General features: G+C 31.0%; 6 protein-coding genes, 1 long non-coding RNA gene and 1 other non-coding gene across 16 annotated transcripts; 6 read left to right on the top strand and 2 right to left on the bottom strand.

Annotated features, from left to right (window-relative positions):
* Positions 1-6,086: 6,086 nt before the first annotated feature.
* Positions 6,087-9,673, top strand: LOC8268235 (rho GDP-dissociation inhibitor 1). 2 transcript variants are annotated; one of them, XM_015727281.3, is made up of 6 exons: positions 6,087-6,296; positions 6,570-6,866; positions 6,989-7,055; positions 8,142-8,360; positions 8,450-8,574; positions 9,380-9,673. In XM_015727281.3, the coding sequence occupies exons 1-6, from the start codon at positions 6,252-6,254 to the stop codon at positions 9,455-9,457; spliced, it is 831 nt and encodes a 276-aa protein (XP_015582767.1). In that variant the 5' UTR covers positions 6,087-6,251; the 3' UTR covers positions 9,458-9,673. The 2 variants fall into 2 exon arrangements, with proteins under 2 accessions (XP_015582767.1, XP_002532283.1); XM_002532237.4 differs by having other exon boundaries at positions 6,276-6,412.
* Positions 9,674-21,610: 11,937 nt separating this feature from the next.
* On the top strand, positions 21,611-23,682 carry LOC8268236 (fasciclin-like arabinogalactan protein 7). 3 transcript variants are annotated; one of them, XM_015727280.3, is made up of 2 exons: positions 21,611-21,737; positions 22,606-23,682. In XM_015727280.3, exon 2 carries the CDS (start codon positions 22,655-22,657, stop codon positions 23,444-23,446), a length of 792 nt encoding a protein of 263 aa, XP_015582766.2. In that variant the 5' UTR covers positions 21,611-21,737; positions 22,606-22,654; the 3' UTR covers positions 23,447-23,682. The 3 variants fall into 3 exon arrangements, with proteins under 3 accessions (XP_015582766.2, XP_002532284.2, XP_015582765.2); XM_002532238.3 differs by having other exon boundaries at positions 21,685-21,844; XM_015727279.2 differs by having other exon boundaries at positions 21,692-21,839.
* Positions 23,683-25,530: 1,848 nt separating this feature from the next.
* Positions 25,531-25,604, top strand: TRNAI-AAU. The gene has a single exon. It is a non-coding gene; the product is annotated as a tRNA-Ile (tRNA).
* Positions 25,605-27,109: 1,505 nt separating this feature from the next.
* Positions 27,110-34,785, top strand: LOC8268245 (fimbrin-5). The gene is made up of 15 exons (XM_002532239.4): positions 27,110-27,531; positions 27,829-27,955; positions 28,065-28,235; positions 28,482-28,726; positions 28,818-28,989; positions 29,095-29,133; positions 29,308-29,376; positions 29,472-29,588; positions 29,988-30,199; positions 30,926-31,081; positions 31,703-31,902; positions 32,255-32,421; positions 32,505-32,601; positions 32,809-32,900; positions 34,216-34,785. The coding sequence occupies exons 2-15, from the start codon at positions 27,866-27,868 to the stop codon at positions 34,426-34,428; spliced, it is 2,040 nt and encodes a 679-aa protein (XP_002532285.2). The 5' UTR covers positions 27,110-27,531; positions 27,829-27,865; the 3' UTR covers positions 34,429-34,785.
* A 167-nt stretch (positions 34,786-34,952) lies between these two features.
* LOC8268238 (BTB/POZ domain-containing protein At2g04740) lies at positions 34,953-39,033 on the bottom strand. Of its 2 annotated transcripts, none has more exons than XM_002532240.4 (5): positions 38,317-39,022; positions 36,502-37,261; positions 36,164-36,200; positions 35,952-36,085; positions 34,953-35,614 (listed from the first exon to the last, which is right to left on the bottom strand). In XM_002532240.4, the coding sequence occupies exons 1-5, from the start codon at positions 38,795-38,797 to the stop codon at positions 35,263-35,265; spliced, it is 1,764 nt and encodes a 587-aa protein (XP_002532286.2). In that variant the 5' UTR covers positions 38,798-39,022; the 3' UTR covers positions 34,953-35,262. The 2 variants fall into 2 exon arrangements, with proteins under 2 accessions (XP_002532286.2, XP_048232949.1); XM_048376992.1 differs by having other exon boundaries at positions 35,517-35,657; positions 38,317-39,033.
* A 6,721-nt stretch (positions 39,034-45,754) lies between these two features.
* LOC8268240 lies at positions 45,755-48,876 on the top strand. Of its 5 annotated transcripts, XR_007216585.1 has the most exons (8): positions 45,755-45,945; positions 46,091-47,313; positions 47,415-47,461; positions 47,566-47,679; positions 47,892-47,990; positions 48,147-48,239; positions 48,324-48,385; positions 48,489-48,876. It is a non-coding gene; the product is annotated as an uncharacterized LOC8268240 (long non-coding RNA). The 5 variants fall into 5 exon arrangements; XR_007216584.1 differs by having other exon boundaries at positions 47,415-47,679; XR_007216583.1 differs by having other exon boundaries at positions 46,091-47,461.
* Positions 48,877-50,611: 1,735 nt separating this feature from the next.
* On the bottom strand, positions 50,612-55,635 carry LOC8268241 (growth hormone-regulated TBC protein 1-A). Its single transcript, XM_002532243.4, has 7 exons — positions 54,228-55,635; positions 53,201-53,317; positions 52,136-52,314; positions 51,965-52,058; positions 51,752-51,829; positions 51,518-51,619; positions 50,612-51,041 (listed from the first exon to the last, which is right to left on the bottom strand). Exons 1-7 carry the CDS (start codon positions 54,717-54,719, stop codon positions 50,907-50,909), a joined length of 1,197 nt encoding a protein of 398 aa, XP_002532289.1. The 5' UTR covers positions 54,720-55,635; the 3' UTR covers positions 50,612-50,906.
* A 3,838-nt stretch (positions 55,636-59,473) lies between these two features.
* On the top strand, positions 59,474-63,444 carry LOC125370698. Its single transcript, XM_048377197.1, has 2 exons — positions 59,474-61,827; positions 62,899-63,444. The coding sequence occupies exons 1-2, from the start codon at positions 61,588-61,590 to the stop codon at positions 63,094-63,096; spliced, it is 438 nt and encodes a 145-aa protein (XP_048233154.1). The 5' UTR covers positions 59,474-61,587; the 3' UTR covers positions 63,097-63,444.
* The last annotated feature ends 7,898 nt before the right edge of the window (positions 63,445-71,342 follow it).

Below are 71,342 nucleotides of genomic sequence, written 5' to 3'. Positions count from 1 at the left end.
ATTGATCCAAGTTTATTATCGATAATAAATCCAATTTATGAAAATTTATTTGGAATGTTATTGTGCTGCCTAGAATCAAGAATTTCCTTTGGAAATTGTGACCAACTCCATTTCCTGTATGGTTAATTTGAAAAAGCATAAGGCAACAACGTTAGACTTATGTTTGCTCTATGAGGAAGAGGCCGAGTCAACAGAACATCTTCTCTTTTTTTACCCCCATGCTAAGGCAATATGGTATATAGGTGATTTTGGGTCTTGATGTGATCGGTTTTCCTTATTTTGTAACCTAGTTGTTTAATGTTTGCATCCATTTTGCCTTGCAAAAAGATGAGTTCTTTGTGGAGAAGATCGCTTTGTGTTACTGGAATATTTGAAAGTCAAGAAATATAGTTCATTTTTCAACACCTTAGTCTAGTGCTTTATAGAACTGCTTTATGGATTCACCATGAGCTGAAGAAAATTCAAGATGTAAAGGATTCTTGCCGTATGCACTAACAAGCTGCATCAGAATAGGCTAGCACACGTTGGCACCCACCTCCAAGTCCAAAAGTCAAGTACAATTATGATGTTGCTTAGAGCAAGGATCATGATGCATATGGTAATGTAGTAGATGCTACTGTTATTAAGTTGCATTGCTCGTCATTATAATTGGTGAAGCACTAGTCCTTAGAGAAGCTGTCTATTTTGCCAAAGCTAAGGGATTTACTAAAGTTAATTTTGAGAGTATTGCAAAATGAGTGATCAATAGTATTTTCAATCCTCATAAGAGGGAATGGAGATCGACTCTATCATTTTTTATATTTGTATTATTCGTTTTTTTTTTTTGCTAGCTTCCTTTGGATCAATAGGAAAGCTAATATGGTAGCAGATTGGCTGGCTAAGCATGCAACCCCTTTTGTTCATCCTTCTGCCTGGATTTTTGCTTCCTAGAGGAAGTTTGCTTATATTTTTAATTTTGATTCTATCTGAGTTGTGCAATAGACATTGCATTTTTTAAAAAAAATACTATATTATCAAAAAGATTAGACCGATTCCTCGATCAATTAATAAAAATTTCCTACAATGGGTCGATCGTCGAACCAGTCTAAAATCTAATTTATTTTTCTTCTCTGCATAATAATCTCAAAAACGCTAAATAGTTAAAAAAATTTGATGTTTTGATTTGAGAAAGGATTTTTTCTAGCATCAAACATCGACTATATAATACAAAAATAAGCTTATAGTTTTATATCTAATATTCGTACAATCAAATCCAACATCAATACCATGATTTCTTCATCTTTTTTTCCTTAAAAATGAAATACTCATAACTCAACGGGAAATCGTATCCAGTAAAAGGATATTCCTTAGGTAATTAGGCATAATTAGAATCCAAGCTAGGTTATACAATAAAGAGGAATTCTTTAACATCTAAATCCGCAGCCTTGTTAATACATCTAAAAACATATTTGAAGGAATAACTAACAAACCTCGTACCCAGAAGCTTAGGGTCTATTTACTTCTACAAAAGAAATTTTATTTTCATTTTCTAATTTTTAATAAAAAGAAAAACTTGTTATTTTCATAAAAGATTTATAAAACATATTTACTTACTGTTACATAAAAAAAATTATTTTATATTTAGATAATATTTAAGTATAAAAAATAAATTTAAAATAAATGAAGTGCATTTGCCCTTATGAACCAAGAGGAGAGGTCGATATAGAAAACATTCAAAAACCAAAATTAGAGACACTCAATTTAATTATCAAGTTCAAAATTAAAAGTGCCTTTAGTTATAAAACGACTTAGGCTAACAAAGCGAAAATTTATTATTTTTATTTGAAAATAAGTGATTTCTTATATAAAGAAAAACATATAAAACATGTTAAATTTATTTTTCAAAATTTAGTTATAATCTTAAAAACATGAAAATTATTTTTTATTTCTACTTTAGAAAAATAGTATAAATAAACATAAAATTATTTTATTTTTATTTTTATTTAATTAATTTTCAAGTTTAGCTCTATTTTCTCTTTCTCTCTCATTTTTTTATCAAAAGTTTTATTTTTTGACCAATTCAATTATTTTTGGATCGATGATAGTGTTTTTATTTTTTATTTTATATTAATTAATTTTAAAAAATAAATATTGGTATATTTATTAAATAGTTTTATAATTCTACATTATAGGGGTGCTGAATTATCATTTGATAGGAGTTTTATGTTTTTTTGTTATCGAAGTATTGAATTCTTCCTCTATAAAAGCTGTAAAGAGAAAAAAATTTTAATATGATATTCAAGCAATTAAACTAGTCAAAAAACATTTATAAAATTGATAGCTTAGTACCATCACTGGAGTGTTCTTTCCACATAATTGCCATCTATTGGCCTGTCAATTCAATTAATTATTATTAAGAGTAAAATTTTTATATTTATTTTTTAATATTTAATATTTAATTTTATTTTTATATCAAAATATATTTATTAATTTTTATTAATAAAATATTAATATTTCTTCTAAAAGCATAAGGAATAACCCGGCAGCTAGGCAACAAGATGGAAGTAATATACTCCACTTAAATCATGAACTAAATATTGCACAATAGAACCAGGAGCTTCATCAAATCTGTGGCAGCTAATATCGAATCTATTAGCCATGAAGGCAAGTCTATCTGCAGCATAATTTTCCCTCTCTGTAAATAATGCTTGCATTATCCACCTCAATAAGGAGTTGCCAAATATTTAAATCCCAAGCCAACAACAAACCACTAATCCATGTCAGTGTTCGATTTTCATCGAATAATCCATCTTCCAGACAGGTCTCGAATGAGTCTACCAGCCTTAGCCATGCCTGTACCAGTGTGGGGTGCCCCGTCTGTGTTCAGTTTTAGGCCTAGGGAGCTCCCATCCAATGTAAGCCTCTTTGCGATTCCTGATGTCTGAAACAGGACATAAATTTTTCATAGCAGCAGTAACCTCATTTAATCTACGTCGAATATCTTGAGTGATACATCTTCTCTTCGCATTAGATTTGCCAAACAAACTAATATTTCTCATACTCCATAACCTCCACACACGAACACCAAAGGTGAGAGGCCAGTTTTGTAAGGATGTAACAGTGTTAAGACCATTCAAATTAGACAGCAGGCACTCATTGAGATCCATCATAAAAGAATTACTATTTCTAGCATCAGGGGATACAAAATTACATCAAACCTAGCATGCAACATAGCAATCCCGAAGAATTGACGTATTGCTCTAATACCACCTTTAGTTCTACTTTAAAACCTAGTATCTCCATTCCATTAGATCACCAAGAAATATTAATTATAATAAATATCACATTCATGCCGTATGATTGCCAACTGTTACAGAATGTCTGCAGTAATTTTCTAGATGATGTGGATTATTGTCTGCAGTAATTATAACAATAGAATTATTTATTTTAATAATTATTAGGAAACATTTTAACATTTTCTGCTAGTCATAGTGCTTTTTACTCTTCTTTCCTTTAAACAAGCATGCCAGCGTCAGGAGTTCCTTGACGGGAAAGAAATATTTCCTCCACACACAGCGGAAATGGCAGAATGAGTGGACACAGGGGCAAGGTCACTTTATAGACAAACGTGACCCTTGGTCCATTTTCTTTTAAAAAAAAAAATTACAATTTAGTATTAAATATAGAAAAAATGATTTCAGATTTATCTTTTTATAATTTATCCTCCTTAATTAGGAGTTTTAGCTTTGCCCATGAAGGGAAGGTCTTTTTTTTTTTTTTTTGGTTAGAATGGTTGTGCTATTGTTATTATTATAGATGCTATATATATATATATATATATATATATATATATATATATATATATATATATATATATATATATATATATATATATATATATATATATATATATATGATTGTTTGGAACATGCTTAATGACTTGATCTTTCAGCTTTCTAATTGTAAGGATCTTTCATTTTCTAATTGTAAAGACAAATATATAGTTGGACTCTCGAAGTAAGAATATTTGATTATTTTAATATTTTAATTTTTGATTAATATGATGAATTTTTTAATTTATATTTTTTGTAATATTTAGATAGTTTTAGATATGTGATTTTATTCAACACGTCCTCATATACTATGTATAGGTGTTTTAAAATTATTTTAAAAAAACTTTATACGTGTTAAATTAAATTAAAATTAAAAATATTTAATAGGGCTTTAAGTGTTTATTAGACTAAATTGAAAATTAAAATATTAAAGTGACTAAATGATTAAAATTCAGATATCTAAATATTTATTGCGTCTAATTGTAACTTATTAAAATATGGCTAAATATATATTTATACTCCTGAACTTGTATCGATTAGTTAACTTAATACTTTAATTTTCGATTTAATATAACAAACACTTAAATTTTATTTTTTTTAAATCTAAATACCTATAACTTTTAATTTAATTTAACATGCACAAAAACTTTATTTTTTAATAATATTTAAATACATTTATACAATACATATATGAATGTATTGAACGAAGACATATATCGAAAAGTATTAAATATCACAAAAAAATAAGTTCAAATATCTGTTAGATTAAATCATAAGTTAAAAATTAAAATAATTAAATGACCAAAATTCAGATACATAAATATTTATTCAGTCTTAAAATATTTATTTTGATAGTAGTTTAAAAAATTACCCAAACAACCATAAAAATATATAATATAAATAATTTCTACACAAAGCTTTTAAATTTCAAAACCTCCGGAGATGTTTGACAAGACGTTATTTATATGGACTACTTAATTCTTGCATGGCCATGATTAAAAATAGGGCAAATGTGCATTTTTATCCTTAATATTTGGTGCGAGGAACATTACCTTTAAAATATTTTGAGGCGCAATTAGACCCTTATACTATCCAAAATCTGACGTGGTAATTATCTTTACCAAAAAAAAAGAACCCAACTGCTATATGTCAATACCCATGTGGCTAATATTATCAATATAAAATTAGTAATTTCTATTAACAAAAAAATTATAATTACATTTTTAATCTTCACCACCGCCATTGCCACTACCACCGCTACCGTCTCTCCACCATCTACAACAAACAGAGCTTTTTTTCACTTCACCACCTTCAATGGCAAACCAAAACTCAATCTTTTCCAATAAAACCGAAATTAAAACCCAAGTGGAGATAAAATTCTCCGGAATCCAATTATTGGCCTTCCTTTAAACCCATTTAAATTTCTTAGCCAAAAATTCTATCAACGCAGCTAACACCCATCTTACACGAATCAGACATTAGAGATATAGGTTTATTTTGTTTTGTATGAAAATCAAAAACCCTAGCATTAGATCCAAACAATATAAAAACTATAAATTTCTACTTTTTTAAATCCAAGAACTTATAAATATCTAACCCCAAAATAACAAAAAAAAAAAAAAGAATAGAAACATGGTCTGGTTTTCTTCTACCATCAAAGATTCAAGAGCTTTAAATCTATTGAGCAATAGAATCAAGCTCAATTAATCTAATAAGATGTACCTGATCATGCACCATCAATGACGTTTTAGATTGTTTATGATCAAAAGAAGAAGCTAAGTTTCTTAATTTACTCGACTAGAATCCATCACCTTAGCTATAAATATCAATCCCTCGATCATTTTCTATAATATGAGATCCCAACTTCATAACAAGTTCTCCACCTTTCTAGACAGGTTGAAACTAGTGTCGCACTACTAAAGGGGGAGGAGAAGCAAGAACACAAAGAAATAATTTAAAACTGAGAAAAATTAGAGGTTTATTTGAAGTGATTGACGTCGTCTGTAGTGGTGGTGATTAAAGGCAAAAGATTTAACAGTGGTCCACCTGCTTATTTTTATCTTTGTTTTTTTTACTTTTGAATGATAAAAAGAGACAAAGAAAGATTAAATGAGGTGTCAACATGAACCTCATTTTTTTCGTGAGCTATAAATTTTGCCTAAAAATAAATAAAGGGCAAATGTGCTCCCCGCATCAAATATAGACGTTAAAAATGCACCTTTGCCCTTAAAAATATGACACAGTTAGCAATCTATCACCATTTTTTATTCAATCTCTTTCTCTACCATTCTCTCAGTCTTTCTGCTATATATTTTACAAGAAGAAAGAGTCAATGGTCTTTTAATTTACCCACAATCTTAGGCTATAACTCTGTTCCATCAAACTCTCTCTTGCTGACTTTCAGGTGCTCTCTCTCTCTCATACATTTCGGATCATCACATGACTTTTTCTCAACTTCCAGAAGTACCCATTTCTCTTCTTCAGGTACATTTCCAACTTCCATCATCACCAACACTAAAAGCTATCAACAAAGACAAACTCAGCTTCTCTTTTGTCTTTTGCTCTTTTGTTTGTGGGTCTTTTAGTCCTATCATTGTTGGGTATATCCTTAAACGACAACCCAGTAAAAATAAAAATAAAAATCACCTTTTCCTAATTTTCTTAACGCAAAGAATCAATCTTTTTTCTTTTCTAGACATAAATTCTGTTCTTTTCTTTTCCTTTAACTATGAGTCTTTTTACTCTCTTCTTTTTCAGCTCATAGCAAACTCTTTGGGTCTCTTTGTCATTGTTGATGTTTTGATGTCTTTGGCTGTGTCAAGTTCGAGTGGTACAAGTAACATGGGGCTTGATGACAACAAAAATGAAGAGGAGAAGAGTGAAACAAGCCATGAGCATCTTGAGGAAGGTGATTCAGCAGCAGGAGAGAAATATGCGAGGCAAATGAGTGAGACTGACTTGTCTGTTAATGAAGAGGATGAAGATGAGGAAGGAAGCCACAAGATTGAACTTGGTCCTCAATGCACCCTCAAAGAACATCTTGAAAAGGATAAGGTTTCTTTTTTTTCTTTTCTCTTGGATGTTTCAACATTTTAATTATTTGCAAATATGTATTTTGCTTTATGTATATATATATCTATGTATGATCGTAAGTTGATGAAAATTCAAATATTCAGGATGATGAGAGCCTGAGGAAATGGAAGGAACAGCTTCTTGGTTCTGTGGATTTTGAAAGTATTGGAGGTATCTATCGCATTTCCTTTCTCCTTTTTTGTCTAGTCAAATTTTATGATTATATGGAAAATTAAAGGTTCTAATGGAATTTGGGTTTTACAGGTTTTCAATTTCTCTAATTAGTTTCTGTTTTTACTTTGATATGTAGTGGGCCTAGTGGCTAGTATTGATGTAAATGTTTGTTCATGCAGACAAAATTTGAATGCCCTTCCCTCCTGTGTATGCAGAATTCCTGTATATTTTAAAAAGTATCTTTTCGTAAAAGGCTAAATTCTGTCAACTCTTTTGCAGTTTTCAATTTCTTTGCCTATTTTAATATGGCTTTCAGAAGTGCCTAATTATATCTTATTCTACTGTTTTCTCATTAAATCGTCAGAATCAGCAGCAGTGCATTGTTGAATTATTATTTCTGTTTAACATGGAGTCAATGATTTTGAATTAGGCTACAAATGTTTGGATCTTAATGTCCATGTAAGCTACTACTTGAGGCACTTTAATATTCTAGATACTATTTGTATTGGCATATTTAGCCTGTTCACTTAAAAAGGCATCCAAAAAGCAATACTCAAAATCCAGTTTTGGCATTTTTAAGAACTCAATACATATGGGAAGCAGGAAATTTTGCTAATTGACCAACAATTTCCGGAGTTTGCTTTATTATAAACAAGAATGGCAAACTTCAGCTTTTTTACTTGTCACTATTGCTAATAATTTATAGCTAAATATTTTTGGTGTGCGTTCACTTCTCAATACAGAATCTTTGTTATTGTTAATTTGGTTTATGCAAGATGGAGAGACATTTTTTTCCTTGGATGCATTTGCTTTTTCACCAACACTACTCTCTACTAGTTCAATACTTGCACAAGAACAATGCTTTGTCACATTTTTGTTTGAACATTGTATCGTTTTTTGTTATGCAAATGGTTGTCCATCTGGAGAATCAAGTAGTTCTGCTGATCTTGCTACTCTAATCGTGTTATATTCACTATGACAAATAATCCAAAACAGTCAGAATTAGCCTTAGCCGTACTTCATTTAAATTATTGTTTTCTTCTGCAGTTTCTAAATCTGGTTTTTCCTTTTCAATTATTGCAGAAACTCTGGAACCAGAAGTGAAAATTCTTAGTCTGTCAATCATCTCACCAGGCAGATCCGACATTGTCCTGTCTGTCCCTGAGGATGGAAAACCAAAAGGCTCATGGTTTACACTGAAAGAAGGCAGTCATTACAATTTGATGTTCTCCTTCCAAGTTAGCAACAACATTGTATCTGGCCTCAAGTACACCAACACTGTCTGGAAAACTGGTGTCAAGGGTGAGCTATATCTACATCCTAATTCATGCTAGAGCTGATTCTTACTTCCAGATGCTCTAATGTTTTCCTTGTGGTGAGTTTTATTTCAGTGGACAGCGCAAAAGAGATGCTTGGGACCTTCAGTCCCCAGCCAGAGCCTTACACACATGTGATGCCTGAGGAGACCACTCCATCAGGCATGTTTGCTAGAGGTTCATATTCAGCAAAATCAAAGGTCAGTTTTAGTAATTTAACCCAAAAACTGTTTGCTTGAAGTCGGCTAATAAGATACATTCTGGTTGCTACAGATCCATTTTCTGTATCAACTAATGTCTCTTGAGATGTTATCTAAATGTAGTGGTTTAGAATGGTCATATAGAGGAAAGCTCTTACTGATGATGAACAGTGTTTATACTCTTTTTCTTTTTTTCTTTTTTCTTATTTTTTGTATATATGTAGCTGTTGTCACATTCTACCATTCTGTTTGTGGATCAAGTTGGTTGAATAGCCAAGGGGTTGAAATCCAATTAAGAATATCTCCGTTTACTTTGATTTCTACTTTTGAGAACATACTCAGATATGCACCATGCATGTTCATAATGAAAAAGAATATGCAATCTAATTTTTTATCTGAATCAGGTGCTGAAACTACTTAAATTTTTAGCCAACACTTGTCTCGCCATAAAATGATTATTATATCTTTTCGAAACCATATTTTCCTGGTCTGTAGCATGTTTTCCTCCTTAAGTTGTAAGTGGACTCATAAGTTATCCATCTGATAGACAAAGTGGCATCAAATGTATCAAATTGTCCCACCTACCTTCTTTTGAAGGACAAGTACCATCATATGTTTTTCGCCTTTCTGTCTGGTATATGTGGTCCATTAATAGAACATATCAGTCTCTGGAACCATCTTTTGCTAAGGTCATGGCCCATGCTGATCTGTGTACTTAATTCTTGATGTAGACTTTAGTTTGCTTTGTCTATTATATCAGTACTTGAGCTTAACCATCTGTAAATTTTTCCTTTAACCATCTCAGTTCCTTGATGATGATAATAAGTGTTACTTGGAGATCAACTACACATTCGACATCCGAAAAGAATGGGCTGCTACTTGAAGAATGTTGCAAGAAAAGCACATGCATATCTCCCTTATTCGGTTAATATCTGCCTTTTGTTAGTTTCAAATTTTCTTTTTTCTTTTGTTTTGCCCCTTTAGACCGTGTTACATTATTACTTCCACATTTTTATTAACCACTATAATGGAGACAAAGAAAATTCAATTGGTGATGCTTTTAATAAATGGAGAGGTTAGCCTGTCTACCTTTTTCTCTTCTAACCCTCACATTTTCTAAATACCGAGTACAAGCTGAAGTTGCCCGGATTGTTTACTAGCAGTCTGCGCTCCGTTTATAATAGGAGACAGTAACTCAATGGTATAGAAGGAGTGTTGAAGATGTTTGATATTAGTAGTGTAGTAGCTAATGAGTTTTGGTTTTGTTTGACTGTACTGTGCCCCTTTATTTCAATTCCTTAGCTTCTATTATATGCTAAAATTAGCTTACTTTCAGTCAAACATAATCTTAATTATTTCTCTTCTTCTTTTCAACTCAATCCCTTATTCTTGTTCTGGTCATGTTTGTTTTCCTTGGTCTTCCTTTGGATATCAAATGCCACTTCATTTAGGAATTACTTGGGCTAATTATCGTCTGATGACCCAATCTATGCACAACTAAGCCTCACAGCTAGTAACACTGATTCGACCAGGCTTAGGCATGTAATGGGTAGTTGTTTACTGAGGAAAGCTTGGCCTTACCCAAACAGAAAATCAATTTGAAGAACCTGAGAATTGGATATCTAGGAGTGAAGAAAGTACTCTGCTGAGCCTGAGATGAAGTTCTGGCATGAAAAATTATTTGATGGTATACTACTAGAGAGCTCTGAGCATCCAGTTTCCTGTTAGGGAGGAATGGAATTTAAATGTTCGGTTCAGATGCATGGTAATGGCAAATATGCTATAGTAGCTATCCCCTTCTCTCAAGTTTTTGTTGTTGGGTAACTGGAGTGTCCCTCTAAATTGATTATCAGGATTATATATGAGATATGATTTAGTTGAAGTGGTAATTACTATTTGCTGGCAGTATTTTTCCATCCCATACCAGTCACTTTTAAATATTTAAACATTATCTTTTTTATCTTTTTATTTTATAATTGTATACTAAAAACTGTTTTTGTCAGAATTTGCGCTAAATAATAATTAACTTAGTTTTATTTTATACTATTTGCCCCTGACTTTTAATGTAATATACAAATTATCCCCTATAGTTTATTTATTATACTAGAATCCTCTTATCTAATTTCTGTTCAAAAATGAAGTTTAGTGTCTAGACAAAAATAATTAATTTTTATTTTTTAAGTACTCTAATTTCTAGCATAATTAAATTCTTATAAAATTTAAATAGATATATAATTCTTTATTATTAATTTTGTTACACTAGAATTATAACTTTAATAAGAAGTTTCAGAATCAAATTATATTTTCAATCAATTTAGTTCTTGGATTGACTTTGAAAATGTAAGGAAATTTTAATGCACTAAATAAAATATAGAGGCAATTTGTATATTACACCGAGTCAGGAGGCATATAGTATAAAATCAAATCTAGTTAACAATTGAGTAACAAAAATTATGATTGAAGGAAACTTTAGTATAAAGTTACAAAAATGAAGGATAAAAAAAAATTTCTTTTTAAATGTTAAGGGATAAGCAGTGTAATATGGAAAAATACAAAAGGTATATAGTAATTACTCCTTAGTTGAATATATAATATTATATATAAAAGTGAAAAAGAGAGGACAGATAAATTTATTAATATGATCTTACTAATTCAATAGCTAAATAGGTTAATTTATTAATTTGATTTAATAATATATAATATTTTATAACTAATAAATTATTTTTAAAAAGTCCAACTCTATTATAATTTTTATGTGTAAAGTGTTAAGTATTTATAATTCAATAAAAAAAAATATGTCCAAGTAATACCATAATATCGATATTTAAATTGATAGTGTAAAAAGTTCATCAAATAAGCTAAGAAACACTATAAAAAATTTAAAAAGTAAATTATTAAGCTTACATTTAATTATAGTTATCACAAATTGATGATGTTTTAAAGATATTTTAGATATCTAAACCTAAATATAATATTAGAATTAAAAAATTTAATTTTATTATTTTTTAAAATAGAAAAAAAAAACAAATAGTTCATATTTTTATGTATTTACTATATGTTACCTTATTAAAATGAAATGAAATATGTATCGTATAATCTTTAAGTCAAATTAATATGGTTTTATAATATATGTGAATTTTGATTTTTTTTTTACACATTAAATTTATATAAATTGTTTAAGTCATACATAAATTACTTTGAAGATGAGTTTGCTATAATAAAAAGATTTTATAATTATCTTAATACTACAAATATTTATAATGCTAAATTTAATAATATTTATTATTTTATGTTTAAGTGATAATGCATCAATATTTAATATTCACGTATAATAGAGATGGCAAAGTTTGATCCAAATTCATAAATCCTGAAACGTAACCTATTTGGAATTGAATTTTAATAAAAAAATTAAACATCCAAATCTAAAATGATTCGAGACTCAAATTGTGCAAACTCGAAATGACTCAAACTCGAAGTAATACTAAACCAGAGTGATTTGAGACCTAAGAAATTCGAGATCAAAATAACCCGAGTCTGAAACAGTAAAAGAATTTAAAATAATCCAAACTCGAAATAATCTGAATCCAAGACTAATATGTTCCGAAATTTGATAATATTTGTATTTATCACCAACACAGTCTGATTAAAAATTTTAAATGATTTGAAATATGATTTTTTATTAATATAACAATAACATTTTTGTGATATTAAATTATCATATTTAATTACTTTTGATACTAGTTTTCTTAATATATTTTATTTTCAATTAAGATTTTAAGAAATATATTCTATAATATTATCTCTGAATTTCTAATTTCTTAAAATTTTTATTTTATAAGTTTTAATCATTAAATAAAATAATTAGTTTCAATTTATTTATATAACATAAAAGAATAAAAATATTAACAAGTAATTAAATAAAATAATTTAAATTAAGAAATAGATATTTGTATTTGTTATCTTATAATTTATTTTATTTTCTATTCAAATATTTCTTTAAGAAAAATAAAAATTAAAAATTTTATATTATTAATTAATTAATTAAATTTTGACACCGATACCATTTTGAATTTAAATTTTTTTAATTTTATCAACAAAAACATTGTCGTAAATAAATTTAATAGTTAAGTTCATTATTCTCTAAATTAATAAAACTTCTTTTTTATTTTCTTTTTTTAATATTTAAAGAAAAAATTAAGATAAATGATGATAGTTCAATAAAGCGGCGACCATGCAACTTTCAGCTAAAAAATAGTTCAACACTAGCATATAAGTTTTGAATTCTAAATTTTCAACTAGAAAATTAAATATGTAAAATTTTATTGGATAAAACTAATGAGATCAAAAAATAAAATTAAATAAGTCAATTCGAGAATTTAATTCGAACATGATAAATTAGTTTGAAACCTAATCTAAAATCTGAGGCAATCCGAATTAAATTTTATTTGAACTTGTACTGATTCGAACACGAAAAGAAGCAGGATCATAAAGACTCGAATTTGAAATTAGCAGATTCCAATATTATTCGAACTTAAAATTTCTCAAACTCGAGAAAATCTAAACCAAAATAGTCTAACCCAAAATAATCTAAGACCCAAAATGATTTTATATGAATCCGACTCAATTCACCTATTACTATCTCTACATATAATGCATGTGAGTTAAAAATTTAAAAAAATTAATATTACATTAGGCTCAATGTTAACTGCTACTTTAGTTTATATGAATTGCATAAATCTTCTAATTATAGTTACTTAAAATGCCATAATTCAGTTATGAATAGTGAGTCTAATAAAAAATATATATATCAATCAAAAAAAGAAATATTGACTCTATGATTTAATATTTTGATATAGGAGGTTATATAATTATATGGTTAGCAATTTATATATAAATTCATTAACATCATCAATATTTTTAGCCATTGAATTTCAAAAGTAGTGTGACAACTGCAAAATTAGTTTTGAATAGATGGAGAAAAGTAGAATTTTCTAGTATTGTCGAATCATTCAAAACTTATTGCAGCTAATTAGAATTAAATAAAAATCAAACTATGAGATTTTTTCTCTCTAAATTGAATGAAAATTGACGTAGCATATGATGAAAATTAAGTTGATAAGGAGTTCAATAGTTGTAGAATCACAAGCAATTGACATTGAGTGAATGAGCTAGAACTATTGAATTAACAATATTAGTGAATTTGGATATATATTATTAAGGATTTAACTTTTAGAGTACTAAAACGTCATAAAAAAAAATTATAAGACCCCTTTCTATCAAAAGGTTAAATAACATTATTAAATTGATTACTTTTCTAAAATAAAAAAATAAGACTATGAAGTCTCTCTATAGCATTATAAGAAGTTGAGATCTTGAGGTCCAATTAATACTCATACAAACTCAAGATCGGTAACTACTATGACCCCTATAGTATGATGGATAGTTTGATCAGACATAATAACCGAGTATCATGTGTCGAATAGGCATAACCGACAAATACATGGTTGATTGAGTTCAAATCCAAGTATAACTTAAATTCTTGAAGACTAAGTCATAGTCAAACTCTAACTAAGTAATCTGACTCAACCTAGGACGTTGTTGTACTGCAAGAAGACAAATTCTAATAGAATCAGGGGATCTTACATTCATATAGTCCTACTCTTGATAGGACTAAAAGACCTCCAAATTCTATATAAGAGATTGTGGTGTAACATGTCAGGTACATATATACTTCTATAATCAATACATTATTATAACCTATACCTTTATAGACTTAGATTGGAGTGAGTGGTCAGACAACTCTATTCGACGCTATCTAACCTTTATTGTAAAATACTCTAGAGCTTAGGTTAGACTTAAGATCTTTGTTGATAGCTAAGTTCCGTGACCAAAATTGTCGATTGGTGTTGTCTGTGGGAATCCTCAGGATAAAGCCTTTTTTCCTACCACACCAAGCAAAGCTAAATGGCATCCAACCAGAATGAAGATGTTCTTTATCTAGGATTTGAACGTGCTGATCCACCTCAAAATGACCCTCCTCGAATTGATCCTCCTCAAGATGATCCTTCCTAAAATAATCCTCCTCAAGATGATCCACCAGAGCCAATTAGATTGCAGCATCTCATCCTTTAAGAAGAATCTTCTTCTTGATTACTTTATTCTATAATAGATCTTCAGCAGAAACTACACTTGGAGAGGTCCACCATTAATATGAGACTTTACATTTGCACTATAGAGAGAGTTGGGACAAAGACCTCAAGCACTATGTCTCAAGTTCTATTTTATTCCACTCCAGCAATCTCGATAATCCCTTAAAGTTGACCTTTAGGACTTCCTCAAAGTCCTTGGCAGCCAACTTCTGAAGACATTATGACCATGTATAATCAGAGCGATTTGTCGAGAATGCATTATGAAAATATATTAGCTTAAACTCTCACAAGGGAGACCATGCCTATTCCACAAATCAGTACTAGTCGAGCACCTGATATAATCAATTAAACTATTAAGATCGGTCGGCCACCAGCACTACAAATCCTAAGATAGATAAATACACAGATGGATGGTCAAAACCGATCTTAGAAAAGAAACATCTGAAATAGAGTATCCAAAGAAGAGAGCTCTGGTTCTTAAACTCATGATTCAATCTAGATTGAAGACACCATTAAAAAAGAATAGCAGACGCCCTTAAGAAGTACCGAACTGGGAAGATAAGGAGAGATAAGGTTCTCTCAAAAGAAAACCTTTTATGTCTGAGAATCTAAGAGAGCACTTCCCTCAAAAGTTCAAATTGCCACCTTTGGACTTCTACAGTGGCTTAAAAGATCCTCAAAGTCACATTCATAACTTCAACATCAAGATGGGTTTACACAATATATCAAATCTAATATATGATATAGGATCTTTCCAATAATCATAAAAGAAAATACTCAAAAATGGTACCAAAGCTTTCCAGATGGTTGAATATGCGAATTTCCAACACTTTCCAACACTTTAAAGCTCGTTCATTACCAGCATTCTCCCTAAAAAGCGATCAAATGGTCTAAAAAAATGTATCTAGAGGAGGGGTGAAAGTCTGAAAGATTATGGAAAGATTCAACAAGGAAGCTTTCTAAGTAAATAAGCTCAATCAAGACACAACAATAGATGTAATGACCGACAACACTTGCATAAATAAGTTCAAAGGTTCCTTAACAATAGATCCACTAGAGTCATATGACAAGTTGATTTTGACGGAGCTCATAGTTTCATTAGCCTCGGTGAAGACTGTCGAGTTAAAAGAAGGACCGACCATGATGATCAGTCAAGAGGAAGAACCAACCAATCTAAAAAAGGTTTAAAGATGATAAAAGAAAGAATGACTCTAGAAATGATCATAAAGACTTCATTCCTTTGAACATATCAATGACTAATATTTTTATGTGGGCTCAGAAGAACAAGAGAGATATCAAGTATCCCAACCCAATGAGAGAGCAGATAAAAAATACTATAGATAAAAGCAAATTTTGTAAGTTCCATAATGGTCAAGGGCACGATATAAAGGACTACATATACTTAAAGAGAGAAATTGAGAGGTTGATTTAGAGAGAGCACTTAAAAAGGTTTATAGACATAAAAGATGATTAGTCGAGAAAAGATAGAAAAGAGGGCACCTAAAAAGGTTTGTAGTCTAGAGATAGAAGCTCTAGGGGCTCTAAGATTTCGAGAGGCAGAGATCATTAAGAGTCACCAGGAAAAAGAAATTTTGAGAAAGGAGACGTATATATAATATTTGGAGGAGCTACGTCTGTAACTAAGAGGTTCAAGAGAAAAAAAAGAAAGATGAGTTATATATAATGGCCGAGCATGAGAAACTCCAAGGCATAGTTTTCTTAGAAAAAGATAGGGAAGGAATTGAGATGTCTCACCAGAATGTCTTAGTAATATTATATTTCATTGAGAATTACTGAGTGAAGGTTATTTATCGTTCATAGGAGTGCGGTCAACATCATGACTCTATAATGCTACAAAGTCATTAGTGGGGGAGTAATGAACTTGAAACCCTGCACAATTCTACTATTTGGCTTAGATAGCCAGCCATTGCAACCTCTGGGGATAGCCAGGCTAACTATAGAGCTCATAAAAGAGACTAAAAAAGCTGACATAATCAAAAGGTCACCAAGAGATGGCAAACTTCCTTTATGATCATTGATATTCCATTTACATACAATGTAATCTTCAGACGACCTAGACTGAGGGAGACCAAGATAGCCACGAGCATCAACTATTTGAAGGAGAAAATATCGACCTCTAAAGAAGTTATTACAGTATACGAAAATCAAAACATGGCAAGAGAACTTACATATTTCATGCTTCCTTATTTATATCTAGCTAATAAACATGGTAGACATTTGTTATTGTTGCCATAAGATAAAAAATAAAAATTATTTTAACTTTAACAAGATTTATAAATTAAGTGATGTTTTTACCTGTTTAATAATATAATAACCAAAGTCAATTTTTAATAAATGATCATTAATACTTAATTAAAGTAGAAAATTAAACCTAAAATTTTCTTTATTTATCATTAATAGAATCATTGTTAATTATCAAGAATTATTGTTTAACATCAAACTAATCACCACTCGCGCATTCTTTTTTCCTAATGAATAAATCTCTAACATTTATATAGCTTAAATGTTTCGTTTGTCTCAAAGAAAAAGTAGTTCGATTGATAAAATCATGAAGATAAATTGATGAAATTGACATTGAATTTCTTTTTTCAAACATATTTCATCAATGGGATTATTATTCCTTAATGAGTTACCATCAAAAACAAAAATTCTAAAAATTAAACTACAAATCGTCCCGACTAAGCATGAGCTATCTTAGACGAACTCAATAAAAGCACATAATAAAAAGAAATCAAATCATGAAATCACCTAACCACAAAGAGAATTAAAAAAACTAAAAGAACCAAGAAGGATTGGCACAGGACACTTTCTTTTACTTGAAGAAGAAAACAAATGACTTTTCTGCCGTAAAAAGACATACAAGACCATGAAAATTCTAAGTGTCTTTCGTGCATACAAAAACAACACATGAACATGAGAAAAATCAACACCACCAAATTAGTAAAACCCAAAAAAAAAAAAAAATCCATGAAACGAATCAGCTTGACAAGGCAGTCTTACCTGCCTGTAGCCAAAGTTTGATTGTAACTTCTTATCTTCCTTCCCTATTCACTGCCAACCCCCTAAAAACAAGTTTCTCACCCTTTCTCCTACTCGAATAGAAACTTCTATGATTGGTGGCAAGTACCTTTAAGCTAAACCCCCCTTTTCTTTTTCATTTTCTTTTTCCAAATGCTGGACTTAATTGCTAATCTTAATCAAACTTGTCAAATTAGAATTGGAATCCAACGGTTTATATGGGTAAATCTTGATTAGAAGATCGACAATGTGGTCATCAGGTTATTGCTAGTGTATATTTTATATAATGAGACCCTTAAACAGAAAGCGTTGATTTAGCTTTTTGCTTGCTTAATTGTTCTTGATAATGATATCCATTAGTGTTTTAATTAAACAAAACTCATGTGCCAAAAATATTATCAATATCCTAACAACTAATTTGGTGGGTCTAGATAGTAGAAATTGCCATAAGACCTTCCCATAGCTAGCTCAGAGTACAAGACAAATCCCACCTCCCTCTGTCAAATTATGATTGATTTAATTTATTTAATACTCAATTTGACCCTTAATCCATGTTTGCTCACATGCTCCACATTTCCAATTTAGCTTTAACATTAACAAACAATAATGATAATAATATAGGTGATGCTCCATATATGTGTGTGTGTGTGATCTAAACTTTTCTGACATGAATTACTAGTTTTGATTATAGACATAGTTTTACACACAGTTTTAACATATAGGTATATTGATTACGTGTAATTTTTATGTTTATTGTATTACTATTTTAATAATATTTTAATATAATTTATTATTTTTTTAATTAAATAATAATTTTAATCTTAAAAATAGCATATAATTAATATATTAAATAAATTAACTTGTGCTTAAACGATTAGTATGTAAAACGCAAGGCTTCTTACTTTAAAAAATTTCTAACATATAGGCACATGGAGATATTTTTAACACATAATTATAGTGATGATATGTTATTTCTATAGCATTAACATTATACTATATTAATATATTAATTAATAAATTTTTTTTATTAGCAATGACTTTGAAACCTAAATTTTAGAGTTAATCCTATTACCCTCCATTAATCCCAAATGGACTTTGAAATTTTAGCATGTTTGAATATATTAATTAAGGTATTAATTTTAGGTCTTCTTATTCACTTACATTAAATGAAATTATATTTTTCTAGTGAAATATAGAGTAATCCATAGCTAAACATTGTTTGTTTTCTAAATAACAAATATAATTAACTTTTAACTTTTAATGTAATGAAATTGAAGAGAAAAACATCATTTTGCAATATTCTTATAAATGTCTAAATAGTTAATAAAACAAATTGCCTTTTCTTTTAGGATAAAGAAAAGGACAAAACCCAAGTAAAGTATAATTGAGAATAATGATTTTTCATGAACCCGCCAATCATAATTGGTTTTATTAAAACAAATTTGAAATTTCAACAACGATATAAACACAGCACAGTGCACAGGCAAAATGTGTCGTGGGATGTGTCGGTGGGGTGAGACACGAGAGAAACGGTGCCGTATTTTCGTAAAAACACGCAGACATTGATAATATGTGCTGTCAAAGGGGGCGGATATGATTGGTCATCATCACCTCTGGTCACCCTAGTTGGCAAATAAAGTGTAAAGGACTATTTTTATTCTACTGTATGCCAAAATTAATATTATGAGATTTGTCAATAACCATACATTTTAGTCCTCTGTTGATAAGAATGCAAAAATATGTCTATTTTTGTGTTGATAAAAATGTAAAAATATGTCTATTTTTGCGTTTGGTCTACCTATGTATTATGTGAGTATTTACTATTATTTTAATTATAAATAATTTTTAACAATTTCTAAGAATTGAAATTATATTTTTATTTATTTATTATGTATGCAATATGTCGAATAATAAATTAAGTGCATATTGTAATTTATTAATTAACATATTGCTTATATTTATAAATTAATATTAAGAATATAATTAACATGATATTTTTAAAATTAAAATTATTCAATTTAAAAATAATTTATTAATTAATATATTAAATAAATTTATGTAAGTTAATATTAAGAATTGATTGAATACGATATTTCTTAAAAATTATAGTGAGAACTTTATTAAATTACTTTGTGGTTTAATGTATTACCGCTTTTTGTTACTTTAGTACCCTGTGGATTAATGATTGTTAGTAAATAGCGACCAAATTGCATAATGTCATTAAAAGATTCTGACGTGGCATGTAATAGTATTATTCTTTCAACTGTCATGCTAGCACTTGCTAATGATGTTAATGCAATTTGACTATTATTTGCTAACAGTCATATATTCACATGGTACCAAAGTGAAAAAAAGCAAACCACAGACTTTAAAAGTGAAAATACGTTAAACCACAAGGTAATTTACTGAAATTTTTTCTAAAATTATATTATATAAAAATAAAGACTAATAAAATAAATTAGATATATATTTAAATTTTTATTTTATATGTCTAACTCATTCATAAATTTTTTTAAAATCATATATATATATATAAAATAACAGTTGAAAGATTGACTTATTCGAGAATTTACGAATTCTCCTTTATTTAACTCTTCAAAATATTTCGTTGCTTACTACGCCACTTTCTCATTTCTAAAAGTCTAAGTATCTACCATAAATCTTTTCTCATTTGAACATTGCTCTTAACTCTAAAGCTATGTCATCCTAAAACGCCGCTAAATAGAAGGATATTATAAACGTCTTGATAATCATAGATTGAATTGTTGAATTGAAAAAATTATATATATTAGTTTTTGCGATTTTAATAATAAATATTTTTGGTGATAATCATTATTGTTAAGAATATTTATATAAGGACTAAATCAATTAGTTTTGAAACTGCAAGGACTAAGTTGTTTTTTTTTATGTCCCAACCCGAGGGACATTGTATTGCAATCAACCGTAAAACTTTAGATAGCAAAAAGAAGAAGGTTTTAACAAGTCTAGTGGGCACACCGACCCGACAGCCATATTCTGGTTGGCCCAAAACTCATGGTGGGCGCCCACTTTTGACCCTTCACAATTTCTCAATCCTTCTCACCTCTTTCTTCTTCATTCTTAATTATTCTTTTATTCTCCCTCTCTTGTTTTCACGAGATTTTCTCCCTTTCTCATTCCTTCCTTGTGATTTCTTATCGTGCTATTTTCAAGACTTAAGGATTCAATTGAAGTTAAAGAAAGAAATAAAGTTTCTACCATAAGTTTGTGTTTTATAATGGTAACATTTGAAGGTTAAATACACATTGCATACTTACAATATAATTATTAGGTGAATCATTATGACTCCATTTGATTGTAAATGTAATCAATTTCGTCCATTGAAATTTAAAGAGTTTAATTTGAATTCAATATTATTTATAATAAATTTAAGTCCAATCCAGACTTATTTTGAATTATTATAATACGATGCATCTCAATTTATTTTAAGATAATTAAAATTAAGCTCAATTAATATAGTTCATTTATCACATGAAAAAACTTAATTCGAGATTTACTTGCTAAGTGATTGATGACTGACCGACCAAAATAGCATACTATAGAACAAATTCTCTTGAGAAATTCAAGAAGGTTATTACCTGCAGTTTGGGGAGTGTAAAGAATTTAAAAAATAAAGAAGAAAAAAGAAATAATTAGTTGAAAGTTGATTATGAAAGGCCACCCTACAATGGGCCTATATTTTTATTTTTATTTTTGTTTTTTGGTTTCTTTACAAGAATTTCCAACAAAGCATACTTTAATTTACCCTCTAAGAAAAAGAGTCATTTCCCAAGTTTGGGAGGTGAAAACAACATCCCATGCTATATAATATTGCATTCTTATGTAATTTAGCAGTACCTAGTTACCTACTCTCTCTTTCCTTTATATTTTCTTGAACCCTTTTCCAGCTGGTACCACCCTCTAAATCAGTGTTTTTTTCCCTCTCATCATTCACTGGTAATAACTCTGTATCTTTATATAGCTTCACCACCTTTCTATTCTCCAGTACAAATTTTTAGTTTTGGCATTTTGATTTCATTTCTCTCTGAATTCCTCTTGGTAAGGTCAGTGTGTACTTCAATCTTTACTCTCACTGCATTTCTTTTTCCATTTTGTGTTGCTTTTCATGTGCTAATGTGATGTGAAGTACCCATCTTCAGATTCTCAAGGTTTTGCTTGCTTTTGAGTAGCTCTTTCTTGCTAATGGCACTGGGTATTCCCCATTTCTTTTCTATTGGTCAAGAAAATTGGTGGTCATTTTCTGCAACTGGAAGAACTGTTGCTTTTGGATGAGCTGGTCTAGATCTGTTTCTTGTCTTTTCTCCTGATGTACCTTGTGTGACTGTGTTTTTATTGTTTTCGTACTTCAATTTCTGTTTTTGAAACAGAAATATCGGTTTATAGCTTCTGTTCAACTATCATCTGTTATTGCATTGTTTCAGATCCCGTTTCAGGCTTTCTAGATTAAATGAATCAGTTTCTTTCATGTGCCTAGCTAAAAAGAAAGAAAAAGTATTTCTTTTGTATTTTTTTTTCTAGTGTTGTTGGATGAGCTGGTCAAGATCTGATTTTTTCCTTTTCTAGGTTAGTAGTTAAGGTCATTATATTCTTAGCTTCTTAATCCTGATAGATATTTGTTGCTTGGATATCTTCTGTTGATTTTCAGTTTCTCACCTTGATACAATGCCATCATTATTTTGCAAAAGCAAATTTAGTGGTTTCTTTGTTTTTTCTTTGTGTTTTTTTTTTTTTTTCAATTGATGAACTGTAGTTGTGTTCATAAGCTGAAATATAAGAATTGATAGGATGTATTTGCCTACTGCAGGAATTTGGAGAGTTGGTAAAATATTTGCTACATAGACTTTCTGAAAGCCATGGAGCTATCTATGATTTTCATGTTTAGTAGCACACTACTGTTCTTGTTCACTTCAACAGCATATGTTCAAGCTGCTAGTCCTCCCGCAGCAATCCTGCCACCCACTCCAGCACCAGCACCAGCACCAATACCTCCTTATGTAAATCTCACTGATTTACTTTCTGTTGCTGGCCCATTCCACACTTTCCTTAGTTACCTTGTGTCCACCAAAGCCATTGACACCTTCCAAAACCAAGCCAACAATACAGATGAAGGCATTACCATCTTTGTACCAAAAGACGGCGCTTTTTCATCTCTTAAGAAGCCTTCTTTAACAAACCTCAGTCAAGATCAGCTCAAGCAACTCGTCCTTTTCCATGCCTTGCCCCATTATTACTCTCTTGCTGAATTCAAGAACCTTAGCCAATTAAGCCCTGTTAGCACATTTGCTGGTGCGGGTGAATATGCTTTGAACTTTACTGATGTATCTGGGACTGTACACCTTGATTCAGGATGGACTAAAACTAAAGTTAGCAGCAGTGTACATTCAACTGATCCTGTTGCAATTTATCAAGTTGATAAGGTTCTTCTACCTGAGGCAATTTTTGGTACTGATATACCTCCGACTCCTGCCCCAGCACCAGCTCCCGAAATTAGCCCAGTAGCCGATTCTCCATCATCTGAAGTGACTGCAGATAAAGGGCATGCTCCTGGAGTTGCCCCGCCAAACTCTTCATATAGAATCAGTAACATGGGTATTTGGAGTCAATTGGTTCTTGCAGTTTCAGGTGTGCTGGTCTTATTCTTGTAAGGGAAAATTCATGGATATGAGCCTCTAATTTATGTTGAGAGGGTACCTCCGGATTTCGTTTTATCTGCTTTGATTTTCAAACCATTTTTTGATTATATATGTTACTGAAATTTATGTAAGTGAATGAATGTTACCCTTATGATCTCTGTTTCTACGCAAACCACCTTTTTTGCTTGATCCATTGCTTGTATTTGGTAATGGCTATACTTTTATGGAGTTGATATTCTTAAGCATTATACTATTGCAGTTTATTCGTTTAAACAGTCCCATATCTTAGCATTTAAAGAGAATAAATTAGTTTAATTGCAAAAGTTTAGTACTTTACAGCACAATGGTCCCAGAATGTTTTCAACAATGATGTATGTCTCTAGAAAAGTTCTTGAGAGACTGAAATCAGTTTTTATTTGAGTTGATGCTTTCTTGGTCTGGTCTTCAGTCATTTACCTTATTACTTACCATGTCTGCATGTTTGATGCTTGTCCAATTATTAAATAGAATGTTACTTAATCTAGAATCCAAGGAAAAACCCACCTTTTAAAATGGGTGGCAATGGCACAGCAATAAGTAAAAGCTGCAACACTCCTATCATATGATGTCTTTTCATTAAAAAAGAAAAAGACCACAAAACACTTGAATGATGTCTTCTCATTCAAAAGAAAGGCCACAAAACACTTGAAGTCTGGCTCAAAGACCGAGTATTTGCTATCGGGAGCGAGAGACTTTTCGTCTTTTAACCCCAGTATAAGATAAGGGGCAACTACCTTGTTGCAGAATTCACGGCCTTAGGGCCAACTTAATGGACAAGAGTTTTTCTTGTTAGTATTATTTGTGAAAGGCAACAGATTCCAGTCTAATGTTTGAATGTTCCATTCATATTTTCGTGCTTGTCATTGTCGTAGCTGTCTAAATCTCTGATGCATCAGGGAAACGAAAAAAGAAAAAGAAAAATAGTGATCAGGGCAGCAGGTTGTGGATGAAGGGATGATGGATATCCATCAGTGGTGCATGTACGAAATATTGAAAACAATGTTGCAGAGTTGGGTTCTTAACCTCTGCTTCAAGCAATAAAGCAATAATCATTGAATTTCAAGCTTTTTAATCTGAAGATGATAATGTGGTAGTAGATGATTAAGAAAATAGAATGCTTTCTTATTATGGTTTTGATGGGTTTCTTCCTTTGAACGTGAAGTTATGCTTAAAATAAAGTTCAGCGGTTGAAAGAGCATGATTTTAGTGTGGGCTGATAATGCTAAAAAATGAGGGTGGCATACTCATTATACAAGGACCACCAATTATGTCACAGGTTTTGTATTGTATAGTCACTAAAGATAAAGAGCTGGAAGAAATAGTTGCCTTACAATTGTTTGTATTTACAGCTAAAATTATAAGGTTGTGAAATTTAATATCATAGGGTAAAGGAATTGAATGAAAGTTTAATATGTAGACCAACAGTGTGATCCGACACATTAGCATTGAGTTTTAAAAATTATTTTTTCAAAAAACTGGTGAATAGATGCTTTTTTAAATATAAATTTGAGAAAAACAGTTTATAAATAAATTAAAAATATTAATATATTAAACCAAAAAATTTCTAAACTTGTCTTTTGAACATGCAACCCCAATCCCAAACACACCCTGACAGATTTTTCTCAAATTACTTTTTCAAAACAGTTTTTGAAAGAAAATACATAAATTGATGCTTTTCTTAAAAAAAAAAAAAAAGAAGAAGTTAACAGAAAATAATTTATAAAAAAAACAAAAATATATTAATATATTAAATTAGAAAATTTTTAAAATTTTCATTAAGCTTCTCAGATTTGATATTTCCAAAAACGAATCTAATATCAATTAAACTATATTGAATTGATGTAATCCTACTTCTTTAAATAACCCAAATAAGGTTCTTTTGAACAAATACTTGGGAATCAGATCAATCTGCATATCTTATAAAGATAAAAAGCAAGGACATTCAATTATGCATAAGGGGTTCATAGTTTCTTGCGTACCACTTCTTTGTTCGTTGGAGGAATGTCTCCACACGAAGAAATCTTTTTTAAAAACAATAAGGAACTGCAGTATCAAATGGCCTATTAGCTCAGTTGGTTAGAGCGTCGTGCTAATAACGCGAAGGTCGCAGGTTCGAGACCTGCATGGGCCAAATTTTTTTTCCCTTACTATTATTTAATGATTTATGTTTTATGCTTTAGAAGAGAGATATCCTAAGCAACTGCAAGCATTTCATAGTAGCTTTCTTTTTCCTTAAGTAAATGCATCTTTGAAACAGAAGAAGATAGGCCAATAAGAACATACCAAGATGCTCTAAGCAGGGACATAACATAACATAAATAAAGACAAAATTCACTAACACAGTTTTGCTGGAAGATATGATGCACAAACACATTGCCTGTTAAGTCATAAAGTCAGGTGTTACAGACAATCAATCAAGAGAAAGCCCATTCTACAACCCTTCTATTTAGCCCAATATAAATAAACTTGCATTGGCCTTCACACAATTTACAGTATTATAAATAAAATTTTATATGCTAAACAAGATTTTTTTTTTTTTTTACTTTTAAGAATATTATAAATTGGAAATTTATTATAAGAATATAGTGGTATTTTAAGTGTTTTTTTATAAAATAATATATAGTATTAGCAATTTAGTACATATTTTATAGTTTTTATACTATTAAATTACTTAATATATGTTTAGTTTATATTTATTGTATGTTTATAATTTATTTAATAATTTAAAAAATGGAAAGAAAAATCCTAACTTCTTATTGGTAAAACGATTAACAAGTGATGGCATTATGGTCATTTTATACTTTCATGTATAATTATCGTGCCACGTGACTTTTTTTATCAACAAACCCTTGCCACGTTTCTAATATATTACAACTCATTATTTATTTATTTTTCACATTATTTATTATAAAAAGAGACCTGATAAAAGTATAATTTTATAATTTTTTTAACAAGTTACTACACTTAATTATTATAAATAAAAATTGAAACATTGGATTGTTATTTTTTAACAGGTCAGGATACCAATAGGGCTAGCAATTTATATCGTGTCATGTTTTATCATGTCATATTAAAATATGTGTATAATATAAAAATAATTAATTCAAACATAACTCATTTAATTAATAATATCAAAACATCAAATTCATACACAAACACATTTCTTAACTAAATTAAATAGGTTGGCTTGTATAATTTTTTTAATAAATTTAATTTTTAAATAAAAATAACTATTATAATTTCAAAAAATTATTTATTTAATTATAAAATAATTTAAATTTTTATTTTAATTTTAAAATATAATTATATCTTTATAAATAATAAAATTATTTATATAAACATATAAAGAGAGAAAATAAATGTATTTAATTATATTTATATGTATCGTATGTACCTGTTAACTTATAAACCGTTTTTAATAAATAAATTAAACAGATAAATTCATTTAAATCTAGTTTTTTTTCGTGTTATAAATAGGTTGATCCATTTAATCTATCCGAATCTATTTATCTTAAATTCAAACTCATTTAACTAATAATAACATAAAAAAATTAAAAGTTACGCTCTCTCTCTATCGATCCAAAAATGTAAGGGCGAAGGATTTTGTGGCGACTTATCGTTTAATAAGATTGTGTATAAGATTATTAGTCCTAGACACTAAATATATAATTATTTTAATTTCAATAAATGTGATGCATTGAAATAGAAATAGAAATAATAAATGTGATATTAAAAAAAGAAATTGATATGAATATAAGTAACAAAATCTTTGGTAAGAATGGGCAATTTCCCGTGTTTAAGAAAAAAAAAAAAAAAACTTTTTGTCATTGTAGCGAAGCAAACGCCTATTTCTCAATCCCTCTGTTTCTATTTCATAAATTTCCTGTGTTCGCGGGTCTTACAGGCGACACGCTTTTCTCTCCTTACACATTCAATCCATCAATCATCCTTCTATTTTATTTCCATCAAAAAAATCATCCCTTTCCCTCTCTTCTTTTCCTCTCGAATACATATCCATAAACCAAACTTAACGATGATCAATCTTTTGAGTTTTTAAGGTTCGTCTTTCGCTTTCTTTCCTCCATTTCCTGCCTTTAATGTCTGTTTCTTTAATGGGTTCTTGTTATTTTCGCCTTTTGTATTAGTTTCTTATCAATCATGCATGATCATGTATGTCTGCTTAATGCATGCAGACGTTAAATCACCTCCAAAACATTGTCTCTTTATTGGGTCCCTTGTTTTTCTTTTTCGCTTTCAAATGTTTATCATTAAGTTTTTGTTCATTTCAATCAACGTAAGATGTTAAAACTCTTACAAGCTTGTGCCTTTGATGCATGTATACAATGTGGGACCAGTTTATGTGAGAATTTGTAGCAAAAGAAAGGCAAAGAGATGTCTGCAGGTTTTGTGGGTGTACTTGTTTCTGATCCATGGCTTCAAAGCCAGTTTACACAAGTTGAGTTACGCACCCTCAAGGCCAAGGTAATATGCATTTTGGGTTGTGCTTAAATTTAGTATTTAATTGTTAAAATATGCTATATGCATATGTTAATTCGCAATTTCTGAATAAATTTTGCATTCTTGGTTCTAGTATGTATCAATAAGGACAGAGGGAGGTCGCGTCACTGTGGGGGATTTGCCTCCTGTTTTTGTAAAATTGAGGGCTTTTACTGAGGTTTTTAATGAGGATGAGATTAAGGCTATATTGAAGGAGTCTTATTCCAAAGCAGAAGAAGAATTAGATTTCGAAACCTTCCTCCGGGTGAGTCTTTGAAAGTTAGAGTTTATGTTGCTTTCATTTGATTTTCTCATTCATATTACTTTGTTATATGATTTTTGTGTTTAAAATTAGAGCATTTTTAAAGTTGAGAAGAAATTTCAATGAGTTGGAAATAGAAAGATTTTGCTTTCTTCTTGGCACTCTTGGTCTTTCCATGTTTGGTTGATGATTTCTTTTGTTATTAATTTTTTCTCTTTTTTAAGGATTGAAGATTTTGTTAATTGGCAGGCATATTTAAATGTGCAAGCACGAGTACCTGCAAAATCAGGAGGAAAAAAGCTCAGATATTCTTCTTCATTTCTTAAGGCATCTACAACTACTTTTCGCCATAACATTAATGAATCCGAGAAGGCATCCTATGTTTCCCACATTAACAACCACTTGGGAGAAGATTCATTCTTGAAGACTTATCTTCCTATAGATCCAGCAACTAATGCTTTATTTGATCTTGTGAAACATGGAGTCCTTCTTTGGTATGTGTCTCATGCCACTAGCCAATTCTGTCGATTTACTTTTGAAAGGTGTATTATGAGTTTATTGATATTGTTTTAATACTTTATGCAGTAAGCTTATCAATGTGGCTGTTCCTGGGACTATAGATGAGCGAGCTATTAACACAAAAAAGGAAATGAACCCATGGGAGAGAAATGAGAACCACACCCTTTGTCTCAATTCTGCAAAGGCAATTGGCTGCACAGTTGTCAATATTGGAACACAAGACCTTGCTGAAGCTAGAGTAAGTTGGGCTACTTGCATCTATTGATTGGGATCCTGGTGTTAATTTTTTTTGTGGTTTGCAATATGCTGAAGATTTCTGTTTCTTATTCCTTTTGTCTTACAGCCTCATTTAGTACTTGGATTGATTTCCCAAATTATTAAGGTACTCTACACTAACTTCTTCCTTTATCCATGTGATTGCACATTATTGAGTAGGGTATCGAACTCCTTATGAGTTATGATGGAAATAGTCTTATTTGTAACTTGGACCTGAAAAGTTGGGTTATTTGTGCTTAACATTTTAACATGTGGTATTGCTGTCTGGTTACAACTTCAGATTCAGCTGTTAGCAGACCTTAATCTGAAGAAAACTCCTCAACTTGTCGAATTAGTGGACGATAGCAAGGTTTGGTTTTACCTTCTTCTATATTTTGATAGTACAAGAGGTAGTATATAAAAGATAATTCCGATACACTTGCTTACCATTTTAGAAACTTGCAGGATGTGGAGGAGCTCATGGGTTTACCGCCTGAAAAAGTTTTACTGAAATGGATGAATTTTCATCTAAAGAAAGCTGGTTATAATAAAGAAGTTACAAACTTCTCTTCTGATGTGAAGGTAAGGAAGTTATTATGGTTTAGTTGTTGATGTCCCAAATCATATACTGCTTATGACTTAAAATGCATTTTATGGTTGTATCAGCTAGAGCAGAATATGTATATGTGTGTGTGTGTGTGTCTCTCTCTCTCTCTCTCTATATATATATATATATATATATATACATATATATGTCCTTGCATTTTGTTATTATTAAACATCTAAAATTTTGTTATGAGCAAAAAAATAATTTTTCTGCAGAGATCTGGAATATGAATATCTTCAAGTTTTACTGACATTAGCATACTATGAGTCCCACATCACATATAGTCATGAACTTCATTTTCTATTGCACTTTATGTGTCAAAATTGTATCTTTTTGTCTTTCATGGTTGTAAGTTTGAATATTGACATTTTCAGGATGGAGAAGCCTATGTTTACCTGCTTAATGCTCTTGCTCCAGAACTCAGTACCCCTGACACCAAAGCTGCTAGTAATCCGGCCGAGAGAGCAAAAGTGGTTCTTGAGCAGGCAGAGAAACTGGATTGCAAAAGATACCTCAATGCTAACGACATTGTTGAGGGCTCCCCGAATCTTAATCTTGCATTTGTTGCACAGATATTCCAGCACAGGTGAGAGAAGAGATGAATCTTTATGTAGTTTTCGTGCATATGTAGTCTATGTCGTTTGCCATCTGCAATTTTGGAGTCAGTTTATTGTTACAAAATGTGAGTTTTGTATAGTATATATGAGTTTGAGTGATAGGATTAACTCATCTACTATGGATCATCCATTCCTCCAACACAATCTGTATCATCTGTTTCTCAACTAAAATATGTTGTTTTGGTGTAGGAATTCTACCTTTACATAAGATGCAGCAAGATATGCTGCCTCAGACCTTCCATACCTCTGTATTAAATAATTCCTTAATTCAATTACTATTGATGTCAATCATAATTGGTTTATTATAACGTTACCAGAGGAGTGGCTCAGCAGAAGGGTGAATTGGGTTGAGGGTGGTATCAGGTTTTAACAGTGTGTGTGTGTGTGTGTGCTTCTTGTTGTTTATTAAGCCCAACTTTGGGCATATCTCCTGGTTAATATGTTGAGCCATTTTGGTATGGTTAAACCGGGTAGCAAACAAACTGGAAATGAAAGTGAAATGAAAAATTACTATAAATGGTTGAAGCATGTTGTCTTGGAGTCTTTCACCTCTGCCAGCAATTAAATATTCACTTATGTCTACTTATCCGCTTTCCTTCACATTGATGTTCTCATATTGGTAGTCCTAGTGATTTTGGTTTTTGTTCATGCCAGAGTAAATTCTGGCTTATTCTCTATATTCTCTTTCCCTGTAGGAATGGATTGTCAACTGATACAAACAAGATGCCTTTTGCTGAGATGATGGAGGACGACGCTGAAACTTCTCGTGAAGAGAGATGTTTCCGGCTGTGGATCAACAGTATCGGAATCGTTACATATGTTAATAATGTTTTTGAGGATGTCAGAAATGGGTGAGCTTTAATATTTCCCCTCAAGCAGTATAAGCCTTGTTAACATTTGAGATATGAATCACAGACACGGCTACAAATACGGGACAGATATTGTAAAAGCACGATAAAATATATATAGAAAATGGTAGTTATCATAATATAAATTTACATAAATAACATTTATAAAAATTAAACTAGAAGTCTAAAATATTTTCATCTCTTCATCTTCACCCACTTCATCTAAAAACAATAATATATGAGAAAGAAACAAGTCTCATAATAGCTTTTGAGGTGGAGAAAAAGTGGGAACAAATTGAAGAGATAGAAAGAGAGTTCTTTTTCTTGAAATAAGGTGAGACCTATAGAGATTAAATTTCGTAAGAATTTTCTACTTATGTTTTATATTTTTATAGTTTAAATTAAAATTATTTTATAAAGTACTCCATGTTTCTCAAAATTAAACAAGTTTATTACTTTTTGTGTCCCCGAGTGTTTCTTCCTCTAAGTAGAAGAAATAAATGGTGTATCCTATACGTGTTCCCACTTGTCTGTGTCCCCAAAGTGTCCGACACGCATATAGCAACCCCTAGGAGTTTTGGTGCTTCATAGAATTTGAGTAACATTTATTACTTGTGCTTGCAGTTGGGTTCTTTTAGAAGTGCTGGACAAGGTTTCACCTGGCTCTGTTAATTGGAAGCAAGCAACTAAGCCTCCTATAAAGATGCCATTCCGAAAAGTTGAGAATTGCAACCAAGCTATAAAGATAGGGAAGGAATTGAGTTTCTCTCTTGTGAATGTTGCTGGGAATGATATTGTCCAGGGAAATAAGAAGCTCCTATTAGGTTAGTTTGATTTGATTTTAACTATCATCTAAAATGTTGTGATGTGACAACTGTTTTGCTTTGTTCTACACATATTTATTGGCTGTGATTTCCAAGTTATTGAATATCTGAAATAAAGGTATGCTGGTTTAGAATTTATTATTAGAAGCCATATGTTGCCTTAAATCCTTTGTGTATTCAAGTGTAATCCTTTGTTTATAGATAAGTTGACTTCAATTGGGAATTATAGACTTATTCAACCAACAATTTCTTTCACCACTATTTGTTTCTTCTCCTTTCTTATTTAGCAATTTTTTTCCTGAGTCTTTAATACCGGAAAGAATTGACTCTTGCCTTTTTGTTCAACCCACAGCATTTCTGTGGCAGCTAATGAGGTTTACGATGCTTCAACTCCTGAGGAACTTAAGATCGCACTCCTCCCACTCCCAAGGTAAAGAGATTACAGATGCTGACATTCTGAAGTGGGCAAATAGCAAAGTGAAGAAAGTAGGTAAAACATCTCAAATGGAGAGCTTCAAGGTAATCAAGGAAACAATAACATTGTTTACAAATATATTGCAATAAATAATTAACTTTTGGCATTTGTTCTTTTTCTCTTCTAGGATAAGACACTTTCAAATGGAGTTTTCTTTCTCGACCTTCTTGGTGCTGTGGAGCCAAGGGTAGTCAATTGGAGTGTTGTTACTAAAGGAGAAAGTGGTATGCCATTTAGTATTTCCCATTGTAGGATGTATGCAATTTGAAAATTATGGCACTGATTCCCCAATCGAATTAGAAACCTGCAAAGCTTATACCATTTTGTCTTCTCAACTAGCACTATATTGCGATGGAAGTGCATAATTGGTTCAATATACTTTATGTGAAGCTTTTAAGGCAATATCTCACCTTTTGCTATTGATATTGCAGATGAGGATAAGAAGTTAAATTCCACCTATATAATTAGTGTTGCCAGGAAGCTTGGTTGCTCCATTTTCTTATTACCTGAAGATATTATAGAGGTTAGTTTTTGTGCTAGGATATCTAAGTTTCTAATTGCCATTGATAGTATGTTGGAAAACCAAAATTTTTATGCTTCTCTGTTTAAGTTACCTGCGTTAACTCCAATAGAGAAACTGTCACTGCAATATCTAATTGGATTAGCTATTTAAAACAGAGAACTATCTCCAAATATTCAAAGTTGAAGGTGTCATGAGAGTAATCTTTTCTAATGGTCCATTGAACATGGATATGAATGTTAGTAGAATCCTCTCACTCCTGAGAAATAGCATAGAGTCCTAACCCTTTTTATTTGGTCATGAACAAATTTACTACCAAGAAATAAGATGATATTCCTTGGTGCATGCCTTTTCCTGTTCATGATAGAATAATATCAAACTTGGGCTAAGAAGCAGCTAAAGCAATAGAAGAGCAATAAAAGCATATCAAGTTTAGTGACTCTATGCATTGCAATTTTAGTATGGTAGGGAAAGTGAGAGAAGAAGGTTCCTCATAAGCAATCACTTCAGGAGTCATACCAAGGGATGAGAAACATGAGAAGGATGCTGCTCGTGGAAACAAGTTAAAGGAATAGAAATAGATAGGTGTAATGCGAGTCTGTGATCATAAACTCTTAATCAAATTGAAGGAGAAGTCGTATAAGAGTACGTATTCAGATGCCTATCACTTGTGATAGGAGATGTTGGATGGAATAAGCATTCCAGTTTCAAAATAAGTGCGGCAAAGATAAGGATGCTATAGTAAATTTGCAGAAGTACAAGAAAGGAAAATGCAAGGGTTGGGTTCATTGGCGAAAATATAGTAGTGGCAGCATCAACAATAAAACTGAGGGTGGTTGGTTTAAGATTTTGGTTTTGTCTAGTATAAGGTACCATTACAGAAAATATGCACATTCAAGAGAAATCATTAAACATAGCAAAATGGAGGAATTTGATGCCAACCCCATTTATACTGGGATTTTCATTGAGTTGACAAGTGCTGGATAACTTTTTCTCTTTAAGAAAAATGCAAATAATGTCTTAGTGAGTTGCTACACTACTTGGACAGTAGAAATGATTGCCCTTCCACTCTCTAGGTAGAGAAATCATGATTATTTGTTTTCCTTTTGAACTTGGTATTTTCCAAATTCTGTTTGGTTCTCTTTAGGTGCCGTGACTTGAATTTCACAAGAGACCCTATGGAAGGGTACCATTATCTTACATTCATGAGTTGATGCCCATTGATCAATGGCTATATAAGTTCGGGTCTTGCTGTCGATTTATATTCTTTATTGGTTTGGAACGTTTAACCATCAAACTATATGCATGGTTATGACAGGTAAACCAGAAGATGATGCTTACTTTGACTGCAAGCATAATGTTTTGGAGTCTGCAGCATCAGGCTGCGGAGCCAGAGTCATCTGCTGCTGAAGACAATGCTGATGCATCTTCTACAGCATCAATGGAAGGCGAGAATGAGGCAGCTCTGGCTGGTGAAGTTTCTGATATGACTATGGACGATGCTGCTTCAGATTCGGCTATGTCTCCTTAGGTTGGCAATGAAGAATAGGGAGAATGACCTCAAAATGCAGCATCATTTTTTTCATCAGAAGAGCGGGAAAGAAACTAGTTTCTGGCTGCATACATATGGCAGATAATGAATTGTCGTAGGAAAGAGCAGTCATCTTTAAAGTGCTCATAAGCCATGGAAGGAGGGAAAAAATAACTATGTAAATTACCATTTTGTAAGTAGAGATTGCTGTGCTTAGGCATTTCTTTAAACCAAAAAGATTGCACTTACTGTGCTGAATAATTTCACTGGAAGAGAAAACAATTAATATTATTTGCTGTTGCAAAAAGAAAAGTGTTATTGATAGATAGCAATTGAAGGCTTGGCCGTCAATGGGAAGATGATGTGTTTCTTTTCTCAATTTATGGATGGGCATCTTCATCCCACATCTATTCATCCATTAATGTCTCGCTTAATCAAGTTCATTGGGAAAAAAAAAATTATATGAAACCTAAACTGCCTCTCTTCTAAAACCCATCTCTCTCTGGCATGAAAGAAATTTAATATTAAAAAAAGAGCATCAGAAAGCAATTCAATAAGAGATCTTTGAGGATATCTGTTAGTTACAGAATGAATTTTCACTAGAAAAGAAAGGGAAAATTCGGATGAGAATGGTGCTTGGGCGGCAGAACTTACAGGCTCAATTCTGTCTATAGTTACAGAACTGCGATATAATATAGACATCATTATACAACATTTATTTATAGACACTAAAAAAATTGTCTGCAGAATTTCAACTTTTAATCCTGTTATTTTTGTCGTTTATATCATCCCTGTCTAATTTTGTTTGAGGGTAGAATGAAGGAAATACAAAAATCATTCAGAGAAAGCTTCAGGGCCATCTGTAGGCTCATCAGACTTTTCTTTCTCCGCCACAAGCATAAGCATCTCAAGGCGCTTGTCAAATAGTAATGCGCTCTCGTCTCTCTTGTCAAGCTCAGCAGCCTCAGCTTCAAGCCATTTCTCTCTCAAATCATCAAGAAGATTTCCCTGGTCTGTATTTATTATAGCTCCTGGAGCACTTGGAGCTGTGGTGCGAAGCGATGAGTCTCCAGATGGAGGAGGCAGTGTTAGAAGCATAGCTCGAAATTCACGAGTGTCAGCAAATGTCTCAAAGTCGCAAGCTATTATATCCAGACAATACTCTCGGATCTTCAAGACACCGTACCTGAACATGTTAATTCGACATTGTACAGTTGAATTAATGCCATCTGCAGAAATGAAATTATTTTCTTGGCATCTCCTTACAGCAAAAATGCAGAACAAAAAAGTTTTTTTTTTTGACATTCAGATATGCTGAAACTGAGATCTAGGAGCAGAAAACAAAAGTCTTATTTAAGGATCCTAAACCTGCATATGACGATTAAGAAACATCTCAGGCACATGACCAATCACTAATCACATACATACTCCTTTAGAAGTCCTACATATTTTTAACTTGTATCCACCTATATACTTTAAATAATATTAATCAAAACAATAAAAATAGAAAGTAAGCAACTTACATGTCTGCCAAAATAAGCCAATGACATAGTTCTGCAGGTGAAACCATTTCCAGGTGTGGCAACAGTGCATCTGCTACAGCACGCTTAAGAGGAAATAATAGATACCTTGAAGCAGCATCAAACATTTCCTCTGCCTGAGAAGGACATTCGGTTGGAAGACATATTTTAACTTATATAACAAGCCATTACAGTTAAAAAGAAGAAAGATATACCTGATCTGGGTATATTTCCTTCAGGCTGTCAGTATACCTAAACCAACCAAGGTTCCGAATAAGTCCTCAGATAAGTAAGTTTGGCATTAGAATAAGTAATACAATTACAAACAGAGGTTGCAAATATTCTGAAGGAGGAATATTTTTGCAACACAATACAATAATAATGCTGAATAGGCAACTTATATCTGGTTATTACATCAACAATTTCTAGGTTTACAGAACCACTGATGTCAGAGATGATGGTGTTGGAAACATAAGACTAAGGCTGGAAGTAACAATATTATCTAAAATAATAAAAATAAGCTAGCCACTTGTAGAAAGCAGAAAACACTTACATATACTCCAACATTTTCTCCAATGTTTCCATGCTCAAATCATGTTCTACAAGACATGGAAGACTATCAATAGGTAATCCATCCTTCCCTTCATGAAAATCCTTCATTCGGGACAATCTTGCTCTAAAGTACTCTGACCTCGATGCTAAAATCACTTGATGGCAGCGGAAAATCTTCTTATCCACTCTTATACAAACATCAGCAAGATCATCTACAGAATCGCTCAACTGCACTGCATCGAAGGAATATACTAACCTATCAACACTGACATCCAGGTTTTGTTCCAAGGTGGATTTTGCTAGGGAAGTCTGAAGGACGCGGTGCAAGGCAGAAGGAAGCCGATCTTCCTCAGGAAGCGATGCACCCTGTAAGATATACCGCTTCTGAGAGTTGTCTACATCTCTTAATGCTTTGTACTCTGCATATTTTTGATGATACAGTTCTTTCTCAAGGATCCTTTTTAAGGATTCACATTTGCATACTTTGCAGATTCTTACAAGATCTTCCATGTCATCCACTATAATCTCTAGTCTGTCAGAATAGAAGAAGTGAATGAGGCTATAAAGAGCAGGATAAGACAGCTTTTCCTTTCCAAATCTTACTTCATGCCGGTCTCTCCAATCAGTTTCAAACTTCGTCTTAAAAAATGATGACCGAGCACTTAATATGACTCTGTGAGCTTCAATAGGCCTACCTTGAACAAAAAATGCCACATCCGGAGGGAAGTGGTTGGAATTGGACACCCCATTGGATGAAAGACCTACTCAATAATGTCACACGTCAAATGCACATCCATATTTTTCTGAGAAGAAAAAAAATGCACGACCATAATAAGCTGTCTGGCAGTAGAAAACTTTATAAACCATGGCCTCGCCACATTCTAGACTTGACCAGCAAAAATAGACTTTAAAAGTATTCAATATTTTTCACTATGTATGCATAAGCAGAGCCTTCACAAATGTTTGAAATGGCAGAAGCACTTAATTCAGATCTTCTCACGCTTGCCATCATTTCTATTACCCGAAAACAAATAGCAGAGGAAGAAAGTATTGCTGATCTTCTTAGTGTAAAATACACAGATAGGATTCATCCTTACTAATAAGAAGGTCAACCATGATTGTACAAAACGTTATGGTTAGATTATCCGTTAGCCTTTCTACTCAGACAACGGGATCACAAACTTTGAGAACAGTTCATCCAATTACATCTCTTCCATAAATTCTCCAAACTAGATCCTCTTCCCCTATCCTTTTTTCATACTGAACCACTTTAGTTGGACTAAATTCTTGCATCTATTACTTGCCTCAAATTTATTTTTTTATAATCTCAACGACTAACTTCTAACTTATCCTTCTGTGCATATTCAACATATAAGAGATTTGTTTCTTTCGTGCCTAAATCAATTTATTTTAAGCTGCACATACCAACTTTCCTATAACTAGACATTTGAAGTATTAACTACTATTATGATCACAAACCAGTACAATAAGATAACTAACTCTGAAGAAAGATTATAGGAAAAGAAAGAACTTTGATTCCAAATATGACTATCATACTATCACATAAATTCCTCTAGCTTACAAGCAGCAGACACCCAGTGCATGAAACTCTTGAAGTTCAATCATTTTATTGTTGAAAAAATTAACATTCATTAATATTGTTCACAAGTTCAAATGCACCCTATTTCTCCAATTCAACACTAAATAAATAAATTTGTTATTTGACCATAATATAACAATAACAGTTAAAAAAAAAAAAAAAAGAAGCAGCAATTACACATGAAATTAGAAAAAAACTATATCTTTCTTCACCAACCTGGAACATGATGAAAGCCACCGAATTCAGCTTGTTCCAGAAAAGCCCTATTACTGAAACAACCCAAAAAAATATTTCTCAGCGCCGCTTGTAACGGAGCTAACGGAGGAGGTCTAGCTTCAAAAGCTTTTAAAAGCTTTCTGACTTTCAAATTCAAAGCAGCATAATGACACCTATCTCCATCAAATGTATGCTCTGAGCATATAGCTCCATTCTCAAGCAACATTCTTGCAGCATCCAGATGCCCAGCTAAGCATGCGTAGTATAGAGCCACTGAGTCCCACTGGTCACGCGCGTTCACATTAACCCCTGATTCTAGCAAGTATTTTAGACGGTCCACATCGCCGGCACGCGACGCTTCAAAGACGTCGCCGTTTGGGACCTTTTTTAGAGGAAGGGATGAGGTGAAATCTGATGGGTCTAGGTCTATTCCATCCAGTTCTTCTTCTAGTGTCCATCTGGGTTTTGCAGTTGGGGTCATTCTTTTCCCTTTTTTTCTGTTTTTGGGTCAATTGATTATTGTAGGTTTAGTTTAAATTGGTGTCAATTTTGTTGAGGGGTTCACAGTGTCTATAGCCAAAGGTGCCAAAGTGTAGGATCATCTGATACTGTTTTTCTGTTTTACTTTTATTTTGTTTAGTTTTTATATCCAGAAATGGATAATTGTTGCTAAAGAAATGGATAATTTAAGTGTATATATAATATTATTTCTTTTACAGATAAATAATGTGAATTAATATATGACTTATAAGAAAAATATTATTCCTAATAAGAAAAAGTTTATGGAGTAAATAGAGATAAAATTGAATTTTTAATTTTATTTTCTTTTTTAAGAAAAAGAAATTATATATCAATAATTCAAAGCATCAGAAAACAATAAGGTTAGAATGAAGGTTGGAGGTTCAAAACAGACCCTAAGGCCAGCATGTGAATGAGGAGCTCTTGCTAACATGTAAGCAATTTCATTAGCTTGCCTTTTGACAAAAATAACAGAATAAGAATTGTTTTCAGCTAACAACTCAGCACACTCGCGAATCAAGGAACCAAACTCGTCAACACTGGCCAAGAAATTAGTTACTGCATGAACAATCTGTTGACAATCCAACTCAAAAATAACTCTCTGGTACCATTTCCCTCTAGTCCAAGAAAGTGCTTCTCTTAGCCTCATCGTCTCTGATTCACGAACTTGAACCAGCCCCTCATAACAGTTGGAAGCACAACACATGAACACTCTTGTTGCATCTCGAAGGACCATTCCAATTCTTGTCTTTCATTGAGAGTGGAATAAGGTTGCATCCACATTACACTTTAGATAATTAGTAGGAGGCTTTTTCCAGCGCACTACCGACATCTCAGAATTGCATGTTCCCTGAGAGCACAAACTAGGCAGACTGCTAGCCAATCACACAACATCCCCACCGCTATATGAACAGTTCTATTAGCCTCCAGAGGAGTCCCATTCCATAATTTTTCATTTTGTTGTTTCTAAATGTGCCACAAGATATAACACAGTTTTCCAAGAAGGGCTTCATCGTGGGATAATAACATATAAAAAAACCAATCTGTAAAACCAGATGCACGTGTAGCAGTAGACTCTACAATTCTTTAAATTAGCATGAGCCTAACAGGATTTGGCATAAGATCAGTGAATGTAAACATGCCAGGCATTTTCCATAGGAGCATTACACATTAAGCAGGATAGAGGAACAACCATACCTCGCCTGTGAAGATTGAGACAGGTTGGGATGCATTCGCTGGACACTCTCCATAGAAAGTTCCTAACTTTTTGCGGTACTTTGAGCTTCCACAAATATCTCCACTCACCCTATACCTGGTACTGATCAGAATGTCCCAGTATATATCCATAATAAGAGAGTAACCAGATTTAATTGAATATTTTCCGTTCTTGCTGAAGTGCCATATTAATTGATCTGCACCACCTTTACAACTTAAGGGAATATTGATAATTTCGTTCAAATCTCTTATCATGAAATATTTCAGACAGTATTAGCTTATACAGTTACCGTATCTAGGAACATATTCCATCTCTATTCTAGTTGTCCAGGAATCATGAGATCTCTGACTCTCAAATCTTCCAATTTTAGAATAGGCGGGGTGCTAAATTTGAAATTTAAAAGGTCTCCCAGCCATCGGGTACCTCTGTCCAACATAGCTCGAGAAAGAATAATGCTCCGCCAAGTGAAACTTGGATTATGCCTTCCTTGGCATTTAAAAATCCCCTCTAGGAAAATATTTGGATTTGAGAATCTGACATACAAGAGCATTAGGATTTGAAATTAATTTCCATCCAATCTTCCCAAGCATCGCTATGTTAAACCCGTGAAAATCTCTAAACCCCATACCTCCATGTTCCTTTCTCACACTCAGCTTACTCCAATCCAACCATTTAATTCAACATTTTTGCCGTTGTTACCCGAGCCCTACCAAAAGGAATTAAGAATACTTTCCAGCTCATCCAACGTAGAGGAAGGAATGAGGAACGAGATCATGAAATACATAGGTGTTGACCCAATTTAATTCTAATCTCCTCTATTTTATTACTATGAACAAACGTTTCAAAAAAAAAAAAAAACCATATCAGGCCGATGAGCTTTAACCAGCTCACATAGAGCACGAATTGCACAATGATGGCCTAATCCTCTGCAATTCCAGCTTATAGCAATCATGGGATCTAGCAGGTCTGGAGTCTAGATCCTACCGGTAAAAAAAGGCTCATTTGGGTTCTGTTCTGTAACAACTGATACCTTTGCATCAACAACCATTGGCACTCCAAGTGATTCATCAATTAGGCCAGCTCTATGTCTTTTTCTATCCTCAACTAACTCAAGCCCACTAGCTTCCTCATTCTCGTCTTGGATTGCCTCAGTAACTGTTAAGGCAGGTTCTACTATTTCCTTCCCAGCACGTTGCCCAATTTGAGCCGCAATTCTCTCCCCTAACATCGACTCTTTCCCTCCAAATTTTCTTTTCAAGTTGGGAACTGGGTTAACTCGTCCCAATTCTGAGACTGACTGACCTCTCTCTTCAGCATTCTCAAGCTTATCCCCAGCATTGTTCCTTAACCATTTTTCACCCCCTTGGGATGTACCCTTATTCATCGGAGCACGAAGCCATTGACCTCATTCTCAGCTCATTCTCAGGGATGGTGAATATTTTCTCACAAAAATAATCAGAATGTTCTAAGCATTCATATATAAAGCAAAAAATACTTAGTCTTTCATATTTAAAGCTTACGAAAAACCAGTCTCCTTTTGGCTTTTTAATCTTTTTCCTTCTTTTCAGAGGTTCTCGAACATCTAGACGAACACGATGACGCATATGATTCCTCCATATCCCAGTGTTATTGTTAACATCATAATCAAGAAACGTTCCCAAGAAGTTCCCAATTTATTTACCAACGGATTCAAACATATAGCCAATAGGCAAATCATGGACTTGGACAAAAAAATCTACATGAAATAACGGGACCTGACTAGGCATATCTTCATATGTCAGTTGATGAACAGTAACAAGTGATTGTCGTACGTCGAGGGCCCTCCTTCGACCAGCCTTTTAAGATCAATCTCATGAAAGAATTGGGAAAGGAAGACTTGCGATTGTAACTCTATAATACAAATCCCTCTCCTGGGCCTCCAAGGGCTGGCAAGACAATCTCGCATTATTTTAAAATTCATGGATATGTCCATCAAGAATCTTCCCACTAGACAGAATTCATAATTACCCTCTTGGGATGGTAGAACTTCGCTTCTAAATTCAGATCTTCGATTTCAGCGTTTGAAAGAGATTGGTTTGCCAAAGACGGATTCATGGTAGTCATGCACTAAAGACAACAGAGCACACAAAACAAGGGGGCTGAAAGAGACAAAGAAAAAGCTCTCAAGCCATGAGAGAAAGACCTACACTCTCAAACGTGGAGAGGACAATGCAATTCTAATCTCTTTTCTTTTTTTCTTTTAATTTTACTTTGTTTGAGAAGAATGAAAGGTAAATGAAGATTTTAGGAGGTAATATTGAATTTTTTAATTATAACTTTCTCAATTCACCTATTTTATGGGTAATTTGAAGAGTTTTGAAGGTATTCAAAAACCCTACATTCTAAATTGTACTTCCTTTCCAAAAAAGTGCCAGAGATTTCAAAACTTTATAAAATCTTAAAAAATCTCCATCCAAATGATATTTCTATTTTCTAAGTGTATTTTCGTTGTTCTATTGAATAATTATTGGAGGTTATGCTTATAATTTATGAAATTTTAATGTAATTTAAGTACTTAATTATGATTTACTTGTTTTTAAGGTATGTGGCAATTCCAAATAAATATGAAAGCCTTTTGGATTAAAGACCGACTTTGGGATCGGTCTTGAAGAGAAGTGGATATCAGACTAGCTGTTTGGAGCCAAGAAAAAGGGTTTTAGACTAAACCAGTTCAGAGCTGAGTATGAACTAAAACCCGTCATGGGATTGATTGAACTTTGAGAAGAGTCGGCAATACTATTGCCAACCGGCTCTACAACCGGCCCTAGCTTATGGATGGATCAAGATTTCAGGGACTGTTGTGAACCGGTTCTTCAATCGGTTCACCATCCTAAGTGTTTCAGGGCCGGTTGATGACAAAGATGAGGTGTTAAGTGGGTTTCTACATGTGTAATTTGGTTGTTTAACAAGTGTAAGAAGGGTTTTTAGGTTGAACTTAGACCTAGGCCCATAAACTCTCATTTATATTTCAGTTTTTAAAGGTTGTTCAGTTTTAAAGGGCGGAATACTCTTTGAGAAGAGATTTGAGATCTAGCTACAAGGTTGAAGAGAGCTTTCCAACTTTCAAAAATCAAAGTAGTACTTACCTTAATTTTTCTCTAGATGTTTTCTTGTTTGTGTCAATTTTATTTGCTTATATGTAACTAAACTCTCATTCTAGAGAGAATGATATAATCTTTGGTATTTCAATGTATAGTTCTGTGCATTCTTGATCTATTTTCTTTATAGTTATTGTGAGTTTTGTAATATTGGCCACCATAATATTTTTATTTTAGGATTTGTTTAATAAAGTGTAAGAAGAAATATAGATTTAGATCTAGAAAAATAAACATAATAAATTAGATAAAAAAAATATATCTAATTATTATGATGCAAGAATTGTTGCTTAATGAGTTTGGTAAGATATTGATTTTTGAGAATAAATAATTTCTTAGTTAGATTCATATTAATTGCTTGGAAAAGATTTAATGTATTTTTTTTGGAACAATTACATTTAAGAATGAACTCTAGAATTTGATATCTATAGTTAATCCCATCATATGAAATCTGGATCTCTAGTATTTTAAATCTGATAATTTGTACGAATGCGTATTTGCTTGAAACAGTTCAAAAATAACTATTTTATATCTTTGTGCTCATGCGAATCTTTTTATTATGTCTCGATGAAAGTCTGATTGTTATAAAATAAAAGATTAAAATAACTTTGTTTTATGTGGTTAAAATTTTATTATTACTTTCTTTAGTTTTCTATAATTTTCACTATGAAACTTTTACAAATTGTTTTACACGTTTCTTAAATAACCATTAGATCTTATTCTAGTGTAATCGACGTTGACGTCATAATTATATTACAGTTGCTTTGTACATTTGCTGGCGAAGAATTTAGTGATCACCAAACAACCTATAAGGTTAGACATAGCAGAACAAACACAATAGAGACATTAGTCATTACATGAATATGCTTCCAACTGAAATTGAAAGCACCAATATTTGTTGCTAGTAACACAATTAAGATAGCCATTTTCTAGCAACCATTTCTTGATTGTCAAATGTCAGAAGACGTGTGGAAGAGAGGGACAAAGTTCAGTTAGGTGGAAAAAGATGACATTACTTAGACTCCATTTCTTTTGCGGACATTAACTTGTTTCGGGAATATGTTTTCTGTAGAAAACATTTTCTAGGAAAACAGCTCATCTTCTGTTGTATGATTGCATACAGAAAATCATAAGAAAATTATTATATTTTTGTGGCGTCATTTGAAAGATATTACTTTCTTTTCAATGAAAAAGTATTAAAACTTTAAAAACTCATCAACATTCAATAATTTTAATTTATATTTAAATATACAAAAATTACACAAAAATAGCATAAACAAAAACTTTTCCGATGACTGTCCAGTGACCGGCCCCGGATTCCATGAAGCTGATTGCCGGTAGTTCTTATTTTAATTGATAAAAGTCCATAAAAGTCCGAAAAATGACTTTCCCTTTTCAAAATGCAAAGTTATTTTCATAAAGAATGGCTTAGTATTCCCTTTAATGAGGAAAACATTTTCCATGGACCAATTTTCCTGGATGCACCAAATACTAAAAGATATAAAAACTGTTTTTCCTGGAAAATATATTCCACGTAACATGGAAAGCTTTAGTCATCACTGATGCATCTAAAGGACGGGATGAAAATGTCATTTAGTTGCCAGCAAGGAAGTTATTAAGAAATTAAAATTCTGGAGGCCCATCGTGTATGTGTGCATGAAAAAGATCAGCAGTTGCTAATAAATAGAAACATGCCATAAACAACATTTATATCGACCAATATAGGATAGGGTATGAGTTTCATATGCTAGTTTTAGCATGGGAGTTGTTCTTTTTATTGTTTTGACTATGATTGTTGATTTCCTCTTTGTGCTTACATGTTTGATCTTATACATGAAAATACTGTCTTGATGATTAATCTTTTGAACAGGGTTTCCTTACCTTTGTTGAGAAGAGTCAGACATGCATTACTTCAGATGATGTGGTGCTTGCAGATAAACTCTCTTGCAAGCATATTATGGGAAATAAAGCCCAATTTGGCCACTAATCTTATTGTTTGGATTTAATTTAATTATTTTTAAAAAAAATTAGATATTTTAGCCTAAATTTTTATATATTTAGCTAAAATTAGCTCTATTTTTTATAAAAATGAGAGAGTGAGTTACACACTCCTTAAAAAAAGAGTGGATAGAATGAAAAAAAAATATTAATTTCTTATATTAAATTATTTGAATTAAAAAATATATGTTGATATTTAAACAAAACATAATAAGAAAATAAATATTGTTACAGTGTTCTTACTTTTTCTTTTTAATAGTAACAGTAAATGAGACAATTAGAGTAGTAATGGTGCCGAGAGAGATGGAGGTGAGAATAGTTTCAATGAGAATAATAATAGTAATAACTATTTATTGATTAATTATATTAATTATACTAAAACTATAAAATAGTTTTTAAATAATATTATAATTTTTTAATTATTTTTTATTTGCAAGAGAGAGTGACTCTCACTTTCTCTTTTTTTTCAAAATAAAATTAATTTGAGTCAAATATACAAAAGGTTTGGGCTAAAAGTCCATAAATTTATGGACTAAATTAAACGTGTGTATGGCAAGGTTAATGGCCAAATTGCACTTTATTCCTAATTACAGTTTATTACTATCATGTGTGTATCCCAACCCTCCCCTTCTTTTCTAGATCTTATTTTCAAGATTTTAGGTGATTTTTCCTATAACAGGATGTTCCAGCAACCAAGGACAAAGAGGAGGAGACTTTTGATCAAGTTTGTGCAATTTGTGATGATGGTGGTAACATTTTGTGGTATGCACTTATTTCAAAAAATCAATTTTAATTGCATTTTTTCCCTTTTACACAGCTTTTATGTCATTTTTGCCTGTGAATTCATGCTTTTTTAACTACTTAATGCTTCTATTCTTTGGAATTTGCTTTTGCGAGGGGAGTGTAGGACCGAATGAGCATCACAATAACAAGCCTTAATACTCAACAAATTGTCGGGTTCTCTCAAGAACAGGTCGCACTTACTAGTATGTTGGGACATATCACAAACTTAGATCTTGGCGCATGAGGACAAGTGCCTTTTTGAGGCAGGGAAAGATATTATGATTCTTAATTTCAAGTCTAATAGCAGTAGGAATTCTGTTACTGTTATGTATATTAGTGCATTCAATTTATTCTAGTATTTAGATGTGTTTAATGTTCCTATAAGTGTGGAATTAGTGGATGTGGGAAGTTAAAGTGGGCAGTTATCTCCAATCTAAATGCAGAAGTTTATGAATGAAAATTAAGTTGCATTTCCTACGGGAAAAAGCCCAAGTTCCCTAAGAACTTGAGATCGAAGGATTCTTTCTAATGAGCCCTTATTATCCTATTATTTCTAGTGCAATTACCCCATAACTAGATTCAGAAACTGGGACTGTTACAACCTGCATCTGTACAATTTATACTATATATAGCTTTATGAAAGTAGCAACTTAAATAAGAAATATTGCATCTGAATGTTTAAACAAAGGTTTCATGTGATGAACATATACATTGACTAATTGTGTCGACCTTTCAAGAAACATATTCTTATACTATAGAGTTTTGGTTAATAAGAGCTTCCTGTTAAAGAACTTCCTATACAAGTAAAACAGATGAAAATTTCTTCTCTAGTTCTCCTTAAATTGAACTGTATGAAAATTTTCAAATTTAAGGATTTGCATAATCAAGGTATTAATTGTTTAGGCAGCAGATTTCTCTACACTATAAGTTTTATTATGTCCCTAGTAAAGAAGACTTGAAAACAAAAGACTAAATTTATTAACTAGTTGTTGAAGATTAAATACAGTACTAAATCTAAAGACACTCCTTAACTCTAGGAGCAATACTAACAACCCACTAACAGCCCCTCAATTATAGCCATGATCAGAAAAAGATTACAAAAGATTAAACAAATGAAAGACTTAGTCAAATTAATAAGTAGCTAAAAGATAGCAGAAACTGCTGCTACATACTGTTAGTGCTAATACTGCTAATACCTAGCACAAAATTGTTCAGAAGATGAAGGTTGAGCTTACTCCTGCGCTCTGGTGAGTTCTGCGATTGATGTTGTCAAAGCATCTTACCCTGTGGGCTGATTTAAGCTCATTTGTAAAATGAGCAACAACTCTACAGTAAATTGTCATTGAGGTAAAATAATGATATTCCCTTTATATTCTATAGTTTCTTCTGTTTCCATGTTCGACCTGCATACTGATTGTAAAACTTCTACCAATTTTGATTGCTCTAAGCTGAGACTTCAGGTCTCATTTTATGGTCCTACATAATGCTGCTACTGGTGAGAATGGCTTTCTCTTTGCTTGCAGAAAGTATTAAGTTTGTATTATTTGCTTTTATGTATATATATGATTGTATGATTTAATCTGTTCTGATCTTATCTAGCTGGAATGGAAGGTGCTTGAGATCATTTCATCCAAGTGTTGCTGATGGGGTGGAATCTAAATGTGTATCCCTTGGTTTTAGAAACAAGGCTGAATATGAAGTATGGACTACCTTGTATGTGTTATGATTTTCTTTGTTCTAGGTCTATTTCTATTACTCTGCACCTTTTAGCAGGAAATAGTAAAATATCATATAATATCTGTTGCAAGTTTTTGTTTTGAATCATTTCTGAAAATTTTTCATCCCCGAAAATGGACAGATTTCATACTTCTGTTTCTTTCATATCAAATATTATGAACCTTCAAGATGCGTTTGGACATGTGCAGGCAATTCCCATTTTTCAGTGTGAAAATTGTATCCATAAGCAACATCAGTGCTTTGCTTGTGGCAGATTGGGATCTTCTGCCAGATTTTCTAGTCAAGAGGTATGATATTCTTGTTCTCTTAGACAATGTTTGTAATCTCATTCAAATATTTGCACTTCTTTCCCTTTGAGCATTACAACTTTTACGGTTTCATTGAGTTTGGCTATTATTATTCCCCTTTTACCATTGACAACTTTAAGCGTCTCAATGAATCAGGATAGTACATGGAGAAAAAAAAATTGTATATTGAGACTTTGGGTAAATCATGTCAAAGCTGATTGTTCTTATTGTTCCAGAGCAAATTCAAAGGTAAAAACACTTGTACATTTCGCTATCCATCCAGTGAATGCAGAACTTTTCTTCACATTCTGATATTTTGTGGTGGTTTATCAGACTCGATGAAAAGGCCCCGTACAAGTTGATTTGGGAGGATCACATGCTACTTTCAGGCAAGGGTACATGGCAATTCACTGGCTCGTTTTCTGGTCCTACTCATTTCATCGAAAAAGACGAATCTCTGAAGTGACAGATGATCTTTTTCTTTTTTTCTCTTTACAGTCATCTCCCTGGCTCCATTGATGTGAATGACAAGCAGATTGAGCAAAGGAACAGCAAGCCACCTCCTTTGTATCTCTGGAGCCGTTTGGATTGGATTGCCAAGCACATGGCAATAGCACATGGCAATAGCACGGCAATGCGGCCATATGTCTAATCAACATGAAGTTTCTGTTATGGAGTAGAATAAATACATATATCTGTGTCTCTCTTGGTGGGTGTTTTAAAAACTTGTGTATTACCTAACTGAATTACAGAGCAGAATACCAGCTTTTTTTATAGCAGTCCACCACCCGCTCTTTATCCCTCCATGTCCTTATGCTGTTTCAATGTCCTTGTTGAATCATGTCACAGTAAAAACAATGAATTAATTTGTCTCAAGTTTCATTTTCTTACATTAGTTTCTATCTTGATATTTGATCCGGCATATTTTTGAGCTCAAATGGCTGTTCAGTATTATTCTACTGTTTATTCAATCAAATATGATGAAATTATCGACATAATAAGTTATTAATAGTTTTGCATTTGCATGTAGGTGTGCTGCTCTAAGCTTGGCCCGGTAAAAAAATTCATTTGAAATTATTCATTAAATTAATCCAGCCGAGTTTGACTTTGATAACTTTATTGAATCGATTTTGAACTTAATAAAATTTTATTTGTTAATTCGCATGGTTGTTTATTTATTGGCTCCCGATCACATTTATGAGTTCAAGTTCAAATTTATTTTATTTTTAAATTTAAAATTATATATGATTATAATATACATATATAGTTATATATAATAATAATAATAATTAATATTAAAAATATTTAACGAGCTCGAACTCGAATTGAAATTATTTTTATTATATAATCATTTAATGAATTGAACTTGAATTTAACTTCTTTTAATATAATAATAATAATAAGCTATTCATAGTCAATTTCGAATTTTTTCTAGATTAAATTGTTAAAGCTTGGTTCAACTCGGCTCAATTATAGCTCCACTCACAAGCTTAATCCATCACTACAACTCAAAATAAAAATTATGAGTATTTTTTATTTAATAATTATGTTGTCATCTAAAAAGTCTGGCTGATTTATATCAAACATTTACTTTTGGTTAATCATTTTTAGGAAATCTTAAATAAAGATAGTTAGAATAATTTTGTAAAATTATATTGATAAATTTATTTCAAGTTATTCATTTTTTCTGTTAGCTAAATAAGTGTTCAGAATGCTCATTAAAAAAGAGTTTCTATTTAACAAACCATTATAGTCATCTCCAAGTTGTCTTATAGCATATCCAAGAGTCCTTTAGGAATAAAAGTCAATTTGGTCCTTCAACTTTTTTTAAAAGGTCAATTCATCTTTCTTTCATCTTTAAAGTCAGATAAGTACAAAACTTAAAATCATTAGACCACTTGTTATTCAGTTTTTTTTTTTTTTTTTTAGAGTAAAAGCTATTTAGTCCTCGAGCTTTTTGAAAGGGCCAATTTACCCCTTATTGTTTAAGAGAAGTCATTTCTTCCTAAAATGTAATTAAAAGTTACTTTTACTTTTAATGGTACAATTCCTCACCTTACTTCATAGCTTTTAACATAGGTAAGTAAGAGAATTCTAACCAACATGCAAAAACCAAGTGCTGTAAAAAAAAAGAAAAAAAGGTCTAAAAGTAAAGAATCTACTATTTACAGTTCCATTACTTATTAGGAAAGAGAAAATTAAGTCAAGTTTATGAGTGCATGCCCATAGTGAGTATTTAATATTTAAAACAAAATGTCATTTAAATAGGAACATCATGTTTTATTTTAGCTTAAATTGAGAATCCAATTAATTACACATGATTAAAATAAAATTAAAGTTTAATGGAAATTCTAAATTACAATTGAATTAAGTAATCAGTTTATTTAGTAATCTTATTTTACCATTTAACTGAGATATTAAACTCAAATGCTCATATATATATTCTAAGGTGACTTTATTGTTTCCAAGAGCAAAACTGAAGGGGAAAAAGGCAAACCCAAGAGATCACTGAACATTACTAATGCAGCAAATGCCAGAAAAACACCTTTTAATTAGGAAAAGCAAGCCCAATTTTTCTTTGAAGAAATAAAATAAAATAAAAAATCCTGTAGAGCATCAAATGTTCAGAAACCAAAATTGCAGGGCAGTAAAAAGCCAGTGAAGCCCTGACCTTGCATTCTTAATTTAATTCCACATGTTACAACAATCCATAATTTACATTTAAACCACCTATTACATCCTTTTTAAACAAAGGCACTCTTTACTGGGTCTCTCTCTGTGTGTGTCTCTCTCTTTCCACAGATAAAACAGCATAACTTAAAAACATTCTTACTCCATAGTGGGCAAAAGCAAGCCCCTCTTTGGATCATGTCTTATAGGTCACAGCTTCTGATCAAATTTTTTTATGGACAACTGCTATTTGTCATCCATTTTGATTGAGTTTAGTCTTCTCAATCTTTGATCAAGTTCTGCCATTACTGCTGGTTCCTGCTTTTTCCTTTGCTTTGATATAGTGTTTGTTGTCATTGAGCCTACTTTATCAAATGCCACCTGCAAGATTTATTTATTGAGGAGTTTAAATATAATACACTTGTGGTAGTAAGAGAAAAACTTTTATTTTCGTTGTCAATATATGGATGCCACCTTGCCACCAAGTCAGAAACTATACAATTGGGAAATTGACAAACAAAATACCAGAGGGCACAAGAGGGTGGAAAAAGATCTACAGTCCACATCTAAAGGATGTCTGCAGACAATAAATGGAAGGATAATAACCTCTTTTTGCTTCTCAGAAAGTTCATGTGCATAGCTTGAGCAACTAATATGCTCAATCAATCAATTTTTTTGCATACACAGACAGTAAGGCCTTTGTTATTGTCAATAAAATTATGATTTTTTTAGCTCTATCATCCACTAAAAAGTCTCTTTACATAACGTCCACCTCAAGAATTTTCCTTATTAATCCACTCTAAAATGGAGAAGAGGAAGCGTCATGAAATCAAAGGAGCACCAAGAAGTTGTCTTACCGTCAATAGTTCGTCTGGATCAAAGAGGTGATGAGTTGTTTTCTGTAATATGTTAATAACATCACCAACATGATGAGTTAGAAGCAGCTCTTCTTCCTTCATCTGCAATTGAAGATAATAACTCAATCATTTTCTTTTCTAATTATTCTTATTACAAAATATAGATAGAAGCTTGCTTGCTTGATTTTAAAAATTTATTCAATATAAAGAGCTTAGCAGCAATAGCACTGGCACCTTAAATATAGCCAAAGCTACATGGAACAGAACCTTTGCCCCCTCAAAGAAAAGGACATCCCAGACTCGCAAAGTTGTCTGGAAAGTGACCAAAGGGAAGAATTGTTAATCATCATCAAAAGAAAAGCTGAAAATGTCAAGGAAAAGTTCAGTATGTGTGGTCTTTTCTCAGCAAGATGCTCGCACACAGATTGGGACAAATGCTGTTCTAACCTCTGAAGGCAAGCTCTTTGAGAATAGGCATAGGAACCACTCGGTCGCAACAAGGGACACATCAAACTCCAATTCCTCCAAATGCACAGCTATCCTGCATTTTTCTTCTCCAGTTTAAACAAATAACAACTAATTGACTAAAGCCATGTTCAAGTCACTGAAGGAAAATACCTTGGGCACTGCTTAGGAAGCAAATCTTTGAAAACCCTTTGTTCTACATGGCATCCAGACAAGTTATTTGTGTAGCAGTCATTAACTAAGACATTTTCTAGGAGGACGGCAAGCATCCAGAAAGCATCTTCCTCTGTTTTCATCACAAGCAACAGTAGAGCTGCAACATAATTTAACCCCTGTATGAAGTATATTCAGTACTCATTACAAAATAGAGTAACTCTATAAAGAATAATTATAATAATATCATTAAGTAGAGTAACTCGTAGTTTATTAGGAATAACTGAAGAACCTAAGAGAGTATGCCATGACATGCTCCTAAATGAATTTGGTAACCATGTAGATACCTAATGAAGGACTTAGAAGTAGGGACCAACTTTTAATCCTTGAACACAAAGATGCAGGAGAAGATGTGACCAATAAGAAACACACAATCAAACAATGATTCTAATGAGTAAATGCAAATTCAGCCAATGGGAATCGAACTATTCAAAGTTTTACAAAGTGACCATGATCTAAATCAATTAAATCATGTGATGCAGCAAAATTCAGCAGCAAGATTTTTGCTTATACATAAAACTGTCAACAAGATTCATCCTGCTTTGTTGCCAAAATAATGGGGCAGAATCACCAAGATTTGTGCTATTCTTCGGCAGGAATTGAATGGAATGTGTATAATAAGAAACACAATGTAATAGCTTTTTTGTTCCTATATTTGGTTGTAGTAAATAAATAACCACATTTATTCCCATATTTAGGTTACTTGTCACAGTGAGAATGACTTGCTGATTCTGCAACAAGATGGTGATGGTGGATCCAGATGCTGGTGGTGGGCAGGTGGTGGTGTTGGCAGCAGTGGAGGCAATTGCCACTGACCGGTATTAACAGAAAGAAAAACTTGTGATTATAATTACATGTACTTTTGCATATATTGGACATTAATGTTATTTAGAGCATTTATGGTTACATGACATTAGATTTCTGTTATGCAACTAAAACAAAGTAATGAGCCATGTACTACAATTGAGATTATATCACATCTTTGATTAAGTTCTGGCAACCCACCTGGCAATAGCCCACATCAGAATCACGGAAAGAATACCCAACAAGAACACGTCGGAGAGCAGCATGACCCTCTGGTGTGTCCAACCATGGGTGACCAGGAAAGGTCCGTGGCAGATCCTGTAAGTATATACAAAGTAAGTATTAACAAAGTCAAAGTAATTTGATGCAAAATCGAGAAACATAAAAGGAAGGCCTGGTAAGAATTAGAAAGAAAGGGAAATAAAATTATAGATAGAACCAGGTAACATAGAGAAACAGGAAAACATAAAGAGTGCATCAAAATACATAAAGAAATAACTAAATACCCTATGCACAAAAATCTACATCAAACAATTCCTTGAACGTACAATTCTAGTTGATCACCAGAATTCTCTAGCATGTTTTCTTTCAGAATTACAGAAATCTTAGGTACATTGACGAATACACCATATAAAAATTTTGACTTCTTGTTATTCTTTTATTTTTCAAGGATGTTCATTAACTACATGCAGATTCAGGTGCATACACCCAGCCAATTCTGCTTGATCTTTCATCCTATCATAAGCATTCACCTTTATCATAAACAACTTTTGGACGTAACCGACTTCTAAATCTATTCACAAACACAAAGAAAGACAAACTCTCAAAATAATCTCTAAATAATGCCAATATCAAATTCTATAGGCTCTCATAGATGCAAAGGACTTATAAAATTTCGTCTAGAATGAACTTAATAGCTAACAAATCCAAACACGGGCAAATCCCATCTTCCTAAATGAACTATAGCCCCTTAATAAAGCTATAAATCTTAAAGTTGAGCCAGAATAAACCAACAATTTTCGGATCATGATCACTGCAATTGAAACTAATGCACTAGCATATGATACATCAAGCTCGTATCACCATCAAATTTAAGCCATAACTAGCCAATCAAAGTTATATAGATTGTATCACAACATAACACCACGGATCATCAGTGATCATCCAAATTATACAGAATCAACTAGTGCAGCATGATGTATAAAAGAATCCAAATGCAGACACTCACGTGATCAATTTGCTTCGTAGCTGCTGTAATCTTTCCTTCAACAGCCTTGGTTAAATCATTATAGTAGCTCTCAGGCACAGTAGACTTCTTCTTTGCAGCTCCAGAGAGAGAAAACCAGACCTTAGGCCTCAGAACAGGAGGTATACCTTTCCTTATAAGCCTCTTCAAAGTGATTGCATTAGCTAAAGTAGACAATTTAAGAGAGGATTTCAAGGCAATCCCTTCAGCTATAGAAGTAACTTGTGGTTGCAAATACCAATTAGCACCTTTGCTAGCCTCTAATGCCCACCAGACCCTCCCTTGTTGTCTAACCTTCTCCCTAACCTCATTCAATATATTGACATCATCCACATTGCCTTCCACAGTAAATCCATAAAGGTCTTGAAATTTCACTGTTAAATTTGCCCTTCTTGAATGGATGCTTGGCCTCAAAATTGGAATTTGAGGCTGAAAATCTAAAGACACTTCTCTTTTGGTATGTGTTTTATACATATCTAGGATTCTTTTTTGTTTTGTAGTTCTCTTGTGATAGATCAAGAGATGAAGATAAAGAGAGAATGGGAAATAAAAAAGAAAGACTCTTTCTTTTTGTTGTCAAAAAAGAGAAGGCAACAGGCTTGGAATTGGAAACATGTGAAAGGGTCAATTTTTTGCAGCTTAAAAGCTTGGAATTGAATTAAACCTCAAATGGGTAATTAAGTATTTGACAAAACAAGACTCTTAAACAAGATTTATGAAAAAACCAAAAGAGAAACAAAATTTACATTTGGAACTAACTAGAAATACCCTTTAACGCCATTCATTTAAAAGACAGTTACATGCTTAGGAACATATCCTAGAAAAAAAAGAACACAAAAAATCAATAATTCACAATAAAGCTTTTACCTTTTCAAGTGGGCTCTTCAAACTTATAAATAAATAAACAATGAAACAACACTAGAAGAAAGACCCAGAAAAGGAAAAGTTATGTTAGAAAGGTACAAGAAACAAAATGAAAAGTAAAACCCAGAAAAAAAAAATTTCTGGGTAATGCCTATACACAGAGGGAGAGAGAAAGCTGATGATGAAATTTTAGATTCTTTGTCAATCTAGAGAAAGAGAAAATCTTTGAAGAAAAATGGATGATTTTGGACAAAAAGAAGACCCGAATTTTGAGGGAGAGATTTTTATGTAAGAGCTTAATAATAATAATAAGCTTGAAAAATTGTGGAGGACTCGACGGGGAAATAGGTGTGTCTTGAGTTAGACTTCTCTGGTTGAGAAAAGAAGACAAATGTAATGAAGTGGCAAAACTTCTTCTTTCCAGGGACCAGACTGCAAATGTTGTCTAGTTTAAGGGACCTAACTTGTAATTTTATTTTGAATATCATATGGAATAGAAGTGGATAATAATGAGAGACGTTGGTAATATAAGAGATGGGAGAGAGAGAGAGAATTTGCCATATGCTATGGTTAGGTTAAAAATTGCATACAGCAGGAAAGGATTTCAAAATGACCAAAATAACCTTGATGTGGAGAATGTGTAATTCTTAAATTGCCCTTCTTCAATGTTGACATTGTCTTTTTCTAATTCCAAAAAAATCTTAAAATAACATTGAAATGCCAAGTTTTAAATTCATAAACTTATTGATACTGCCAAGCTTTTCCATTCACCAAATGATACAATTCTACATATATAAGCCCATGAATATAATAATAATTTTCATAGCTTCAATACTTATAGAAATAGTTAAAAATAATTGGCAACTTAACACTTTTCTCTTATTTCATGTCGTTGTTTCAAATGCTAATAAGAGTGTCTTCCATTCTAAATTTCATGATGATTCATTTAACACCTATAATTTAACTTGACTTTCTTGGAAAATAAAGATACAACTATTATTTAATTGGTCAATATAGTTAAAATCCCTATTTTATTAGTTATGTAAATATAGTTTTTAAAAAATTTAATTGCTAATTAAATTATGTATTTCATGTTTATTCTCAAATTTATAACATATTTTTTAAATAAAATCTAGCAATTTCACAAAAAAGTAGCAATGTATTTTAATATTAATTCTTAACTTTTAGTTTATGGTGAAATTATCATCTAATATTTTATTGGAATTATTACAATTCTAGTGATAAAAAGAAAAAGGTTGTTGAATAAGCATTAGAATTGTTAAATATTTTTATAATAATTTTATTTGAAACACTAGAAATTTATGAAATAAAATGCTTTTGATCATTGCAATAAATATAAGGAAAAAAAGAATTAGACATATGGATAAGAAGTATAATTGTTAAGTCTTTTTCTGAATTCTAATGAAAATGAGTAAGATGTTAGAGATGCTATATTATTGAATTATCCATTTGTTTACTTAATATGAGTCAACAATTCTAATGCCGATTCAATTTTTTTTTCTTTTTTTTTTTTGTGATTGTTGGAGTTATGCTACATCATTGTTGGAAATACGGCCACATCAATAAATTGGTACTAGGAATTTAATTGGAGATTAAAATTAATATCAAGATACATTATTAAAATTAAGAAATTAAAAATTATATACTTGATTTGAAAACATATATCAAATGCAGAATTTATTTACAATTAAACTTAACCGAAACAAACCTAATAATTTTGTATTTAATTGATAAAATTGAGATTTTGGTGAAAGTTTATAATTAGTCTTATAGTTGGCCCTTTAAAGAAAATGACATAAAAGCTATTATTTAGCAAAAGCTTTCTTTTCCTTTGTCAAGATAGTATTTAAATATATTAAAGGTCATCAAATTATTATTTATAGCATAGTGTAAATACATTACAAAGTAGTTGAACACACAACTCAAAAAAGAGGATGAAGCATTAGGGCCCAAAGTTTTATGGACATTTATCTACCAAAAATAGTAGTCAATTAATTGGATTTCTGTCTTAAATCTTATGAGATGGTAGTAAAGTGTTTTAATTCCTATTTTATAATATAAGAAATTAACAAAGGGCTATTTAGAAGAAATATCATAAACTTTTACTAAGAAATGATTTTTAGTTTATAATAATGCTTTATATTAGCAAAACATAGAGACCCATCCCTTTCATGATGTTTTATTCAAAAGGCAAATAGGTAAAACATTTGATCACATAACCTTAATAACAACATAAAAATAAAATAGTAGTAGAAGTTAATCAATGTAATAAAGCCAGCAAATGAAACAAATAATCCAAGTTAGTTACAAAATTATTCAGCTATGATTATGACTAATAGACTATCATTCCTTGAATATTGCAGGAGGGAATTTTAAACTTCACTAGTAGACAAGTGTTATCTTTTTCTTTTTCTTCTTCTTCTTTTTCTCCTTTTAATTTATGAGTTATGTGCTATGTTGTTGATTTATAGTCTAAATAACTCCATGGTTATTATGGCTATGTACCCTTACCTATTGTTAACTAAATTCAATTTGATTTCTTGAAAATATGATTGTCTATATGCCAAGATGAATGTTGAAAGGTTGACATTGAATTGAGGTATTTGTAATTTGGAAAATAGATGTATTAAATATCACATGGATTTTTTTTTTTTCATTTGATATTTCTATTTAAACAATGTAAAATTTTAGATGCACACATTTCCCTAAAAGAAAGATCTAAAAGCAAGTTTATATTGTCTTGAAATAAAAAAGGGATTATTTTTGTTACATTATGTATTAATAGCATAAAATGAAAGAAAAATGTGGAATTATTTGAATATTGTATAGACAATAATGTGGTTATTTGCTTTAAGCGAAATATATTGATAAGATATTTGTGAATTTTTCTTTTAGTTAACAATTTTTTTTATTTTCCTTTATTAATATAAGTCTAAAAAAGAAATCGTGTAATAAATTAATAGCTGTTGAATATAATGAATCATTTAGATTATGTTTATTTCGTGAAGAATATCTTTTAGAAACTAATTTTAGATTTTTTCTATAATTGATCTTTTTAAGATATTAGTAAGTAGAAAATGGTTTTTTATTAAAAAAAGTTTAAGTCATTTAAAAAAGTCTCATTCTTTTTCTTTTTCAAAAATAAGAGGTCCTTTTCTATAGTTAATTTATTAAAATCTATATGCATATAGGTTTAGAATATTAATTGAATAAATATTTTTTTAATTTTAGATTTCTTTTATAGGCTCGATTAAAATTCAACCCACGAAATCAAAGTTTTTAAAAATATATATTTTACCTAACCTTATTCAAAATTATATCAAAATTTTTATTACTATTCTTATTTTTCATAAATCGAGAATGATCAAAAGAATAAATCTGAATAATAAGACACTAAATGAGTTTCGACGCCTGCACAAAATTTTTAAATCCAACTAAAACTTTTCTAAAATGTAATTAAGATGTGTAAATAATAGCTTTAGCATAATAATAAAGACAAAAGCTTAAAAAAAACCAACTATGTTGAACTTTGAAGATTCCAAACTTCTTTTATGGTTATAAATAATCAATTAAAATTAATTAATTATTTACTTTTAGGAGTTCACATGAAAAGATTAAAGCATTTACTCTCAAAATTTGAAAAAAATAAAATAAAATATATCCAAAGTCGAAATAATGATTCATGCCCGTGAAGCTATATACTATCATTCAGAAGTCAAAGATAATATTTAAGTAAGAAAATAGTAGAAGACTCTATAGCTTTTATATTCACTCGTAATTTCGACATTCAGGCTCATAAAAGATTTTTTTCTACTCATAAATTCTAACATTCATGACCGCGAAAGTTTTTTTGTATCTGTGAATGTAGTTTATTATAGAAGACTTCAAGACTTGTGTTTTCACTTGTGAAACAAGATCTCTCCATCTAGAAAAAATTGTTCACGCCCGTAAAGAAAAGCTTTTTTATATGAAAAGAAATGCCCATAGGTAGGATGACTTTAAAGATTTTTTTAAGTTGTTTTATACGATGAAACTTTATGCATGGATAAAATAGGGTAAATTGCATAGATAGTTCCTGACTTATGCAAGTTATATTACCAAAATTCCTCAAGTTCAATTTATAACAGAAAACCCTCTTAATTAATGTTGGATCAACAATAAACTTCCCGACGTCAGCTTCCATTCAAATTGTTAACGGAATGCTAACTTGGCAGCTCATGAGCTTAAGGAGTTTTAAAGAAAAAGACATGTCATAATGAAACAACACATCAATAAGAGACATACAACCGTTGTCCACCCAACATCATTATTTTCTCTCTCTTTTGTCTTCCAAAACTTTTTCTCTCTTCTTCCTAAGTTCAATCAAAGGAAAAATCCCTAAAATCACTTGCAAACATTGTATGGTGTTACTGAAGCAATCAAATAGAAGGTTTGGAGAAATGTTGGTATATGTTTATCAGTTATGGTGGGAGCTTAATATTGTCGCTCGACATCTTTGTTTGGAAAAGGAGAAATAATTTTCAAAGCTTGTTAGTGGGGTTGGTAAAGGAGTTTACTGAAAAAAGCGACCTATCTTGCAGGTCCACCATTTGAGGATGGTGACACCAAGAGAGCCAGATATGCTAATTCTTAAAACTCTAACTTTATTGAAGATTGAGTAAAAACCTTATTTTTTAGTTGGATAAGTAAATTTTTAAATCCCTAACTTTTTACATATAGCATATGGAATCTTAATAAAACATGTATTTAAAGTATGTAGTTCCACATATCGAATTACTGCTTTTAGTTGAATAAAGTAATAAAAATAGAGTTTTGAATAGTACAATAATTATTGCTAAATTTTTGTTTGTTGGTGTGAATTGATAAGGTAAACAATATTGAAATGGATATTTGTAATAGGTGGCTTGCATTGTAAAACTACCATAATAGCCTTCATCAGGGTGGTCATTTTGGGGAATGGGGTTATCATGATGGGGATGTTGATTATAAGGATTTTGACACTGATATATTATCATTGGTTAGGATAGATTTGTGGGTGAAATCATTAGGACATGTTGCTAATATAATATACTACTAGAAGCTTCCTGGTAGTGACTTTAAGGCAGACCTAAAGACTTTAAAAAATGATGTATGTGTATTTAAAATAGCTCTATTGGCAATAAGTGAAGGTGGGGGAGAGATTGATGTTTATGTGAAACATTTGAGTGAAGAAGAGTTGTTGTATGCAGTATATCCTCAAACAAAGAGTAGTGCAGTTATTGAGGAAATTGAGAAAGAGGATATGGTGAACAAAACCTCTGATACATGTGAAGCTACAGAAAGTGCATTTGAAGGGATTGTGAGTTTTGGTGGAGGGCAGAAACCTTTATATATTAAATAAGGTGGAAGTGTAACTGTAGAGAATGAAGAAGTGGATAAGAGTGGCAGTGAGTATGTGAGTGATTGGAATGAGGATGAGCATGAGATTGTAGAAGCAAAGATTGATGCAGAGAGTTTGCAGAATAATGACAATATTACAGGGTACGTGGCACAACAAGAATAACAACCTGAAGCTACACTTACTACTGTTAGTAATCAGGGTGAAGATGTCATAGTGGATTCAGACTATGATATTATTGATGGAGATGAAGATCTACAAGCTGTTTTTAGGGAGACTGGCCAGTTAAATGATGGTGGAGGTATTATTGAAGGTGAGCATGCAAGAGTTAACATAAGGAGCAAGCCCAAAGGTAATGGAAAGTAGGTTAAAGCTAGTGGGGTTGATGCAATATTAAAATTTGACTTAAATGAAGGATCATCATACTATAAGCATGATTCAGATAAAGATGTGAGTGCATCTGAGGCTGAGGATGAAGAGGAGGGTAGTAAAAAGAAGAAGTTGAAGTTTTCTAAATTCAATACAGAAAAAAACATGGAATATACTAAGTTTGAAGTTAGAATGTTGTTTAAGGATAAGGAAGAATTAAAGAGGCCTGCAAGTAGTGGGGTATCAAGCATAGATATCAACTGTATTTTTAAAAAATGATAAAAGAATAGTGAAGACTATATGTTATAGAAAATGTGAATTCTAGTTTTATGCTAGCAAATTCAGGCCTAATGATAATGATGACAAAATCTTTCAAGTGAAGTTAATGAACTTGTAACACAGTTATTGCAAAATACATTCAAACTTTCATGTAACTTCCAAGTATCTAGCAGAGAAATACTTGGATGAATTTAGTATTGACTTTGCATGGGATTTACAAGCTTTTATAACAAGAGTCAAGAAAGATATAAAACTGACCATAGATAGGATGAAGGCTTGGAGGGTAAGGGATTATGCACTTAAGAAAGTAAATGGTGATGAGGACTTACAGTTTTCAAAATTGTATGATTATAAGCACGAACTGATGAAGACTAACCCTCGTAAAATTGTGGAGTTCAAAGAACCAAAGGAGAAGTTTAAAGGAATGTATGTATGTCTAGTAGATTGAAAAAAGGTTTCAAAGAAGGATGTAGGCCATTAGTTTGTTTAGATGGATGCTTCTCAAAAGAAACTTATAGAGGAATTGATCTTAATGACTGCATGTTTCCTTTTGCATTTGCTTTGATGAAAGTAGAGAGTAATGCAAATTGGAAATGGTTCATTGAGCTTATAAAGGAGGATCTACAGATATACAACTCATACCAATGGATCTTCATGAGTGATAGACAAAAGGTGAGTAGTAATCTGCAAGATGTTTATGGTTGTTTCTTAAATATCTAAAGATCTTTTATTTCCATTTTTTATGTATGCACGGTATTGTCAAAGCTGTTTAGAAACACTTTTCTAATTCTGAACACAGACTATGTTTGAGACACATTAAGGTAAATTTCAAGAGTAAGTTCAGTGACATGGATTCGAGAAAGTTTTTGAAGAATGTTGATAGAGCCTCATATGAACAAAAGCTCAAGTATTGGTTAGAAGAAATCGAGAAAAAGAGTGAGGCAACTAAAGCATGGATAGATGAAAGATCACTAGAACATTAGAGTAGGGTGTTTTTAAGGACTACTGCAAGGAGTAGGCCACTAATTACAATATTCAAGATGACTAGGACCCAATTAATAAAAAGGATACAAAAAAAGTAAGTGTTTGAGAGAAAAATGAAAAGGTTGTTGTGTCATAAGATTCAGAAGAAGCTTGAGAAGATTAAGAGGGAAAATTCTGATTATACAGCCACATTTTCTAGTAGACCAAAAGTGCAAGTTATTGGAGCTGATGGACAGTTTGTAGTTGATATGGTAGGGAAGACTTACACTTTTAGAAAGTGGGAACTAATAGGTATTCATTGTGTGGATGCTTGTGCATGCATATTTAAGAATAATGAACAACTTGAGAATTATGTGGATGATTTCTATAAAATAAAAACATACCAGAAGATTTATAGCCATGTGATACACCCTTTAAATGGTCTTGAGTTATGGGAGCCACATCCTATACCACCTGGCATTATTCTTCTGCCAACACCTATAAAGAAGAAGAAATGCAGAAAAGCAAAGGCGAGAAGAAAGAAAGTTGATGAAATAAAATAGAAAGCAAAGAAGAATAGAACATAAGGAAAGTTACCAAGGAAATGTGTCATTTTTATGAAATGTAATGTAAGTGGAAAATTGGGAGATAATAAAAGATACCATGGGAAGACTTACCCCACAATGAATATTAGGGGACACAAGCTTCATCGAATTATGTGTTTTTTTGTCATTTTATATATAATGTCAAATTTATTATGTTTTTTACAATGTTAACTAGGAGGGCACTAGTGTATATGCTGAGATAGACTTTACTGGAGGACAATATTCTGCCAAGGCTGAGGCAATACCGACAACTCTATTTGATGTTCCTATGACCAACAATGATTTTCGTCCTCAATTTGATGCAACACAAGGAAGTACCATTAGTTCAATCGATGGAATCTTTGTAAGTGTTATTTTATCTCATATTTTTTAACACTTTCTAGCTTTTTTATTATTATCTAGACTTAATTGAGAATAACATTTTTGATTTAGGGCCCTAGTAGGATAGACTATGCATATACTATCCATACTGAAGCTATGGAACTCTCTAGTAATTAAAAGAGCACATCCTCTCAAGTTCCTAATGACAGATCTCCTGCTCTTGAAATAATCCAACCTGTTTAAGATCAAGTAAAAAGGATGAAGAGGAAAAAAGCTCAAGGAATAGAGGTGCCATCCAGATTCATGCAACACATAAAGAAGACCAAGAATTGAATCTTCATAGTTATTTTTTTGACAATTTTAAAGTTGTACATGATAGGCATTATTTTGTATTTTGTAAGATTGTCTATGAACCAAAAAATAGGTAGCAAATAATACACATTAACTACTATCTCTTTTGGCAATGTTAGAGGAATAAGATCACATTTTATTGGAAGAATGGTATTTTGTGTTTTACAATTGAAACATGGACATTTCAGTTGATTGTTTCAATTATAAATTATTAGTAACAGACTTTCTTTGAAGTATTCTTTGTGTGAGCAGGTTCTGTTCTATAGTTTTTTTCATTTCCTATATTATTTTAGGCACAATATTTGGTCCAAAAGTATTTTTTTTTCATAATAAATCTTGATGAAATTTTCATTAATAGGGATAGTGGCATTACATAATTAAAAGGTATGGGGACTTTGGTGATATAAACTCACAGCTTTAAGCACCCCCAGAAAAAACCTAATAAAACTATATAAAGCTTAGTGCACTAAGCGCAACAAAAATAGCAACAACCACGACCAAAGTAGTCTGCAATAGCTCATTCCTTTGCTTCAGTGCATTCACTTGCTTTTCATATTCGTCAATCTTCTTCATCTCTTCCTTCAACAATTTGATTTCATTCTACATAGCCAAGAAATCCCTTATACTAGCTCTTTCAACATCATCGTTCAAATTAAAAACCTTCCAACTCAATTTTTTTCTCATGTTTCTTCAATGTTCGAAGCAAGTTGTATATATGCTCACTGAACCTCTCATCAAACCAATAAAAATATTTGCAGCTCCCACTAGCATATTTGAGATACCTTCTGCCTGGGTTTCTCTCAGACCATGAAACCCACACTTTAGTTGTGAATCCACATAGACATTCTCTTTGAAATAGTCACCGTGAAAGTATTCACCGTAGGGCTCAAAATCAATCTTATAGCTTTGTTGTTCTTCATCGTTGTTTTCCATTTACAAACACAGGGAGAAAATATAAAGTTTATAGGGTTAGATAATAGAAAATAGTGAAGAAAGAGTAAAGTGATGGTTAAAAGGACAAAAATGTGAGCTTAATAAAGAAAGGAAATGTAAGCTTAAGTGTCTTGCTGATATGGAAAAAAATTTCTTAGCTTTCTTTCTTTTCTTCTTTTTTTTATACGTGAGCTGCCAATTTAGTATTCGGTTAACAACTTGAACAAAAGCTGACGTCGAGGAATTTACTATTAGGCCAACATTAATTTGGAGAGTTTTCTGTTACAAATGGAACTTGAAAAATTTTGGTGATACATTTCATATAAGTGAGGGACCATCTGTGAAATTTACCCGGATAAAATGATCCACATTCATGAAGCTGCATTTTATTTAGTTGTTAAATGAGTAATTTTGCATTAAATGAAACTCTAACTACCATTTCTTTTATAAGATTATATAAATATTATTTTTATTATTTTAGGTTTAAAATCTCATATTTGAAGTTTATATTTTTATATATCATAACATATATAAAGGTGCGAAAAGTGAATAGACCTATTGATGATCTTATTTTTTTAATTAATTACAATAATTTTATTTTTTATTAATTTAATTCAATATTATTAATTTATTAAGTATAAGTTTATTTCTAAAATTCTAGCTCTATTATAATTTTTAACTATTTATTATAATTAAGTCTAATTCTAGAAATACAATAAATAAATTATAATATTTTATAAGAATAATTTGAATTAAAATTGAGTTGTGATTTCATATATAATGTCTTTAAAGCATGCTAAAATAAAAAGATGTAATAATAATAATAATTTAATTGATTTACATTAGTCTCATATTTATTTCATACTAATTCTAATTAAAATACAATAAACTATTTAATACTAATTTTTAATTAAAATACCTAATGCAAATTTATTATTATGGTGAAAATAAATATTTTAAGAGCTATTAAAAGGCTATATATTTTTGTTATTTTTATTTTATAATTTACATCAATGATTTTTTTAAATTAAATAATAATATTTTTATTATTTGAATAATTATTATTATTATAATTATTATTAGATTGTTAATTATATGAGTAATAAAAATTTAACTTAGATAAAATTATAATTTAATATTAAATTTTTCAAATTAAAAACTAATTATAATATATAAATATAAATAATAAATATAATAATAATGAATTTAATTAGTAAAATTCACAGACAATACTAGGGCTGAGTACGGATCTGTCCAATTCAGTTATCTATAAATCACCAATACAATACCAAACCTTGGTTCTTTTAAAATTGAAGGTACCAGTATCGTACCAAATATAAAAAGATCCGTACCGTATTGTACCAATTTTTACGGTTAAATACAGTTCGATTCGGTGTTATTTTCGGTTCTAAAATTTTTTTAAAAAAAACACAACTTTAATCTCATCTTTAATCAAACACATTTAGAGAAAATATGATTACCAACCTAAAGAAAGTAGCATGAAAATATGAATTAAAATTGCAATCACATTCTTAACAACCTATTTTGTAATTCAGTCACTTGCAAGTATAACAATTCATTCAATGTTCAAATATAAACTATTAAAATATATGTTACTGCTAACATAAAAATATTTTGCAAATGGTAATCATTAAAATAAAATATTTTTCACAGTTGCAGCCAACAATCTACCCATCAAAAATAAAAAGAAAAAATAAAAAAAAGAAAAGAAAAATATTCAGGACTGAACAACGACGGCACAATTATGGAAAGAGAGAGCAATAAAGAGGAAGACGTCTACGCGAGCCAATTCTTGCTTCTGTATTTTTATGAGCCAATAATGCGTGGCGTTAAAGAGGAAAACGTCTAGGCGAGCCAATTTCTTCCTTCTTCCTTTTGATTTTCTGTCTAGAAATTTGCTTTAGGGATTTTATTTTTCTGAATTGAGAATTGAGAGGTGTGGCGGTGTGTTCTAAAGAGGAAGATGTCTGCGCGAGCGAATTTCTTCCTTCTTCTTTTTGATTTTCTATTCAAAAATTTGCCTTAGGGATTTTATCTTTCTGAATTGCAAAATGGAAGGTGTGGCGGTGTATTCTAAAGAGGAAGACGGTGTGTTCAAATTTTTAGGTGTATGCTTGTAGTATGTGGTAAGAAAAGATATTAGGGTTAAGTTAGTAGATAGTAAATTATAAATTTAGTGTTAGAGTATGTATATTAGTATCAGTATACTATATGATATATTAATATATAACTTATATTTTTTTAATAGAGTATAAAATACATTATGATATTATAGTTATTTTTAATATGTAGTATTTTTTTATTTTGATAACACTTGCTTGAATTATATAAAATGATAAATATAAAATAATTTTTTATAGAGTATAAAGTATTTTATAATATTATAGTTATTTTTAATAGGTATTATTTATATAATATAAATAATTATTAATAAATATATGTAAAACATTCAGTTTTACGGTTTGGTCCGGATCAGTACAAGACAGATCGGTTCTGGTACAGTTACGGTACGGTTTTTACTAAAGGACCAGTACCATACCGCAATAGAAAAAAATTTAGATCAGTTCAATTCAGTTATAAAAAATTCTGATTATCTCGGTTCTGATATTTTTTGGTATGATTATTCGATTCAGACGGGAATCACCGAGATCTATGCTCAGCCCTAGACAATACAAGTAAAAATAATTATTTAGTTTTCAATGATAAAATAATCAAGGGCAAATCTGTCAGGAAAAACGATACGGACGCGTTTTTGGTTGAATTAGCAAAAGTAACGAAAGAAATTGCTGTCTGTAACCCCAATCATTTCATCAACTCAACCGGGCAGCTGTGGGGTCCACCTTCTATCAGCGCGCGAAAGCGGAAGCTGTCACGTGCGATTGAGCATGTCTTTTTCTTTCTTTCCTTTTTTTTTTTCTCTTTTTTAAAAAAAGAAAAAAAAAATGAAATTCCCTGTTCTTCTGTTACTTGTTGCTTAGATAGGACAATATACAATAGATGCGGTTCTATTGCAGTTCAATGCATCCCTCTTCTCATAAGCTGACAACTGGACATCTTAGGGTTGCTATGGGCTGGCCTAACAGCAAAGGTGGGCCGGTCAGGTGGCTGGGTCCCACTTATTGAGGATGTTCCGAGGTAAAGTTGACTAACTTCTCCCTAAGTCAAAACCTTTTCCTTCGGCTTTTTTTTTTTATTTATTTTTTAAACCTTTCTCTGTTGATTTATTAAATAAGGTTTTCTTTCAAAATGTTGCATTTTGATCCTTAATTAATTGGTAATTGCAGTAAAAGAACGAAAATTATCCTTGGGTTGCATTGGGTTTAGGTTATAGAAAATACAAATCCGGCCGGCGCCTTTTTTTATATTTAAATGTAAGAAATGGAGATTTTTCAAACATGAAATCATATTTTAAAAAATATAATATCGGTATATATCTTAAAAAGATAATAGGCAGGGTTCCAATAATTGTCATTTTTCTTTCACTCCCACAGCAAAAAGGAGTTGCTCTTGTTATATGTGTGCTATAGTGAAATAAAAGAAGATGCAAATACATAATGATTTGTAGCTGAAAGGTTAGGGTTATAATAAATAGGATCTTAAATTTGAAATAAATAATAAAGATATCTATATTTTTTCTATTTTTTTTAGTAAAAATACTGTATAAATTCTTTTCTACATTTTTACTATATGAAAATATCAAAAATACAGTTTTTAATCTTTTCTTCAAAAATAAAATTTTTGTTGTTTTTTTTTAAATAACCAAAAAACAACCACACTATATTTTTTAAAAAAGTTTTAAATCTTTTTCTCAAAAAAATTTACACAGATAAAAATGATACATTTTATTGATTTTAGGATATTTTTTGAAAAAGTTTTGTGAAATAAATAGCCTCTTTTGACTTTTTAGATCATTTGAACTCAAAGCTATGATATTTTAATTCAATTTACGCTACATGAGATAGTGAGAGTTACTCTATTTTAAAAATAAATAAAAAATTAAAATAAAATAAAAGATAGTTAATATTTATTAAGAATTATAAATATTAATATTATTATTAGTAGCTAATTACTTATTTATTAAATTTAATTTGAAAATTAGTTTTTATTTTTTTTTATTAAGTTCACTCTCGTGAGAAAATGCTAAATTGAACTAAAAAAAGAAGTAAGTTTTGAGTTAAAACAATCTAAAAATATCAAAATGGCCTATTTGACTCCAATCTTAAAATTTAGAAGTCTATTTAAACTTTATTTTTACTAAATAATTTGGATTAAGTAGCAAAAAATAAATATTAATTTATTACTTAGAAAAATAATAATAGATTAAGTAGCTAAAAATTGTTTAGCACTCCAAATCATAAGAAAAGAGAACCGTTATACTCTCTCAATTATGAATAGAAAATATAAATTTTAAAAAGCTGAAAGAGGGAGAAGAAAAGAAGAAGAAGAAGAAGAAGAAGAAGAAGAAGAAGAAGAAGAAGAAAGAAAGAAAGAAATACTGAAGAATTTTTCCAGTCATTTTGTTTGAGCTAACTTATTTTGGATGGTCCTGATTGAGTTAGACTCTGATGATATAATTCTTGCTAATTAACGTCTAACAGATTTCAAGTTTCAATTAGAAAAATGAAAATACTAAACAATATAGGATATGAACTCATTTTCAATATAATTGTGAGTTGAGCACTTACATTTTCATGTAAGCATATAATATTTTTCTTTTTAATGCTAGACTCTTATTAATTTTATATATTTAAATGATATCATTTTAATAATGGGATTGTTGAATTAATCCATCCTCTTTTTTTGTTATGACCTAAATTCACTTTATATCAATTAATTTAGTTTATAATTTCACTATATGCTAATATCGAAATCAATGTTGAAAATAACGTGATAGATTTGATAATATTTTTATAATTAAACCTCGTTCGTATGTGTTTTTTTTTTTTACAAATAAAATCTTGCATCTAAACTGTTAGATAAATAAAAAGTACTTGTAATAAAAAAATGACGTATAATTATAATGTTAAAACTTTTTTTATAAATATCACTCATCAAATGATAATATACCACCTTCTCAGAATAGCCCAGAAAATCCATTTTCAATACCACTATATAAAGCAAAGTTAGTAACTAATTAACTGACAATATGGTAGGTTTCTTAAAATGGGAATTCTCAAAATAAATATAGATCGTATTTGGTTAAAATCTATAACGGACTTAAACTAAATATAGCGTTTAAGCTTCTCATTACAATTTTAGTGTAGATAATTTGAAAATCATATAACAATTTAATTCTATAAAATTTCAACCAAACATAGCACTAACCTCTCATTACAATTCTAGTGTATGTACAACTTAATTATCAAATGTGAATATTAACCATTTAAATACATAATTGGAAAATATCCCATTTTCTATAATTTTATGTTTAAAAGACTAATATGCACGAAGTTGGAACTTAGGTTCTTAGAATTCAAGATTTTATCATAATATAATGCAATCTCTCTCTCTCTCTCTCTCTCTATATATATATATATATATATATATATATATATATATATTAATTTTTGAAATCTAAATTTTTTTGATACTTATACTTAATTTTTTACACATAGAATTTTTATTTTGATGCATGAAATTTAAGTTTATGTGTAATTTCATAATTTTTCTATTAATTTATTAGTTAATAAATTACATCCTTAATTAAACACTCATTCTAATTCTAAGAAATAATATATTAATAATAAATTAGTTTTCTAATTAGATAATAATTATTCTGAAAAATAGCATATTCATTATATTTAATATTATATTAACTAATAAATTAGTTTTCTAATTAGATAAAAATTTTAATTATAGAAAATAATATTTATAAATATTATATTCACTAATACATTAACTTTGAATTATATAATAATTTTTAATTCTAAAAATAATAATATCAAATTATATTTTGATAATATTAGTTTATATAATATTAGAACTAATAAATAAATATTTTAAAAATAATTTTTGTATTATTGTACTAATAAAATTTAAAAAATTTAAAAAATTTAAAAATAATAGTAATAATAATAATAATAATAATAATAATAATAATAATAATTGTGCAACATATACCTAAATATTAACTGTTTATTTTGTATTTGATTGATGTGTTGAATTTAAGACCAACTCCAAGCTTGAAGGCAATGAGTTGTTGATAATGGCTATGCGCGTGTTGACATTTTCTTGGCAATGCTAATTTGGAAGTAGGAAGAGCAGTCCCTTGAAAGTTCCATTAGCCATAAAATCCGGCCAACAGCATATTAATTTATTGGATTTAGCCGATGCTCTATGCAACTCTACTTGAGTTGTTAATTTCACATTTTCACATATACCACGTGCAAGGATTTTCCTACAATATATTTAAATTATTTCGATAATATACTATTTTTCTAAATTAAATAATAGTTTTCTTATATTAATTAAATACATATCTGACAATAATACTATATTGACTTATTTAATGGATTATCAGAAACAAAATTTGAGAAATTTTATAGTTTAATTTTTATCTTTCTTAATAATAATACTAATAATAATAATAATGTAATAAATCTTTTAATATTAATAGTACTGATTTTAAAATTAAATTTAATAATTATTTTATTTTAACTATATTAATAATAACGAGTAAAATTCATTTGTAACTAATATGAAAAGATAAATATTGTAATAATATTAATAATAAAAGTATTATTATTATTATTTTAATATAAAAATATTTATAATAATAAATTTTAAAATAATAATATTATTTATTTCTTAATTAACAACAAATTAAATAATTAATATTGACTTTTCGCACGTGATAAAAGAACTAGTTTTAATAAAAGGGTGACTCGAACTTATGTTTGATAAAATTGCTAAATGATGACTTCAGCCCCACCGGTGTCTGCGTAGGTCCGCCCGTGGAAATGGCGGTGAGTGGTTGTAGATCAGAGAAGAGCA

Source organism: Ricinus communis, chromosome 7 (genome assembly GCF_019578655.1).
Source record: "Ricinus communis isolate WT05 ecotype wild-type chromosome 7, ASM1957865v1, whole genome shotgun sequence".
Classification (NCBI taxonomy): domain Eukaryota; kingdom Viridiplantae; phylum Streptophyta; class Magnoliopsida; order Malpighiales; family Euphorbiaceae; genus Ricinus; species Ricinus communis.
This window is presented reverse-complemented; position numbering and strand designations above follow the sequence as displayed.

Bases quoted from the DNA above. Each gene is read 5' to 3' on its own strand.
- LOC8268238 (XM_002532240.4), bottom strand. From the start codon at position 38,797: ATGACCCCAACTGCAAAACCCAGATGGACACTAGAAGAAGAACTGGAT. The intron at 36,201-36,501 runs GTAAGTGTTTTC...TGGTTGGTTTAG, and splicing joins GAGAAAATGTTGGAGTATAT to GTATACTGACAGCCTGAAGG. The intron at 35,615-35,951 runs GTAAGTTGCTTA...TAACATGTTCAG, and splicing joins TGGCTTATTTTGGCAGACAT to GTACGGTGTCTTGAAGATCC.
- LOC8268245 (XM_002532239.4), top strand. From the start codon at position 27,866: ATGTCTGCAGGTTTTGTGGGTGTACTTGTTTCTGATCCATGGCTTCAA. The intron at 28,236-28,481 runs GTGAGTCTTTGA...GTTAATTGGCAG, and splicing joins ATTTCGAAACCTTCCTCCGG to GCATATTTAAATGTGCAAGC. The intron at 30,200-30,925 runs GTGAGAGAAGAG...CTTTCCCTGTAG, and splicing joins GCACAGATATTCCAGCACAG to GAATGGATTGTCAACTGATA.
- LOC8268236 (XM_015727280.3), top strand. From the start codon at position 22,655: ATGGAGCTATCTATGATTTTCATGTTTAGTAGCACACTACTGTTCTTG.
- LOC8268241 (XM_002532243.4), bottom strand. From the start codon at position 54,719: ATGTATAAAACACATACCAAAAGAGAAGTGTCTTTAGATTTTCAGCCT. The intron at 52,059-52,135 runs GTATTTTCCTTC...AGAAAAATGCAG, and splicing joins CTTCCTAAGCAGTGCCCAAG to GATAGCTGTGCATTTGGAGG. The intron at 51,042-51,517 runs GTAAGACAACTT...TAAATCTTGCAG, and splicing joins ATCCAGACGAACTATTGACG to GTGGCATTTGATAAAGTAGG.
- LOC8268235 (XM_015727281.3), top strand. From the start codon at position 6,252: ATGACTTTTTCTCAACTTCCAGAAGTACCCATTTCTCTTCTTCAG. The intron at 6,867-6,988 runs GTTTCTTTTTTT...TCAAATATTCAG, and splicing joins AACATCTTGAAAAGGATAAG to GATGATGAGAGCCTGAGGAA. The intron at 8,575-9,379 runs GTCAGTTTTAGT...TAACCATCTCAG, and splicing joins CATATTCAGCAAAATCAAAG to TTCCTTGATGATGATAATAA.
- LOC125370698 (XM_048377197.1), top strand. From the start codon at position 61,588: ATGTCTAGTAGATTGAAAAAAGGTTTCAAAGAAGGATGTAGGCCATTA. The intron at 61,828-62,898 runs GTGAGTAGTAAT...AATGTTAACTAG, and splicing joins TCATGAGTGATAGACAAAAG to GAGGGCACTAGTGTATATGC.